The sequence below is a fragment of the Telmatherina bonti genome (assembly GCF_933228915.1).
Source record: "Telmatherina bonti genome assembly, chromosome: 18".
Taxonomy (NCBI): Eukaryota; Metazoa; Chordata; class Actinopteri; order Atheriniformes; family Telmatherinidae; genus Telmatherina; species Telmatherina bonti.
In genome coordinates, this window is record NC_136616.1 from 36,886,483 (window position 1) to 36,942,365 (window position 55,883).

A 55,883-nucleotide genomic window follows, 5' to 3' on the forward strand; every position below is an offset into this window, starting at 1 on the left:
GACGACCCATCTCCTGCACCTCCTCCTTGATGGCGGTGGTGGGTGGGACGACCCATCTCCTGCACCTCCTCCTTGATGGCGGTGGTGGGTGGGACGACCCATCTCCTGCACCTCCTCCTTGATGGCGGTGGTTGGTGGGACGACCCATCTCCTGCACCTCTTCCTTGATGGTGGTGGTTAGTGGGGCGACCCATCTCCTGCACCTCCTCCTTGATGGCGGTGGTGGGTGGGATGACCCATCTCCTGCACCTCCTCCTTGATGGCGGTGGTTGGTGGGACGACCCATCTCCTGCACCTCCTCCTTGATGGCGGTGGTGGGTGGGATGACCCATCTCCTGCACCTCCTCCTTGATGGCGGTGGTGGGTGGGACGACCCATCTCCTGCACCTCCTCCTTGATGGCGGTGGTGGGTGGGACGACCCATCTCCTGCACCTCCTCCTTGATGGCGGTGGTGGGTGGGACGACCCATCTCCTGCACCTCCTCCTTGATGGCGGTGGTTGGTGGGACGACCCATCTCCTGCACCTCCTCCTTGATGGCGGTGGTGGGTGGGACGACCCATCTCCTGCACCTCCTCCTTGATGGCGGTGGTGGGTGGGACGACCCATCTCCTGCACCTCCTCCTTGATGGCGGTGGTGGGTGGGATGACCCATCTCCTGCACCTCCTCCTTGATGGCGGTGGTTAGTGGGACGACCCGTCTCCTGCACCTCCTCCTTGATGGCGGTGGTGGGTGGGACGACCCATCTCCTGCACCTCCTCCTTGATGGCGGTGGTGGGTGGGACGACCCGTCTCCTGCACCTCCTCCTTGATGGTGGTGGTGGGTGGGACGACCCATCTCCTGCACCTCCTCCTTGATGGTGGTGGTGGGTGGGACGACCCATCTCCTGCACCTCCTCCTTGATGGTGGTGGTGGGCGGGACGACCCATCTCCTGCACCTCTTCCTAGATGGTGGTGGTGGGTGGGACGACCCATCTCCTGCACCTCCTCCTTGATAGCGGTAGTGGGTGGGACGACCCATCTCCTGCACCTCCTCCTTGATGGTGGTGGTGGGTGGGACGACCCATCTCCTGCACCTCCTCCTTGATGGTGGTGGTGGGTGGGACGACCCGTCTCCTGCACCTCCTCCTAGATGGTGGAGGTGGGTGGGACGACCCATCTCCTGCACCTCCTCCTAGATGGTGGAGGTGGGTGGGACGACCCATCTCCTGCACCTCCTCCTAGATGGTGGAGGTGGGTGGGGCCATAGACATTAATAAAGAGTAGCCGCCGCATTGGCTGCCTGGGTCAGGAAATGCAGCTGCCATCTTGGACCGGTCGTCCCCCCCGCATACAGACAGAGGTAGCAGTTACGATGCCTGAGCACTGTGTGTCGTATTCTTGTTCTAATATTTTTCACAAGTAAAACTGAACATTTTTATTTGGTTGTACTCTGTAAATATAAAATTATTGTCTTGTTAGCCAGCTAACGCTAGCTACAGTGCCGGTGTTCACACGGCTATGAAGGCTAAATAAGACTTTATGAATCATATATTCCATAACACACACTTAAGGTTTTACAACTGATCCAAGAATGCTACTGTAGAAATAAAACAAATATCACTGGTATAAGACATTTCTCATGTCTCAAACCCTCCCCTCTACAGAACGTCTGACTGTAGAATAGTTAGCACACAAGCTAACTCACAGCTTCAGCTGCTATGTTTTGGTTTTGAAGGTTTCCCAAAACACCTGTGAGGAAGAAGTGGGAAGTGGCCTTACGGAGGCAAGGCTTCACTGCTACTGGTTCATCCGAGCTTTGCCGTGAGCCGGATGTAAAGCCGGATGATTTTAAATAAAGAAAATATGGTAATGACCACATATCCTAACACAACTACAGGCAGAAATAACAAACATAAATTCTGAACATCAAACGACTGTGTGTCCGAAAATGGACCTCTATTGACGCTTCCCATACCGCAGTTTTACCTTGTACACATCTCCATTATATTAATGCTCTAAAAATGAATTATATTGCATATATTAATCATTTATTAAAACAGCTGAATCGTATTATTTTCTTCTATCATGTGTGTGTGTGTGTGTGTGTGTGTGTGTGTGTTTTAGTTTTGCAAAATGCCTAGGTATTACACAGCATTATGGTCGCTACCATCTCACATGTATATCAGAATATTCTATTATTGCTGAGCCCCATTATTATAAGATTGAAATGATATTATTAATATAATATCATTAAAATTCACAGACGACGTGTCCTGTTTCATAGCTACATGTGTGATGTTTGCAACAAAGAAACGTTGTGAAAATCAGTTCAGTGTTCAGCGAGTTATGACGGATGAAACCCACTGACACTTCACTGCGCGTGCCAAACAGGTCACACTGAGTGGAGCGGTCCGAGCTGGGGGGCCCACGGCTCGTCAGCGCCACCAGGCGGCAGCGGGCGGTGCGCCCCCCCAGTCTCCTGCACCTCCTCCTTTATGGCGGCGGTAGGTGGGGCGCTTCGCGGATGTGCGCGCGTGGGAGGAACCAAAGTGAGCGGGGATGGCAGGGAATGGCGGCGTCCTCGCCATTCCCTTGTTGTTTTTGCCTCATCTCTTCCTTGTTTCTGAAGGTAAGTCCATTCTTAACTTATTCGTACATCTCAGGTCCCAGATGCAGGTGAAGGTGTGTCCGTGCTGCGCGCGGAAAAACTGGTTTTGGAGGTCCGAACCTCCAGCTGGTGTCTGTCTGTATGTAGGAAATCCAGTTTGTAACTTTTCATCCAGAAACAGAAAGTTGTGTGGTCGCTGAACTGGGCGCGTCCACGTTACGGCAACACGGAAGCGCGCATCCGTCTATTTCTCAGAAGTCACGTGACTTCACGCCATAACTTCAGGTGGTGGTCCAGGGCAGGTTTCCTTAGTGAAGAGTTACTTTCCTTTCGACCAAATGAAACAAAGAACTGTTGTTCCCGGGACTGGAGCGTCCCTGTCCAGGGTTAACCTGCCTCTCACCCAACGACTGCTGCTAAAGATGGGATAAGATCCTGCTTCCTGTGACTCTGAACTGATCTAAGTGGATAAGAAGATATTGAAGTCCAAAAAAAAAAATGCAACAAAGCATGAAACCTCTGGCTGGCAGCTGTACTGATGGATTTAACTTTACATTTAGACCAGAGGTGTGTGCTTTATGTAAGCAACATAATGATACGTTTGTGGAAAAACATGATTTATGCAGCCCTCTAATGTCCTGTAGTTAATTATATTTTCTTTACTCCATCATTTTTCTTTGCCATAAAGTGAAGACTCATATGAACCAAACTAAAACCAGAGATGCCTTTCTCAGATGTCAGAACATGCCATCTTTTATAGATTTACTTTTTAAATATATAATGGTCACAAATAGTCCAACACCAACGTGACTAAACCCCCGTTCCCCATGTGGTCACATCTCAATGATGGAGTGATGAACAGCTGTTCTGTAGGCTACTCTCACATTTTGAGATATTTCTGCAGTTACTGGCTTTTAATCCGTCAGCTAATGCTATGCTAGGTTAGCATAGCTACAGCGATGTTATTGCTAACAAACAGCCGGTGTAAAAGTCTCTTTGCTGACTGAGAGGACCAGGTATAATGACAGGGAAGGTTTGCTTCACTCGATGGTCTGAACTGATCATTTACTGTGTAAAGTCATTCTTTACGTTACAGGTCAACTCACTGACCGCATCCCACACACACAGACACACACACACGGATCACATTAGGTATCAGTGCGCGACAGGGAGTAACTTCCGCTAAGTTAACGAAACGTAAATGAAGAGCACTAACTTGTCATGGCAAAGACAGTTTGTCATATGTAGCATGTAATCTCGCTCAGCCTGTAATGTTTCCTAATTGTAGCTCCGGTACGTTACTGAGAAAACAGCGGCGAGCGATGAGGATGGAATGGAGTCAGAGCTCCATCTAGTGCACAGAAGCTGCAACCCAATACTGAACAGCATTTACCGTTCAATGAGAAATTTGATCAGCAAAATTACAGCTAATGATGATTATTTTGAAAAAGGCTATAAAGGGCCGATTTTATCGGCCAGCTGATATATTGGTCAGGCTCTAGTTTATAACTTCTTTAAGTTTCTTCTGTTTTGAATGCATAACTGAACACATTAAAGGCTAAAAGCACCTGCCAAAATGACCTGTAACTCATATGTGGGATTTTAGAAAGAGCCCTGAAGCCTGAAGTTTTCCATCCTCTGTCAAAAATAGATGGGAAATTCAAAGCTTAGTTCAAAATGACCAATAGGCTTTCCCGTCTTTAACGGAATAAAGTCAATATTTCGTATATAGAAGAGGAACTTTTCACCCTCACTCGTCATTCCTCCCAACGTGACGGACCCTCTCCAACACATGTCGACGTTAGTTGACTTGCAGTGTCACCGGTGAGACAAAGTGTCGATGCAATGGTGAAATTAATCGATAAAAGTAAAATAAATGACAATAAAACCATTAAAAAACAAGAACGTAGCTCTGTCTCTGGCATGTAGAAGCCAGACGGCACATTCAGCACAACAAAATGGGGAAAGTATAAATGGTTTGTGCTGATATCGCATCGGACTGATGTCGGGATTGATCAGGACAGAAAGCTGTCATACTGGTATCGGATCGGAAATGAAAGAGTTGTGTTGGGAAAAGCAAACCTTTTGGTCCAGTTGAAAAGGTATGTCAGAATAACCTGGAATGTATGATGATGGATCATCTAGTGCCTTTCGCAGACAGTCAGTCCGAGGCCATGAGAATGCCTTTCTCTGTCGCCATCAACATAAATACCTCCAGTTTATCAGATCAGAGGTTAGTAGTAGTTATCTCAGCCTCCCCGGTGTTGTCTTCCTCACCAGCTCATCTTCTTCCACTGTTCTGGCCCTGTACTCTGCCATGCACATGCCTTCTGCCTGCTCCACTGAGTGCAAAGCTTCTCAGCTCAGCCTCGGTTGCCCTGCAGTCAAAACCCTGCAAGGACTTGCTGAAGTATTGAAGGGTAGACTGGGGAAGAGCACCGGTGCAGAGCGGAGGGAAGTTTCTGGAATCCAGAAATGCTAAGTCAGCATATATCTTGTCACGTGTTTGTCATGTGTTCATGATGAGACTTTCTGAAAGTCAGATCTGTGTGACGGTAGCTGAAAAGCTCAAGACAGCCCGCCGCCATGTGCAACAGCCCAACATTTACACAGAAATTAAAGTTACACGTTAAATATACCTTTTGCTTCTGTAAACAACAAATTAATTGAAAGATTACAATAATTCCAGACACAAATATGGTAAATGAATTATTTCCAGTTGGTGTTTTTGTGCTGAAATTTCAAGTATCTCATCTGTATTAATAATGCAGCTTTTTTATTTACAGATCATTCGTCTATGTCAATGTTTACTGTCTTACTTCGTAGAATCGTAGCAAATTCACTACAGCAAAAAGAAAACCCCAAAATAACGCTACGTGGCCACCTTGCATAAGCCTCAGTTCTCGTTAAATCTCGTCCAATTGAGGCTATTTTATGAGAACTGAGGCTTATGCGCTAACCACTGTTTAGTGGAAACACCTGCAAGTCGCGGGCTGCACGGTGGCACAGTGGTTAGCACTGTGGCCTCACAGTAAGAAGGTCACTGGTTTGATCCTTGGCTGGGAGGGGTTTGGTCAGTGGCCTTTCTGTGTGGAGTTTGCATGTTCTCCCCATGTATGCGTGGGTTCTCTCCAGGTTCTCCAGCTTCCTCCCACCATCCAAAGACATGCATGCTAGGTTAACTGGTTACTCTAAATTGCCCCTAGGACTGAGTGTGAGCGTGAATGGTTGTTTTTCTCTGTGTGTGTCCCTGCGACTGACTGGCGAGGTGTCCAGGGTGTACCTGATAGATGCCTGATAGTCCGTGGGTGCACAGACACGACGCACGGCAAGTAAGCTTGGAAATGTTTGGAAAAGTCGTTTCTAAATATCAGTTAATAAAAATTTGGATTGATTCAGATTGATAAGAAATAAGAATTCTTTTTATTTGACACCCGAACTGGCAAGTCTGCTTTTGGATCCGTGGAGATCTTTAAACTGGGCCGAGCTGTGCCTGATACAGGTCCAACTTGAGGCTTTTCTTTTACCTGCATGTTGCCAGGACTCATCCTGAACTGGCAACCCAGTTCCTCCTCCTACACTGCCGTCATGTGAAAGCCGAATGTTTTAGTTTGCAGCTTATTAACACAGTAAATGTTTCCTCCTGCAGGACAGACAAACATCACAGCTGTACCTGGACATGACATCTCTCTGCCATGTAGGGTTTCCAACAACATCCCCATCATAGTTGTAGAGTGGACCAAGGAAGACCTGAAGCCTGCATATGTGTTCTTTTACCGAGACGATCAGTCTGATCCAGAAAACCAGCATCCATCTTTCCAGAACCGGGTGGATCTTCAGGACAGACAGATGAAGGACAGAAACGTGTCTCTGACTCTGAAGAATGTGACGACTGATGATGCAGGAACATATGAATGTATCGTCTCCCAGAGAAAACCAGGAAACAGGTTTGCAGAGAAGACGACCTTCTCCACCGTCCATCTGGAAGTTGTTCGTCCATCAGGTGAGTTTGTGTGTTTGTCTCTGGATCAGAGGTGAAGCAGCTTCCTGGTTGTTGATGTGAGAGTGAAACATGTCAGATCAGATGTTTGTGTTTTCTAAACATGTTGTTGATGAGACTCTGTAGAAAGCAGCTGGTCTGAGTGCAGTAGATAATGTGTGACAGCAGTTTGAAGAGGAAATCATTCATCACCTCCCTGATACTGATGCTCTCCTCATGCTCACCTGCAGGAAGAAAAATGGATAGAGACCAGGGTGGAGGAGACCAGGGTGGAGGAGACCAGGGTGGAGGAGACCAGGGTGGATCTACTGGACTGGCTGTTGGTGTGACAGTTTCTGTCCTACTTGCTGCAGTTTTTGGTCTTGTTGGTTTTCTTTTCTATAAAAAGCAGAAATCAGAGCATCATGGTGAAGCAGTAGTGTGAACATGAGATGAAAGTCCTGCTGCTGTTCAGAAAGCTGCACTCAGGTCAGCAGCTATCAGCACATTTCACAAAGCTCCATCCCAGTATGGATCCACACGCTCCACACTCTAAAAGCCAGTTTATTGATCCATTGACAGGAACGTTGAGGTTTCTGATCTGTAAGCAGGATCAATGTCTGGATCAGGTTCCTTCCAGGTCCGCTCAGGAAGCTGCTTTACTTCCTGCTGACTGCTTTTAGAAACACGTTGAATAAGTCCGACGTCTTCATTTCCACATTCGTCACCTGGAAGACGAAATGTTTCTTGTCTCTTCTTCCTGTTTTTGTTACTTTCAGTCCTTTTAAACGGGACAACAAGAGGTCTTATTTCCCACTAAAGGCTCATTTATGATCCTGTCATGTACGTAGATACACACGTCTGTTACGAGCAGTGTCACACGTCCCTGATGTCATACGTCCACCTGTCCTGTACGTCAGGGAGGACGGTATCCTGCAGGTTCTGGATGTTTCCCTGATCTAGATGAAGGGATCCCCTTTACAACAAGATGATTCATTTTATTTAGATCAGGTGTTGCAGGAGGTAAACATCCAGAACCTGCAGGACGCCGGTCCTGCTTCACATTAGCATGGTAGTTACCCAGCAGATCCAGCAGAGGGCAGTGCAGAGTTCACCTCCGAGTTCTGACGTCGGTTTCAGACGATAAACATGGAGACGTCATGATGATGTTCATTCTCAGAAAGAGACATAAAAAGAGGGACTGCAGAGGACGGAGGTCTGTCGGACATTAAATACATGACGGCTGCCTCTTTGTTTCTTTTATTGGTTACATATTGGCTATACTGCTCCACACTGCCCCCATGTGGTGTCTGGTGGTACTGCAGTCTGTTCAGTCTGAAGACGGATCGGATTTAGCCAATAAATGATGCAAAGATGGATAAAATGCTGCGTCTTTTACATGGAGCTTAAAGGAGCTTTTAACCTCAATCAGGGACAATTTTATCCTTTACAGTGTTTTTTTTACTGAATCGTTGACCTCCATGTTGGTTCCATTTCTTTTTGCAATGATACCTGTGTTTAAAAAAAAGCGTTTCTATTGGAAAACGTTTACATTTCTGTTTCAGTTTTATTTAAAGGTCGAAAAGACACCAGGGACAAATTCACGACTGTTTCAAGTCCTCAGAGGACAAAAACGTTCTACTTCTGGGTTCTGGACTGGGACCAGTTTGAAAGCAACCAGAAATGTGTTGAGTGTGACGAACTTTTCATCATGGTTGCACCGGTGCTGCGAACATTTCTCCGTCCTCGGTGAGAACTTTAACTCACGTTCTGACACTGTGATAAAAGCCAATAAAAAGCCAATCCAAGGCAGAATGAGGATGGATTCTCTCCTCTGATTGGCTCTTATCAGCAGCGGTAAACATGGCACTTCGAGGCACCAGTGCAACCAGTGGTGAAAGTGAGACTGGAACCTGTAATACACGCAGAAGCATCATGTCGGTCTTCTGGTCCTGTTTATGGAGACACCCTGCTGGAGAGCTGTTGACAGTTTTCAAAGAAAACTTGAATTTATTTGTTTTTCGCTCCGTTTCATTTCATATCTGTAATATTTACTATCTGTGACGTTGAAGAACATCATGTTTTTACACATTTGTGATGTTTGTCGCTGGTGGGGGGTTGGGATGGGAAAGTTGTCACCTTGTTGTGCCTTTGTTCTTCATCATTTCTAATTGTTTTATTTATTAATGAAAATGACTGTAAGTTCTGAAACATTTCCTTCTGGAGACGTCTCAGTGTCTCTTTCTGTTGCTCCAAATGTCAACATGACCTGAGAGACAAACAGAAACTTTCATTCAGACATCAGTCACATTTTATTTCACTTTTCCTCAAATCATTTCCGATCAGAGTGAATCTGTTACATGAATATTTCATCCCTGATCAATGAAAACAGCTTTATAGATGATCAATAATCTGTGTAATCCCATCATTGTGTGTCTTATACCTTCTGTTGTGCCTTGTGTTTTACCTTTGAACCTTTTATATTTGCTAATAAAGTTTTGTTTGTGCCTCCAAGTGTTTAATATTTACGTGATATCATGCAGTTGTCTTCTGTCCAGTACATCCTAATACTAACTATATGTTCCTATCTGTACAAGCTAACACTAGTGACATGTTCCTATCTGTACAAGCTAACACTAGTGACATGTTCCTATCTGTACAAGCTAACTGTAGCGACATGTTCCTATCTGTACAAGCTAACTGTAGCGACATGTTCCTATCTGTACAAGCTAACTGTAGCGACATGTTCCTATCTGTACAAGCTAACAGTAGTGACATGTTCCTATCTGTACAAGCTAACACCAGTGACATGTTCCTATCTGTACAAGCTAACACCAGTGACATGTTCCTATCTGTACAAGCTAACACTAGTGACATGTTCCTATCTGTACAAGCTAACTGTAGCGACATGTTCCTATCTGTACAAGCTAACACCAGTGACATGTTCCTATCTGTACAAGCTAACACCAGTGACATGTTCCTATCTGTACAAGCTAACACTAGTGACATGTTCCTATCTGTACAAGCTAACTGTAGCGACATGTTCCTATCTGTACAAGCTAACTGTAGCGACTTGTTCCTATCTGTACAAGCTAACAGTAGTGACATGTTCCTATCTGTACAAGCTAACACCAGTGACATGTTCCTATCTGTACAAGCTAACTGTAGCGACATGTTCCTATCTGTACAAGCTAACTGTAGCGACATGTTCCTATCTGTACAAGCTAACAGTAGTGACATGTTCCTATCTGTACAAGCTAACACCAGTGACATGTTCCTATCTGTACAAGCTAACTGTAGCGACATGTTCCTATCTGTACAAGCTAACTGTAGCGACATGTTCCTATCTGTACAAGCTAACTGTAGTGACATGTTCCTATCTGTACAAGCTAACTGTAGTGACATGTTTCTATTTGTACAAGCTAACTGTAGTGACATGTTCCTATCTGTACAAGCTAACACTAGCGACATGTTCCTATATGTACAAGCTAACTGTAGCGACATGTTCCTATCTGTACAAGCTAACTGTAGTGACATGTTCCTATCTGTACAAGCTAACTGTAGCGACATGTTCCTATCTGTACAAGCTAACAGTAGTGACATGTTCCTATCTGTACAAGCTAACACCAGTGACATGTTCCTATCTGTACAAGCTAACACCAGTGACATGTTCCTATCTGTACAAGCTAACACTAGTGACATGTTCCTATCTGTACAAGCTAACTGTAGCGACATGTTCCTATCTGTACAAGCTAACACCAGTGACATGTTCCTATCTGTACAAGCTAACACCAGTGACATGTTCCTATCTGTACAAGCTAACACTAGTGACATGTTCCTATCTGTACAAGCTAACTGTAGCGACATGTTCCTATCTGTACAAGCTAACTGTAGCGACTTGTTCCTATCTGTACAAGCTAACAGTAGTGACATGTTCCTATCTGTACAAGCTAACACCAGTGACATGTTCCTATCTGTACAAGCTAACTGTAGCGACATGTTCCTATCTGTACAAGCTAACTGTAGCGACATGTTCCTATCTGTACAAGCTAACAGTAGTGACATGTTCCTATCTGTACAAGCTAACACCAGTGACATGTTCCTATCTGTACAAGCTAACTGTAGCGACATGTTCCTATCTGTACAAGCTAACTGTAGCGACATGTTCCTATCTGTACAAGCTAACTGTAGCGACATGTTCCTATCTGTACAAGCTAACTGTAGCGACATGTTCCTATCTGTACAAGCTAACTGTAGTGACATGTTCCTATCTGTACAAGCTAACTGTAGTGACATGTTTCTATTTGTACAAGCTAACTGTAGTGACATGTTCCTATCTGTACAAGCTAACACTAGCGACATGTTCCTATATGTACAAGCTAACTGTAGCGACATGTTCCTATCTGTACAAGCTAACTGTAGTGACATGTTCCTATCTGTACAAGCTAACACTAGCGACATGTTCCTATCTGTACAAGCTAACTGTAGTGACATGTTCCTATCTGTACAAGCTAACTGTAGTGACATGTTCCTATCTGTACATGCTAATAATAGTAAAAAATAAAGGTTTTCTTTCAACGAATGGACTGTACACATTTTTTTTAATTTTAACAAAAAGTAATGACTTTTTTATGTCTGAAATCTTATTTTTATGACTTTAAAGTTCTCCTTTTAAGACTTCATCTGGAGAAAAGTCAATGATCAACAGACTCAGATCTGTGAGAAGACACTGAGTTTTATCTGCTGCAAGGAGTTCACAGCAGACCAGGTGAACTCACATTCAGCTCAGACCAACACCTGAACACCCCCACTCCCCACATGTGGAGCGAAGTTCCCTATCTGGGAATACTGCTATGTCTGCTCATGGAGTCAGACCCCCAGAATGAGGTTAATGATGACAATGTCCTGTAGGAGGTTCTCATGTCCTTTGCAGTTGTACCACAGACGCCTAGTAGGAGATGAATAAACAGGATACTACTGGAACCATTCTGACCACCTGTCCACCTCACAATACATGATTTTACCTTCAATTAACAGAAATTATATTTATATATCTTTCCAGCTCTTCCTCATCATGCAGGACACACTAAAGAGGATGATGATGTCTCTTCCAGAGCTGGAAACGGTCTGACTGACCTGCAGTCGCTGCAGAATTATGTGAAATGACAAGAAGAAACAGGAAGAGCGAAGCAGAAAGCAGAAAGTGGTAAGTAGAGCAGATAAAACACGTAGGTGGAAGCATGGAGGGAGGAGATGCTGAGTCATGTTTTCCATGTGACCAGTAAACATGTTTTTACACACTGTGTTTTAGTTCTGTATCCTGTATAGAGTCATGTAGAGCCCAACTTGACATATTGAATACAGTTTCTGAGGTATTTTAAATTAGCTGTGGTAAAACACTGTTTAACACCATCTAATAGATGCCTTCTGCCCCCAACAGATAAGCAGCGGATTACATGAAAATAATTTTCACATATCACATGGTAATAAATGGTAAACATCCCCGCATATATTTTTGTTTGTTTATTTATTCAAGATCTAAATAAAACCTCATATTCAAAATCTTGGACTCAACATTTTCTCCAGGGTCGGGTTTTAAAGGGTTAAATAAGTGTATTGAATATTTGTCAGTTCTGAATAGGAGGTGGACACACACTGGACAGAGATTGACGCAAACCATTCTTTAATGACAGAAAGGCCAAACTGGGTGGCAGGAATCTGAGGCAAAAACAAAAAACTGGTCAAAACTCATGAAGTAAGAAGAATAGAATTGGGCGTGGCAAAGGGGACATGGAAAATGGGTTGAAAACACTGGTAAACTGGTGGGAAAATCAGAGAATAAAAGCTGGAATGCAAGGTGAGACTCAGAGCAGCTGCATGATCTCACAGATTCTCTTCTATGCAGATGATTCACAGATGTTCAGCTCTGCATGTTCAACATACAACAATGCTTTTAAACTTCCTGGAAAAGTTTTTTGGCTTCGAAGTTGTTTTATGATGTTCTCAGATAGAAGATGGAAGCTTCTGAGTCAGTTTTACTGAGTTGGTTTACTGAGTTACTTTTCCTGACTCTCTTTTACTGAGTCGCTTTTCCTGAGTCAGTTTTACTGAGTCGGTTTACTGAGTCGCTTTTCCTGACTCTCTTTTACTGAGTCGCTTTTCCTGAGTCAGTTTTACTGAGTCGGTTTACTGAGTCGCTTTTTCGGAGTTGGTTTTACTAAGTCAGTTTTACTGAGTTGGTGTACCTGAGTCGCTTTTACTGAGTCAGTTTTACTCAGTTGGTTTTACTGAGTCGCTTTTACTGAGTCGGTTTACTGAGTTACTTTTCCTGAGTTACTTTCCTGATTCGGTTTTACTGTTAGTTTTACTGATGATTAAATGAGAACATTTCGTAGTAAATATTTAAGAATGTGACCCATCTCCTTCAACCTTCACATCCAGACACTTTTACAGAAACTGGAGTTAAAACTGTTTTTTCTTCACCATTAGGACTCATCTGGTTTTTCAAACCAGTAACAAACTGCTGATTCTTCCTGTCTGTGCTGGGTTGTGGTGAGACTTTAGTTTCCCTGAGTCAGCTTGTGCTTTGAGGTTGCAGGCAAAATGAGACATGTGATCATTTTTGCTAAAAGTGTGAGAAAAAAATAGAAATAACCAATCTGGTCCACAGCAGACATGTTGTCATGGTGATGGAGCAGCAGCAGCTGAGACACAAGCTGAAGGTTGGAGCGTCTTTACAGGTGAGTTTTCTTCTTCTGATTCCTTCAGGTTTTATCCTTCGTGTCTTATTCTGATGATTAAATGTGATGTTTTCTGCTACAGTTGCTGATTAAACACTGAACTGTATGAAAAGGTGTTTGTGATTCTATAAAAGCAGATTAAACTACGGTAGAAATGTAGTTTACAGACAGATTATGGCTTCTGATTGGTGGATCAGAAAAGATGCAGATGGGTTTTATTCAGGCTGAATGTGATATTTGTCTGTCAGATGAAGCGGTGATGCCGTGCGGTGTGTTTCCATGTTTGTTCCTGGTTAAAGTTCAACATGAAGACATTTCTTCTCCTGGTTAAATGATGCAGAAGTCACGTTTGAAGCAGTTTGACCAGCGGCGATATTAGTAAGGTGGATTTGAGCTGATGGAGGTGTGAAAAGACTGGATGATGATGGAGAGATGAAGCTCCTTAGTTTTCTGTTCCTGCGATGTGGGAATGTCTCTTTAAAACGTGACGTCACCAACTTTGTGATGCGACTCCTCCTTCCTCCCGAAACTCATTGAAACACGACGAGTTTGAGTTTGGTTGAAAATTGCATAATAATTATTCAACAATTATAAGTCAGACTCAGGTTCTCTGATGTTCTTGGTGAAACAGTAAGTGGATCCGGTAACTTTAGGACAAACTGTGTGTAGAATCCTGTGGCGTAATAGAAAAGGGAAATGGTTTTCACATGTCACTTATTGGCTTTTTTTATCGGCTATCTTGCTTTTGTTTCTGCAGGTACGTTTTAGATGCAGAGTTAAACTGCTTTATGTTTTTATTTCTAAAACACATTTATTTACATACACAGTGGCGTGTCCAGAATACGACCGACCTTCAGGTCACAAGACGAGCAGCTCGACCACCTGAACCGCTGGCGTCATCCTCAGCAATGAGAAGGAAACTTTTTCATTTCTGAACATCTGTCCTGGAGATGAAAACAGCTGGACAGAAGCTGTACGTGGTCTTTGTTTCAGGGGACTGATGAGAGTGGTGCGCACCAGAAACAGGAAATGACGTCATGGTGTTGAATTGTCCAATCACGTTGTCTTCTAGCTGTTTTCTCTTCCTGTTCTTTTATATAAGTAAGTAAAGCAGAAACTTCATCCTTTATTGAACATTTTATTTTACATGATTATTTCCTCTCTGATCAATAAAAACTGGATTTTAGATGATCAATAATCTGTATAATCCCACCATGAAATGTTCAGGTCTGAAGCTCTCTAATTGGTCAATAAAGCAAACAATCACTTGTTTATTTCAGCGTTAAGTGTGATGTTTTCAGCTTCTAGTTTCTGTTGATCCTCATGTAGAATGTTCACTCTGTAACTTTCACTGCTCAATAAAGTTTTCCTGTTTGAACCAGCAGACAGACGGACATGTTGGTGCTTCCTGTTCATCAGAAGCTGCAGGTAGAAACATGTTCTGACTCGTTCCTGCAGCTTCTGGACAAAGTGACTCTGACTCACATGGAGAGTCCCACATTTCCCCTAAAAGACTTCCAGAGTTCCCAGTAGGTGGATCTGGTCACGAGATGCAGCGTCTGGAGAGGAAGCAGGTTTCTGTCAGGACTTCATTTAGATTCCTGCTGAAACTGGACCAGACTGGACTCACAACCGGTTCCCTCATCACCCACCGACACCAGGACCCGTCTGGAGACGCCGCCGTCTGGAGACGCCGCCGTCTGGAGACGCCGCCGTCTGGAGACGCCGCCGTCTGGAGACGCCGCCGTCTGGAGACGCCGCCGTCTGGAGACGCCGCCGTCTGGAGACGCCGCCGTCAGGACGTCTTCCATGCTGTTGTTTGCTGCAGGACACATTCGATCCAGAACCAGGACCAGATCCAGTACCAGATCCAGGTCAAGAACCAAAACCAGAATCAGGTCCAGATCCAGGAACAGATCCAGAACCAGAACCAGCATGTTGTTGATTCTAGACCTGAATCAGAAGGACTAAGGCAGATCTGGATGAACCTGCAGTCTTAGAACCATGACTCAGCAGTTTTATTTACTGTAAACATGTTTACTGAGAACATTGTGTTTACGTGTGTGTGTGTGTGTGTGTGTGTGTGTGTGTGTGTGTTTGTGTGTGTCTGCAGCGTCCTGAACCGCTTCAGTTCTTCAGAAATGAAAGTAAAAGCCAGAGGGGAAGTTTCACAGCACAGAATATGACTCAGAAGAGATATGAAGAGAAAAGAGTCTGATGGTACTGCTCTTCTAACCAGTCTGCAGGATGCTGTGCTTCATCATCTGAGGCTGGAACTGACACTAAAACGATGATGATGATGATGAAGCTTCCAGAGAGCCGATTAAACCTGAATCGTTCCAGCTGCTGAGAAAAGACCGAACACACAGGACGCAGAAAGTTTGACTTGAACCCAGCGAACTGCAGACTCATGTAGAAGTGCTGAACTTCTCTGTAGAACCGTGTGTGATAGAAGAGCGATGAAGCTCAGAATCATCTATCCAACACAAACACCTTCGCTCCATCATCTTCCTCATCACATATTTCCAACTGATTATTAATCAGCTTTTACATGTTAAATAATAAACAAAGCTTCTGAAACCCACCAATTAAGTTCCTTACTTAACTGTCGTTCAAAAGTAAAACAGTGGTTAAGTGATAACAGTCTCTAACTTAACTCTGACAAGACCGATACACTTATTATTGCTCCAGACAGTGAAATCCCCAACATAAAGCAACATCTGGGCAACCTGAGCTCTTCAGCCAAGCCTAAGCTGAGAAACCTAGGGGTAATACTCGATGAATCCATGTCATTAGATCATCATTCAAGACAGTTGGTTAAAATGAGCTTTTTTCAACTACGTCATATTGAAAACTTCAGACCAATGGTGTCTAAGCGAGAGCTCAAAATGATTACACATGCATTTGTGTCCTCACGATTCGGCTACTGCAACAGCTTATTTACAAGCCTAAACACGGAAGCACTGGCTCGTCTTCAGACTGAGCGAAACTCAGCAGCGAGGCTTCTGACTGGTACCAGCAGGAGAACCAACATCACACCTGTGTTAAAGTCTCTTCACTGGCTTCCTGTTGAATATCTTATCTGTTTTAAAATCCTGGTACTTACTTTCCGAGCACTGCTGTCGCTCCCCGTCTCTGGAATGAGCTTCCCCGGGATCTGCGCTCTCTGGATTCAGTAGATGCTTTTAAAAACCTCTTAAAAACATCTTTGTTCAGACATTTTAGCTCCAAAAAGACTCTGCTGTGTATTTATACTGTTATTTATTTATTTAGACCCAGGCCCCCTGAACAGCACCACTCCCCCGCCCAAACCCCCCCGGCACAGCCCCAGAAATAGGGGCGTGGCAGGACCCCATCGACACCCCCTCCCTCCCAGCTTATGAATGATTGTGAAGTGTGTGTTGTTTGCAATTAAAATTGGGAAGAAGTAACCACATCATGTTGGGAGCGGGACCACCAAAGCAGCCCCGCCCACCGCACACTGCATGGCCCGCCCCCCAAAATATGTCCATGTGTTGTCAGTGTGTGTTTTTTGTGTTATGTTGACTAAGTGTAATTAAAACTGGGAGGTGAACCGATGCTGTTTGCAGCGATCGAGACCACCTTGATGGCCTCTCTCACCATCCAGATCAACGTGTCCACCTCCCAACGCCCTGCCTGTGTGTGGTGGAAGAAGGGAAGGAGGGGAGTCCGGGGATTTAGGTCCCGAGGGAAGCGCACCTCCCTCAAGAAGATGAGCCACCTGCGGCACGAGGCACGTCCCCCATTCCCGGGGCCCCCGAAGGCCAGGACAGGCCAAGGGCAGCTGCCCCAACAACCAGGGCCCTCAGCAACCCCAATAAAGGAGCCGCCACCTGCCCCAGAAGGCACCAACGAACCACATGCAAAAGTGGGGGGGGGGGGGGGGGGGGGGGGGGGGCAAGGAAGCCCACCTTGGCTGCTGCTAATTCACAACGAACTGTTGGAGAAGTCAGAGCTGAAGCTACTAGGTGGATAAGTCAACAGGCTGATCTCCCGTCTGGGCAGATCCAACCAGTTTCGATAGAGTCACGAGTCTCCTGTAAGGGTGTGGATTCAAACCGATCAGTATATGCAGAGCTGTTGTCTTTACTGACACAACTTGAGTTGCTTATAACGTCCTTATAGTCTGACCGCTGGTGACACCAGTGCATGGAAAGCGTCATTTCCAGGTGCAGCTGCTGCGTTGGAAATGAATCTGGCAACCTGGAGAATGTTTTGGTTCAAAAGAAGGATGGAAGGTGATGAATGTGAGAGGATGGAGCCGGAGGTCCTCTCTCGGTTAGATCAACAGGGTTAAAAGTGTTTCTTCAGAGGCAGGTGAAGTATCTGGTCCATGTGGTGCTGAAGGGGTGTTTCTTTACAAATAAAGCACATATTACATGATAAAAGAATAATGATTTTATAAATAAGGTGTAAGTGTAGATAATGATAATAAAGGAGTGGATCAGCTGCTGTAATCTCCAGTATGACCAGTAGGTGGCAGCAGACAGGAAGTTTCCACTGAACAGGCTGTTTTCATGTCTGGTCATGTAGAGGTTATAACATCTTATTTTAATTTTAAAAAACAGAATTTTATTTCTTTTCTCAGTGCAAACAGAAGCACTGAACTTCTAAATGTTGTGTTTGATCCATTTTCCATCAAGTTGAGTCCAGTTTGCTTTATTTGCAGGTTTTGTTAAACACATTTTTTAGAGGCAATAAAAGAAATAAAATCAGACTTTTAACAGGGATTTGTATTAAAACATCAATAATAAAACTGTACACTATATAAAACAGATCTAAAGAATCCTTCATTCAGCATCGTCTCCACAGAGAAAACTAAACATCAGATTTACACATTTAACAGTAAATTACATGTAAATCTATAAAACATGAAGATTTCCAGAAGCTTCCTGTTGACTGACACACACCATGATGTCAGGACTGAACCTGTTAATGATCTCATTAGATGTTTGTGTGGGAGGAAGAGGAGGATGAGGTGTGATGAAGGTGTACTGGGAGAAGGACTCTGCAGTGATGAGACTCCAGATGAAGATGATGGCTCTAAATAAAGATGAAGATTATGTTGGGATGTAAATAATGAGAGTTTACTTAAATAAATGGACTTTTCTCTGCTGTAGTTCCTCCAGAGTCCAGCAGAGGGAGCTGTTGGGAAGAGCTGAATTTCATCAGGTGTCAGAGAGGAAGTATCTGTCTAAACGCTGCATGATGATGACGTCATGAGGAAGAGGTAGATGAAGCTGCAGCTTCCTTATAGAAAAGATTAACTTTATCCTGTAAGATGAAGGGACAACTGAGTGGGACGAGACGTTTCCACACAGGTTCAAGCAGAAAATTCTCTGGTAGAGCTCAGAGTTAAAGTCCTGATGGAGCTGATGCAGATCGTAGCTGCCAGGAGGTCACTTAGTAAGTCTGAGATTGTATGCCCTTTTATTATCTTTTGGAAGATTTTTGACAGTCAAAAATAAACTAAGAAACATAATTGTTGGTATAAATGAAAAAATATCATTTTTGCCAAGGTGGCTAGTGGGGTGGCCTCATAGCGTAGCACTGGGTGGGATTGGGCAGCTCTGGCTATTGATCTTGTCTGAAATGTGTGTAAATGAGTTGCATTTATAGAGGGAACAAAGTTTTTGTGCTGTTGAAGTCATGACTTTGGAACCGCATAATATCCTGTCAGACATACGTTTGCAGCAACGTGCCATGATGTCAAACAGCACTTTGGACTGACGTAGACTTACACAGTATCCATTTATCTACATGATAAAGTAGTTCTCCTCTGTCACTCCTGGATACCAGTGTGAGTGTCCATATATGCGCACAACCATACACAGTAGATAAAAGATGGGCGGAGCTTCCTTAGCCCACCTAACGAAGATAGGTGGGCTAAGGTTAAAGCGTGCCATAAGCCGGCTTTGTTGTGCTGCATTCTGTTTTCTTGCCACCAGATATCAGATACTTGTCAAACATAAAGAGCACGCCCCCCCCCCCAATTTCAAGATCAGATTTGATTCAAACATTTATGATTAAAATAAAATTCACCTCCGTCTTTGTATTGTTTGGTTTTCGAGCCCCTGGTGAATGAGGAGGGAGCTGCAGTTTTTGTCATTTTGTCATAGACTTCACTTTTAACCATAGACTGTATATAAAAGATGGGCGGAGCCTCCGTGACGTCACCCGTAGGTTTCTGAAGAGCTGAATTAAAGCTCGGTGGGCGGTTCCTACCATCACCATCTTGGCAGGGGCATGCGTGTCGTCTTTCCTGGAAAATACAAATATGGGCAAAGAGGTGGAGCTTAGAGGGGGGCTGTGAACGTCATGGTGGATGATTGACATCTTGCGATCTCCGATCTGTATGTAGCTAAGAGCTAACCAAGCTAACCCGGAGATAACCAGCTAACGAAGGTAACCCGGCTAAAGCTAAGTCGTGTTTTTAAGCCACTAAAAACTGCGGTTGTTCTACGTTCTTCTGACTTGAAGCGGAAGATCTGGTACCTGTCAATCAAAAGGACACGCCCCTAAATATGTCAAATTTTGAGATTAAATTATTTCTAAATGGGTGAGTTAGAAAAAAAAAATCACTCCCCCAACAGTTGTCATGAAGGTAAACCTGACCCATTAAACGGAAAATGGATTTTTGGACCAGGCTGTAAACATGTTTATTCCTGCTGTAAACATGTTTATTCCTGCTGTAAACATGTTTATTCCTGCTGTAAACATGTTTATTCCTGCTGTAAACATGTTTATTTCTGCTGTGAAGTTGGTCTTTTTAACATGGGAGTCTATGAGGATTCGGTTTGGTTTGGAGCCCCTAGTGGATGAAGGGGGAACTGCAGTTTTTGCTCTTTCGCATTGGCTTCACTTTTAACCGCTGGAGGTTGCCGCTTGCTTTTAACTGACAGTGGTTTCTGATTGTATACAACAGGTGTGTGGATGCCAAAAGAAATCTTGCCCTGTTTCAAGGAGCTCTACCTGATTCGAAGAAACAGTACCACTCCACGTGCATGTGATGATGCATATATCTCATACTTCAAGATTTCAAGACTTATGATTTTATTGTTTTGGTTTCAGTAAATAGCTGCGAAATGGCTTTTTTTTTTTTTTTTTTTTTTAACTTAAATCCCCATCTTTCCCCTCATTGTCATGCTGCTCTGCTAACAAGATCTGTCATACACGCATCAGGAGGTTGCTATAGCGATGCCCCTGGTTATCAAGTGGCAGAGAGAAACTGTCTCAACAAGTTTAGAAGCAAATTAGCATTAGCAGCTTTGACCAACTAAAACAGCCTGGACTTTGGAGACGACGATGAGGACGTTGGGACGATGAAGGCTGCTGTGAAGCAGCTGGAGCCAGCAGAGGACATCAGTGGTTGGACTGGTGGACTACCTCAGTGAAGAGTAGAGAACGTCTGGCTCTGCTGGAAGCTCTGGGAACAAACACAAAGTTCAGGAGAGTTTACGGACATGAAGACACGTCTTTAAAGCTTCAGCTCCGAGTTTTACACAGTTTTCCTTCTTCATCGGCCATCAGGACTAAAAGCTCAGAGGTTTCAGCATGTCGGGGTGGGATCGCTGGGCGAGGTCAACAGGCTGAACCTCCTCCATGCAGCCGGTGCAGGTTAGAGTCACAAATGTTGTTCTGATCCAACTGGACAACATTTAGTTATTCTAAAATCTCATGAAAAAGCCCTTAAGACCAACAAAAGCTGCATTTTCTTCAACTGTGGCCTGATTTAGTGACGCTACTGAGAACGAGTGGTATTCATGTGTAAGTGGTGGCTGTTAGTCAGAAAGAAGACGCAGGCGACCGCAAAGCGACCGGCTTGTAGAGAAGCTAACACGCTGACCACACGCTGGAAAATATACCTGCTGTCACACCATCATCAGCCACCGCCGTGCTGCAGCGTCTAGAGGAAGCTCTCCTTGTGGTTTTATCAGCTCAGATGTCTTTTATATGTACAAGTGTCAGAACTTTGTGCTAGCATTACGATGCAGCTTGAAGAGGTGAAAACAAGACGTGTTCACACCTTCTCCTCATCGTCCCTCGGCTTCCTGTGATCTTATGATACTAAATAAACCAGATCATCAGCAAAGCCTTCAGCTCTGCAACACGGACATGACGATAATAACATCCATGTCTGTTTATCAAAGTCTGATGTTATTATCTGATATCTGCATCACTGCAGACGCTGCACCGATCTTCCTTCAGGCCTCGGGCTTCATCCTTCCTTCACTCAGCAACAAGACCCCCAGATACCTGAACTCCTCCACCTGGACCAGGACCTCATTCTGGACCCAAAGAGGACTCTCCACCCCCTTCTGGATGAGGACCCTGGCCTCAGATCTGGAGGAGCTGATTCTCATCCAGACCGGTTCACCCTGGGCTGAAGGACTCAATCCTGAAACCACCAAACTGGACTCCTCAATACCTCTGCTGATCCTAGAGGTTCTATCGGTGATGAAGTCCAGCTTTGGAGGAGTCCATCCCTCACTGGAACCGAGTCTGACTTACTGCCAGCAATGTGGACCAGACTCTGGCATGCAGGGACCAGTTAGCTCGTACAAGGGGTTCTGGTACTGCAGACTCCTGGGACACAGCTGAACTCCTTCTGCAAGTCCACAAAGCTCATGTAGACCAGTTGTAGAAACTCTCATAGGCCCTCCAGAAGTCCACAACCAGGACAAAAACCACCCTGATCCTCCTCAACTATCTGACAGACCCTCCTCTCCAGGACTCTGAACAGACCTGACCAGGGAGGCCGAGGACTCTGATCCTCCTGTAGCTGGAACATCCCTTCTCAACCAGTGGGACCACCACCCCACTCTGCCAGTCCACAGTCCCCAACGTCCACACGATGCTGCAGAGACGTGTCAACAAGACGACTACAGCCAACAAATCTGCAGCAACTGTGTGAAACTTCACGTCAACATGCAGCAGAATCTCTGAGGAACGTTTCCAGCACCTTGTAGACCCCATCACACCAAGAACTAAAGCGGTTCTGGAGGACAAAGGGGTCCAACCCGGTACTAGAAGGTGGACCTGATGAAGTGGACGGTGGTATGGAAGCACAGAACCCTGAGAAACTTCATGACTGCTGTGTTCAGAATAATCTTTGTTTTCTGATCTCATGGTGTTTTTCCACCACATGATATGATGTGTGGGCTGCAGGGTGGGGGGGGGGGGGGGTGGTTTGCACCCTCGCATGGCAGCAAGAAGGCTCCAACCTCAGCTGGAGAATAAGCAGATAGAACCAGTTTCTCTCTGGTTTAAACCCATCAGCAACATTTCTGAGTTTTAAGTCTCATTTATAAAAATCTGACTGAAATGAACCAATCACAGCTTAGTTAGACAAGCACTGCCTGCCAGGCGGAACTCAGGGTAAAATACCATGTTTACCTCTTTTCTTTGTCTTTTCCTGCTTATTTCTGACGATTATTTGTCCATAAGTGACGTCTGGTGTTGTCACTGCTGAGTAGATGGTAGCTGGTTGACTCTCTGCAGAATGAAAACATGCAGGTTACATGACTGCAGATACTGCAGCCTCGTGCACACATAATACGTCTGCAGGGATCAATACACACAAGCATGCAGGTCATTCATGTTCACATCATAGAAACATGTAGGTGATGTTTATCTGATGTGTTTTCTTTCAGAACCAGGAAGCTGGACGACCACAGAGCTGTTCCAGTCTGATAGCAGAACAACCACAGGCTGCAAACAGACCAGTACATGAACCACTGGTGCCCACCACAATGCACCAGTACTGTGAGAAAGTCGTGTAAAGGTTCTGACAGTGCTGGCTGTACCGCTGATGATCTACCCGTCTCAGTCCATGAAGTATTAAATGAATATATTATCAGAAGAAACCATGGAAATGTGAAGATAATGTATGAATGAGGCTTTTAGAAATAAATGTTCCATCTTTAGATAAAAAGCTTCAGATTTCCACATCTCAGTGTCCTGCAACACACTCATAGAAAAAGCTTTTACCTTTGTTTTGGTGCATTTTCTGTTGTCCACAATGTGATATTGTGATGTCACTGTATGTGACGTCTTGGTCTCCAACTTCATCACCAGCTGAGATGAAACAACATAAATACCAGTTTGTAATTCAGCATCTTGTAAATACAAAGCTGGAATAATCATCATGCATGGTATAAATGTAGAAATCATTCAGTGAAACAGAATCCATCCCTGAAAACGCAGAATTCTGGTGGTGGAGATGTGGACCCAAATGCTGGATGGGAAGTGGAACCAAGCAGAACATATACACTCAGAAAAGGTTGAGACGACAGGGGTAGAAGGTCTGGAGGAAGGTCTGGAGACCACATCGACAGCAGACTTGGTTCAGGAAGATGGTCCAGAAGCCACACCGGGGAAGACTGGCGAGGTGGGACACCTTGGATCGGTCAACGAAGTCAGGCCTCCAAGACAGGACGGCCACAAGCCCAGCGGTGAAGAGGCAGGAGCAGCGATGACAGAGGACCAACATCCCTGGATCCAGGAACCAAATGTGGAGGAGGAGCGACATCCTCTGAGACTGGAACCACTGGAGGTGGACCATCCTGACCAGGGACCTCCTTGGAGACAGGCGGTATGGTCCAGGGCTGTGACTGCAGCGCTGGATGGACGCTGGACCGGGATGTGGAGCTGGTGGCGACACCGGAGACATCCACCGTGGAGCTGGTGCTGGAGCTACTGGGAACACTGGGAACTTGGTCCATGGAGCTGCAGGTGATGATGGGAGGCGAGGTCGTCTACAAATACGCCTCCATCTGGCCATCGCTGCAGTCCATGCAGAACCATAAGATCTGGGTTTCCCAGGAAAAGTCTGGAAAGCCAGCCTGGACCCCCATAAGTACAGCCTCTCAGGAAACTGGGGGGAGATGGAGGTGACACTAAAAAACTGTGGTTGGCCGTCAACACAGCAACAAACCTCCTGGCTGCTGCCAGCTGCACAGTAGGGACCCGCCCTGCTGTCCAAATATACCCTGGTAGCCAAATGCACCTTGGTGAAGGCCTTGTTGGATCTGTAGGAACCCGCTGGGTCCATGTTTGGCCAGTTTGTGCTGTGGTGAAGCGGTGGTGGAGATGTGGAGCCAGATGCTGGATGGAGAGGCAGGAGGCAGAGGAAATACTGAGAAATGTCATTTAATAAGCCGAGGAACAACAGGGAAGAAACTCAGACAAACAAAGTGGCAAATGGGAACTGAAACCATGTAGTACATCTACACACAGAAGCAGAACCTGGTGGGCTGACTGGACTAAAGGTTCCCAGATGTTGAGCTCCGTTCTAGAAACATGTGGCTTCTAAAGTCTGAAGACGTTTCATGTGAAAGAAGAACATCAGGAGAAGAGAGAGATGAGATGTTCAGCTCAGTTTAAATGATGCTCTGTGGTGACGTCATCATAGTCATCAGCCAATCCCTGCTCAGCCTGGGAGGATGGAGTCATCTCCATGGAGACGGGCAGCTGGCTTCCTGCAGACAGAGCAGGTTAGAGAGAACATGATGATTGATTGATTGATTGATTGACAGGTGAGTGAACGGTTCAGAGTGTTACCTTTGTCTCTGTGTGGATATAAAGACACCATGAGGAGAGTGGAGATGAAGTACGGACAGAACACCAGCAGGTGGAGGAGCACCATGAAGCCAACATGGAGGGAGGAGGAGGCAGGGGGCGGGGCTACAGTAGTGGGCGGAGCTCCAGGTTTACCTGCAGAGAGAATCCCACCTGGTCAGGTGACTGAGTGGATGAAAGAAGTGTTGAAATGAGAGTGAAGCTCCTCACCTGTGACAGAGATCCAGCTGGGTGGAGACTCTCCATGACTGCTGATGCTACACCTGTAGAGACCTTCATCAGACCTGCTAACATGGTGGAGGGTCATGTGACCTGTAGACTCAGTCCTGATGAGGGAGCCATCTTTATAGAAAGCAGCTGGGAGGTTGGAGGGAGGCTTTGATTGACAGCTCAGAGTGAGGTCATCTCCCTCCATCACAGGGAGGACAGGACTCTGCAGGATCACTGATCCACCTCAACACAGAGACAAACTCCAGCATTTCATCCATTTCCACACAGCTTCATCACCACTAACTCCACAGTCTCATCTTACCAGTGACAGTCAGGTTGATGCTGTTACTGGTTGCTCCCTCTCTGGACTCACACCAGTACACTCCAGTGTCACGCTGGACGGTGTAGCTGATGTTACAGGAGGAACCCGCAGGTTTTCCCCACCCAGATCCACACTGAGTCCTGGTGTCTCTGGTTGTGTTTCTCCTCACCGTCCATCCAGCAGAGCCGTCGTCGTCCTCACAGATCAGACACACAGAGTCTCTTCTATAAACCTGAGATCTGCTGGGACTGATGGTCAGACGAGCTGAGAGGGATGAAAGGAAAAAGGTAGACATATGAGGTTGAAAGTGAGGAGGATTGAATGTCATTTATTCATTAACAACTTTGCTTTAATAGCAGACATTTTTGCTTAAAATATTGATCCTGATTAATAACAACTCAAAAATAGTTAAAAGTTTTGAACAGTGATGAAAGTTTTCCTACATTGATCAGTTGTGCAGATCAGCAGAGACGTCAGAACTGGAGAGAAGTAACACCCAGGTTGGTTTGTTTTAGAAAGACAAGATACTGAGTCATAAAGCAGACAAACACAGCTCATGAAAGATTTACACAGAAAAATGTTCTTTTTCTTTTAATTAATATCATCATGTGGGTTGGGGTTATATTTTATGGGAAACGTATCAATACTTTAAAATTCAGTATAGGATGCGATCAATATATTACGGCTTAACTGAGAGGTAAAGATGAGCAGGCAGGTCATGTTATATGAATACTTTACTGGGTAAATGTTCATGATCCAACTTGTAACTTTGAATGGAAACACATTTATTCTCTCCTGTTTAAATGTTATTTTTCACAGCATGTTGTGCTCTGCCTGACTGGCTGTGTAAACGTTCTAAAGTTCCTGCTAAAATAACACATTGACACATGTTTTCCATCTAACCTCCATCTTTATATCCAGACCACCACTTCTTAAAGGAACAGACAGTAAAATGACTTCTGGCTAAAGAGGACAAACAAGGTTGTGTACTTACGGAGCAGACGCTGGAGAGATGCTTCCGTCATCGTACCACTCAGTCGTTTGACCAAGTCTTCATTACTGAATGTTGGGGCCCCAAATACAGCCCGCCCTCTTCCTGTACATGTCAGGCTGGGTGGGTTTTTTCATCTCATCATACAGCTGAGGGTGACTGTTACAGTTACTGTATGTACAGTATGTACAGATGACAGAAATACAAGCAATGACAGAAATATGAACAGAATCACACCACTTTCATTACAATGATAAACATGTTACAAATATCTATAAGCTCGCTCTATTTGTTGCTAAGTGATGAATGGCAGCTAAAAAGCACAAGTTAGTGAAGTGGCCTGAGCTGAGTCAGCAGCTGAATGAACCAGTTTTCAAACCAGTAAAGAGACAGAACCACTGATGCCAACACTACAGCCGGACCATGGCAAACATTGAGAGCAGACTTGTTTCTACTGGGAAGAAAATCTGGTGGGAATAGATTCAGCATGAAGACTTGTGGAAACTGTCCTGTCATAGTCCTAACATCAAAGGATGTCATCAACCCTTTGAAATCCATTTTTGCACACCATTCAAGGCCAAAGTCCTGACTTTCACCATCTCAACTCCTGTTTCACCATTGCCACCATCCCATGTTGATGTATTGAATCACTGCCTTGGCAGACCCAGATTGCTTTGCTTCTGTGGGTTGGGTTGAGGAGGTTGTTGAGTCTGGAGCTGGGGCTTGCTGGCCTCCTAAAGCCTGGATTGTCTTCCATGGGTAGATGGCTGGGCGAAGGAAGTAGGGGCCTGCCCTGGTCGCCGGATCTCTTTCTGCCTTTGACTTGAATATTTTTATTGTAATCATCAGTCCTGATATGGAAATGCTGAGCCTGGGAGGGGAAAAGGAAAATTAATAAATAACATTAAAAAAAGTTAATAAAGCAAGGGGTGGAGTGAAAGGTACAGAACTAGGGTAAAAAAAAAAACTGTCTAAGCTTCCAAAATCACAGCATTCACAAAAACCAGATATACTGCTCAAGGACTACTTTACTTCTACTGCAGTGCAGTATATCTAAAATAGTCTGCAAAAAAAGCTGTTCTAAAAAAAAGAAATTAAAACTATAGGAACAAACTAAATAATAAATAGTAAATAAAACCAATACAACCAATAAATAAAATCAAACTATAGCCCATGAAGCAGAAGTGGTCTGGGCTGGGAGCGAAAGAATGAAAATGTGTTTTAAGATTACTTTTTAAAATGTACGGTAGAAGCAAAGTTAGAGCTAGAACAATCAATTGTGTAGATGTACTGTAATAATAGATTTTTTGCTCAATAGCTTCCCATTTATATGACCTTCTGACCCCAAATTGGTCCTGGAGCACAGTCCTACACTGTCTGAGAACCAATTATGTCTTTTATTACTTATTTTATATTAATATTACAAATAGTTTACATGATTAATGTTAATCATACATTTGTAGCTATTCTGTTGTATTGTATTGTATTGTATTCTATTCTATTCTATTCTATTCTATTCCACAGTCATTTAACAGACACTTTTATCCAAAGCGACTTACATACACACTCATACCCCTATAGGCACAAGCTGAATAACATTCAGGTCATGTTGCCTTTTTAAACAAAGCCTCTGAATTATATTGGATGTAAAATTATACGACATATATTTTTAGTCCCTCCCTGAGCCGTCACCTTATCGTGGTGGAGGGGTTTGTGTGTCCTGAAGATCCTAGCAGCTATGTTGTCTGGGGCTTTGTGCCCCTGGTAGGGTCACCCATGGCAAACAGGTGTCTAGGGGAGGGACCAGACCAAGCACGGCTCATCAACCTCTATGATGACTACAAGTATGGGGGCAAATGTCCCCTTGCTCGGATGCGGGTCACCTGGACCCCCCTCTGGAGCCAGGCCTGGTGGCTGGGCCGTTGCCCATGGGGCCCGGTCGGGCTCAGCCCGAAAGGGTTACATGGGCCCCACCTCCCGTGGGCTCACCATCTGCGGGAGGAGCCGTAGGGGTCGGGTGCAATGTGAGCTGGGCGGCAGCAAGAGGCGGGGACCCCGGCGGTCCGATCCCCGGCTGCAGAAGCTGGCTCTAGGGACGTGGAACGTCACCTCTCTGGTGGGGAAGGAGCCTGAGCTTGTGCGCGAGGTTGAGCGGTTCCGACTAGATATAGTTGGACTCACCTCGACGCATGGCTTGGGCTCTGGAACCAGAACCCTCGAGAGGGGCTGGACCTTCTTCCACTCTGGAGTTGCTCATGGTGAGAGGCGCCGAGCAGGTGTGGGCATTCTCATCAGCCCCCAGCTTGGTGCCTGCACGTTGGGGTTTACCCCGGTGGATGAAAGGGTAGTTTCCCTCCGCCTCCGGGTGGGGGGACGGGTCCTGACTGTTGTCTGTGCTTATGCACCAACAGCAGTTCAGAGTACCCACCCTTTCTGGAGTCCTTGGAGGGAGTGCTGGAGGGTGCTCCTTCTGGGGACTCCATTGTTCTGCTGGGGGACTTCAATGCTCACGTGGGCAATGACAGTGAGACCTGGAGGGGAGTGATTGGGAGGCATGGTCCCCCCCCTCTGAACCCAAATGGTGTTTTGTTATTGGACTTCTGTGCTCGTCATGGATTGTCCATAACGAACACCATGTTGAACATAAGAGTGTCCATATATACACCTGGCATCAGGATTCCCTGGGCCGCAGTTCGATGATCGACTTTGTAATCGTATCGTTGGACCTGCGGCCACATGCCTTGGACACTCGGGTGAAGAGGGGGAGGAGCTGTCAACTGATCACCACCTGGTGGTGAGTTGGCTCAGATAGGGGGTGGGGAAGCCGGTCAGATCTGGGGGATAAGGGGGAAATAATCCAGTTAAGTGGGTGGGCAATGGGACACGGATGAGGATGGCTGGGGTATGGGAAGGGGCATGTTAGGGGGTACACAATGAGATTGATGCGTGTATGATGTAGTGTGCTTGTGTAGAAGGAATATGAGGCCGAATGAAAGGGGGGTGAGAGTGGAGTGTGTGTAGAGTGGAGTATGTGATTGTGTGTGTGTGGGTGTATAGAGGTGGAGCGAGGTGAAGGGATGGGGTCGGAGTATGGGCATGTATAGGGGGACAGTGTATAAGGGGAACTGGGGTGGGTTGAATGTAAAGCAGAAGTGTGAGTGGATGGGGACTGAGTACGGGATGCGTGATGAGTGTGAGGGTGTGTCGAGGGGAGTGTGTGAGGCGGGATGTTATGGGGTGTGAGTGTGAATGGGGTGGGGGGCAGAGGAGCGGGGTGTCTGTAAGCGACAGGATAGACAGTGTGTGTGTGTGTGTGCGAGAGAGTGTGTGTGAGTGTGGGAGGGGTAAAAGGGCCTTGGTGTCCGGGGAGCGCGGCCGGTGCACTGAGTTGCGGCCTTGCTGTCGCTCAGTGGTGGTCTGGGTGTCCTGGCTCTCCATTGGCGTGGGCTGCACCTTCTGCCTGCGGGGGTGGGGGGGTTGCCTTTGGGCTCTTGGGGTCCTGGGGCCCGCACTCTGTCTGCCCTGGGTGGCCGGTGCCCGGTGGAGCCAGGCTTTGCCGGTCCGGGCCTGCTGGGGCCTGTTCCCCCTGACCATGAGGGGCTCTGCTGGGGCCCCCCCTCTACCACCTCCTGGGTGGATGCATGGCTGGCTCCGGAGCGGGGTGGTTGGGATCTGTGCTTGGGGACGGCCGCCAGCAGCTCGAGCCTCGGGTTTCTCTGGGCCCTCCTCTTGCTTGCGTGTGGGCGGGGCCACATTGGTATGATCACTCTTCTCTGAACACGTTCCACTCTGTATGTTCTGCATGTGACACAGTCACTGAGTCGCCTGCAGGTTCATTTACTAACAATGGCTGGTTTTCTTCCTGTGTGTCTAATTTAGCTTGTTTGTTCTGGGTTTTCCTGATAGTTGATGGCTTCGTCCTCCCGCAGGGGGAACATGACTCCAGTGTGTATAGGTGTATGGATGTGTGTATATATAAGTGGCTATGTGTGCTTATATACACGCAAATGTATGTAGGTTGTTCTCTTTTTCAGTCTTTTTTTTCTTTCTCTCTCTCTTTTTCTCTCTACAAGGTGTTTTCTGTTTTCCATTCTTTTCGATTCTCTTTCTGTCCCTCTTCTGTCCTCTCCGGTCCGGTCCAGCAGTACAAACTTTGTAATACAATTACAACAATTATGCAAAATAAATCGAAAAAAAAAAAAAAAAAAACAGAATATCAAGGGGAGCATGATATCTATGATGCTCCCCTTGGCAAAGTAAATTTGCCCAGCAGAATACAGCATCCAGAAAATCCATTTTGCCTGCTTAAATGCTGGACAAGACAAAAAAAAAAAAAAAAAAGAATGGGCTGTGTTCCATGCCTCTATTGCTGAGGCGGCCAGCCGGAGCTGTGGCTGTAGGGTCGTTGGTGCCTGTCGTGGTGGTAATCCCAGGACTCGTTGGTGGACACCAGCAGTGAGGGATGCCATCAAGCTGAAGAAGGAGTCCTATCGGGCCTTCTTGGCCTGTGGGACTCTGGAGGCAGCTGATGGGTACCGACAGGCTAAGCAGCATGCGGCTTCGGCTGTCACCAAGGCAAAAACTCAGGCATGGGACGAGTTCGGTGAGGCCATGGAGAAAGACTTCCGGACGGCTTCGAGGCGATCCTGGTCCACCATCCGGTGCTCCATCAACACTGTGTACAGTGGAGATGGGGAGATGCTGACCTCAACTCGGGAAGTTGTGGGTCGGTGAAGGGAATACTTCGAAGACCTCCTCAATCCTACCAACACGTCTTCCGATAAAGAAGCAGAGCTGGGGGACTCAGGGGTGGACTCTCCTATCTCTGGGGCTGAAGTCACTGAGGTGGTCAAAAAGCTCCTTGGCGGCAAGGCCCCGGGGGTGGATGAGATCCACCCGGAGTTCCTTAAGGCTCTGGATGCTGTGGGGCTGTCCTGGCTGACACGCCCCTGCAGCATTGCGTGGACATCGGGGGCAGTACCGCTGGATTGGCAGACTGGGGTGGTGGTCCCCCTTTTTAAGAAGGGGGTGTGTATGTCCCCCTTTTTAAGAAGGGGGACCAGAGGGTGTGTTCCAATTACAGGGGAATCACACTCCTCAGCCTCCCTGGTAAGGTCTATTCAGGGGTCCTGGGGAGGATCCGCCGGATCAGTGGAGGAGCAGTGTGGTTTTCGTCTTGGTCGCAGAACAGTGGACCAGCTCTATATCCTCCTTGGGGTCCTGGAGGGGGCATGGGATCTTGCCCAACCAGTCTACATGTGCTTTGTGGACCTGGAGAAGGCATTCAATCCCCCAGGCCTCCTGTCCCCCGGGGGCTCTTATGGGGGGTACTCCGGGAGTTTGGGGTACAGGACCCCCTTGTACAAGCTGTCCGGTCCCTGTACGACAGGTGTCAGAGCTTGGTTCGCATTGCCGGTTGTAAGTCGGATTTGTTTCCAGTGAGGGTTGGACTCCGCCAAGGCTGTCCTTTATCACCGATTCTGTTCATAACTTATATGGACAGATTTTCTAGGTGCAGCCGAGGTGCTGAAGGGATCCGGCTTGGTGGCCTCAGGATTGGGTCCCTGCTTTTTGCAGATGACGTGGTCCTGTTGGCTACATCTGGTTGTGATCTTCAGCTCTCACATGAGCGATTCGCGGCCGAGGTTGAAGCGCCTGGGATGAGAATCAGCACCTCCAAATCTGAGACCATGGTCCTCAGCTGGAATAGGGTGGATTGTCCTCTCCGGGTCGGGAGTCAGGTCCTGCCTCAAGCGGAAGAGCTTAAATATCTCGGGGTCTTGTTCACGAGTGAGGGAAAGATGGAGCGTGAGATCGACAGACGGATCGGCGTGGTGTCGGCAGTAATGCAGACTCAACGCCGGTCTGTTGTGGTGAAGAAGGAGCTGAGCCAGAAGGCGAAGCTCTCAATTTACCAGTCGATCTACATTCCTACCCTCATCTATGGTCATGAGCTGTGGGTCGTGACTGAAAGAAGGAGATCTCGTATACAGGCGGCTGAAATGAGTTTCCTCCGCAGGGTGGCCGGGCTCTCCCTTAGAGATAGGGTGAGGGGCTCGGTCATCTGGGAGGAGAACAGAGTAGAGCCGCTGCTCCTCCGCATCGAGAGGAACCAGTTGAGGTGGCTCGGGCATCTGGTCAGGATGCCTCCTGGACCTCCCTGGTGACGTGTTCCAGGCACGTCGCTCTGGGAGGAGACCCCGGGGAAGACCCAGGACACGCTGGAGGGATTTTATCTCTCGGCTGGCCTGGGAACGCCTCGGGATCCCCCGCAGAGTTGGCAAATGTGGCTGGGGAGAGGGAAGTCTGGGCTTTCCTGCTTAGGCTGCTGCCCCCGCGACCTGACCCTGGATAAGTGGCATGAAGATGAAGATGAAAATTTTTAGTTGTCCCTCAAAAACACATCTTTTATTCTGAAAACCGGAAATTGTTACACACTTGTCACCTGCCTCTGCTTCTTCCGTAAGATCCAGGTAGATTTGAAATTCACGCTAAACTACGTGAATATTTAATATTAGAGATGGGTCGATGAAGCCTTGCAAAGCTTTTAGGGCTTCTATTTGATTGAACTGGGAAAGAAAAGAGTCAACACTTCAAAGCCACATAAAATAGACCAGACAGTGACACCTGGTGGTCAGCTGTAGTTAATACAGGTACAGATCTAATAATTTCCTCAACTTGATTGAACCTCCAACACAAACAGTTCAGTCAGTCTTCATTCTGAGGGGTCGTCTTCTCAAAAAGTGTTGTAACATTCTCAGTGTGTTAGTTATGGCTTAATGTGTTGTCCTGTTATTCATTAGATTTTCTAACATAATTTAGATACAGCGTGTGTGCTGTGAAACAAGCTGATAATGTTTAAATGAGTTTATTTGGATATATGATGGTTTGGGAGAAGTGATTATCCATCTCGGTGGGAATTTCTTGGAACAAGAATTTCTTGGATTTTGTTCATATGCTTTTTCCTGGTTTCTGAATGATAGAGTTTTACATGGTAGCATATATATATATATATGTATATGTATATATATATATATATATATATATATATATATATATATATATATATATATATATATATATATATAAAATACAATATATGTAGACGCCTCATTGTACATTGGAGACTGAACCAGCGTTTCCGCCATACTGGATGGGTCTCTGCTTTCGAGTCTTGCTGCAGAGTCATCGTAGTTTCCCCACATATCTTACACACAAACAAAACACTTTTCGACATAATTGGTTTATAAATAATGTTAACACCACAAATAATCTACTAAATGCAAATCATAAATTTTACTCCGATGAGGTGTTTAGGGAAAAATATGATATTGATGTTTCACAAAGAGAGTTGCTTCAGAGAGATTTGAGTCTGTTTGGTCGAGTACTCCTCACAAAAGTAGATTGAATTTCCCATTTGTATATCCTTTTCTGTGCTTATTTCTTTGTGAAAAAATAATTAAAGAAATAAACTATTCCTCAATTTTATTTGGAAAAATAAACCTCGCAAACTTAAAAAAATGTTCTCTCAAACAGTAAAAATCTAGGTGGACTTCATTTCCAAAATTTTACAGATTTTGTTCACCCTTTAAAGTTAACTGAGTTGAAAAATGTCAAACAAACCCGAACTCCTTTTGAGTTCTGGTTGAGTTTTGATGAAGATTTTTCATCCCAAATAATATATTTGACACAATTGGTGGCCTTTCCTACCTTTTAAAATGTAACTATTCTCCCACTAAGCTATCAGTTACTCTTTCTAAGTTTCATCAACAGTGTCTTCTTGCCTCTAAATTATGTTTTTCTCACAACTTCTCGCCTCACAAGATGATCATCTGGAACAACGAGGAAATTACTGTGAAAAAGAGATCCTTGTTTTTCAGGTATTGATTGGACCATGGTATTTCCAATATCATATCACTATTTGATGTAACTGGCAATATGTTCACTGATGAACAATTTCTAGCACATTCTGGTTTTCCTGTAACTCCTAAAGATTTTAACCTCTTAATGAAAGCTATTCCTCCTGGAATAATTTTTCTAATTAAAAATGATTTATCTTTTGGATCTCATATAGTTATACAGCCTACGTTACTTGTAAATGGTATTACCATAACAAACAAAAACTGTAATAACAAACAATATTCGTCAGATGTTTCAATTGAAAAGACAAATCACTCCACGTGGTAAATTTTTTTGAAGATCTCACATGCAATATGTTAAATGTGAGAAAGCTTGGCTTCTTCCTGATCAATGCTGTATTTCCAACTAAACTAGAGAAATTCATTTTAAGATCCTTCATAATATTTACCCAGTTAACGTTGTGAGCTCCACATATTTTAACATAACCAATAAATGTTCCTTTTGTGAGGCAAAAGATGAAACTGTCACACATTTATTGTTTGATTGTGAGAAAACAAAATGTTTTTTAATTGTTCTCAAAAGTCGCCTCTCGGATCACGTGAACCTTGTGTACTCCTTAAAACTAATCAATATCATTTTTCATTGTGAAAACCCCAAAACCCCAACAATAAACCTCTTGAACATGTAGTTAACTATTTCATATTACAAGCCAATTTTTTATTCATTAACAAAGATTCCTCAAACAACTGCTATTTCCCTGATTCCAAATAGAAATAAACTCACCTTTTAAATCTCTGAAACTCCTTAAAAACAATATGAAGAATATGAGGCTTCTCAATTTTTATGAAAACATTTTAATTGTGTAGATCCATCCTCTTCATAAGTTATACTGTACATTTCATTGTCACATTAAATTGTACCCTCTCATATTTTTGTTCATTCTTCAAAGTTGAACTCTAATTAATTTGGATGTAACCTTGTTTGTCTTATATGTAGTGACTTATTGTTCTGATTTTGATCAATACTGCATATATGATTTGTTTTTTGTTTGTTGATTTAATAAAGTTTTGTTGAACAAAAAAAAAACAAAACAAAAAACACATGAGTCCTACGTCATCGGTCATGTGTCGGCGGAGTTTTCAGACAGGAGTCAATGCAGCGTTTCGACTAAATCCGTTTCACTGAAACGAAACTGGCTTCGGGGCTTTCGTTTCAATTATTACTTTATAATATTATACTTTAATACTGCATGTTAACTCTGATTAATGTGAAACATATCGCTTGTTTACAAGTCAAGGTGGTTTCCTGATCTTCCTGGTGGAACCGCAGATGTGTCGAAACTTTACAACAAACTGTGTTAACGCGTAAAATGTCTGCGGAGTGGATCTTCATGTGGGCCGTCCTCCTCCTGCCTGTTTCTGCTGGTAAGTTCTGTCTGACAAGTCAATGTGAAAAGGATTTTATTTTCTGAGATGTGAAGGAACTGTTGGTGGTCTAACTGGTTGTGAGGAGAGAATGAAGAGAACATGTGAACACCACCAGGATCCGGTTTAATAAGAATCCCAGTTTCATGATCTGTGATGTTTCCTCCTGCAGGACAGACAAACATCACAGCTGAACCTGGACATGACGTCTCTCTGCCATGTAGAACTGGACATGATGGAGACATCCTCGCTGTGAGATGGACCAGACCTGATCTGAAGCCAGAAGATGTGTTTATCTACAGAGACGGACATTTTGATGTCCTCCACCAGCATCCATCTTTCCAGAACCGGGTGGATCTTCAGGACAGACAGATGAAGGACGGAGACGTGTCTCTGGTTCTGAAGAATGTAACGACTGATGATGCAGGAACATATAGATGTAGAGTCTTCCAGAGTGGAAAGCACCCTATTACCTTCACCGTCCTTCTGGAAGTTGTTCCTCCTCCAGGTGAGTTTGTGTGTTTGTCTCTGGATCAGAGGTGAAGCAGCTTCCTGGTTGTTGATGTGAGAGTGAAACATGTCAGATCAGATGTTTGTGTTTTCTAAACATGTTGTTGATGAGACTCTGTAGAAAGCAGCTGGTCTGAGTGCAGTAGATAATGTGTGACAGCAGTTTGAAGAGGAAATCATTCATCACCTCCCTGATACTGATGCTCTCCTCATGCTCACCTGCAGGAACATCACAGCATGGAGGAGACCAGGATGGAGGAGACCAGGATGGAGGAGACCAGGATGGAGGAGACCAGGGTGGAGGAGACCAGCATGGAGGAGACCAGCATGGAGGAGACCAGGGTGGAGGAGACCAGGGTGGAGGAGACCAGGACGGAGGAGACCAGGATGGAGGAGACCAGGGTGGAGGAGACCAGCATGGAGGAGACCAGGGTGGAGGAGACCAGGACGGAGGAGACCAGGATGGAGGAGACCAGGGTGGAGGAGACCAGCATGGAGGAGACCAGGGTGGAGGAGGCCAGCATGGAGGAGACCAGGGTGGAGGAGACCAGGGTGGAGGAGACCAGGATGGAGGAGACCAGGATGGAGGAGACCAGCATGGAGGAGACCAGGATGGAGGAGACCAGCATGGAGGAGACCAGGATGGAGGAGACCAGCATGGAGGAGACCAGGGTGGAGGAGACCAGGACGGAGGAGACCAGGATGGAGGAGACCAGGGTGGAGGAGACCAGGACGGAGGAGACCAGGATGGAGGAGACCAGCATGGAGGAGACCAGGATGGAGGAGACCAGGACGGAGGAGACCAGCATGGAGGAGACCAGGGTGGAGGAGACCAGGATGGAGGAGACCAGCATGGAGGAGACCAGGGTGGAGGAGACCAGGATGGAGGAGACCAGGGTGGAGGAGACCAGGACGGAGGAGACCAGCATGGAGGAGACCAGGATGGAGGAGGCCAGGGTGGAGGAGACCAGGATGGAGGAGGCCAGGATGGAGGAGACCAGGACGGAGGAGACCAGGGTGGAGGAGACCAGGACGGAGGAGACCAGGATGGAGGAGACCAGCATGGAGGAGACCAGGATGGAGGAGACCAGGGTGGAGGAGACCAGGGTGGAGGAGACCAGGGTGGAGGAGACCAGGATGGAGGAGACCAGGGTGGAGGAGACCAGGACGGAGGAGACCAGGGTGGAGGAGACCAGGACGGAGGAGACAAGCATGGAGGAGACCAGGATGGAGGAGACCAGCATGGAGGAGACCAGGATGGAGGAGACCAGGACGGAGGAGACCAGGACGGAGGAGACCAGGACAGAGGAGACCAGGGTGGAGGAGACCAGGATGGAGGAGACCAGGGTGGAGGAGACCAGGATGGAGGAGACCAGGATGGAGGAGACCAGGACGGAGGAGACCAGGGTGGAGGAGACCAGGGTGGAGGAGACCAGGACGGAGGAGACCAGGATGGAGGAGACCAGGATGGAGGAGACCAGCATGGAGGAGACCAGGGTGGAGGAGACCAGGATGGAGGAGACCAGGGTGGAGGAGACCAGGACGGAGGAGACCAGGATGGAGGAGACCAGGACGGAGGAGACCAGGGTGGAGGAGACCAGGATGGAGGAGACCAGGATGGAGGAGACCAGGACGGAGGAGACCAGGGTGGAGGAGACCAGGGTGGAGGAGACCAGGACGGAGGAGACCAGCATGGAGGAGACCAGCATGGAGGAGACCAGGGTGGAGGAGACCAGGGTGGAGGAGACCAGGGTGGAGGAGACCAGGATGGAGGAGACCAGGGTGGAGGAGACCAGGATGGAGGAGACCAGGGTGGAGGAGACCAGGGTGGAGGAGACCAGGGTGGAGGAGACCAGCATGGAGGAGACCAGGGTGGAGGAGACCAGGGTGGAGGAGACCAGGATGGAGGAGACCAGGGTGGAGGAGACCAGGATGGAGGAGACCAGGGTGGAGGAGACCAGGGTGGAGGAGGCCAGGGTGGAGGAGACCAGGGTGGAGGAGACCAGGGTGGAGGAGACCAGGACGGAGGAGACCAGGATGGAGGAGACCAGCATGGAGGAGACCAGGGTGGAGGAGACCAGGGTGGAGGAGACCAGGGTGGAGGAGACCAGGACGGAGGAGACCAGGACGGAGGAGACCAGGGTGGAGGAGACCAGGGTGGAGGAGACCAGCATGGAGGAGACCAGGGTGGAGGAGACCAGGGTGGAGGAGACCAGCATGGAGGAGACCAGGGTGGAGGAGACCAGGGTGGAGGAGACCAGGGTGGAGGAGACCAGGGTGGAGGAGACCAGCGTGGAGGAGACCAGGATGGAGGAGACCAGGACGGAGGAGACCAGGGTGGAGGAGACCAGGGTGGAGGAGACCAGGATGGAGGAGACCAGGACGGAGGAGACCAGGATGGAGGAGACCAGGACGGAGGAGACCAGGGTGGAGGAGACCAGGATGGAGGAGACCAGGACGGAGGAGACCAGGATGGAGGAGACCAGGATGGAGGAGACCAGGACGGAGGAGACCAGGACGGAGGAGACCAGGATGGAGGAGACCAGGATGGAGGAGACCAGGACGGAGGAGACCAGGACGGAGGAGACCAGGATGGAGGAGACCAGGACGGAGGAGACCAGGGTGGAGGAGACCAGGGTGGAGGAGACCAGGATGGAGGAGACCAGGACGGAGGAGACCAGGATGGAGGAGACCAGGACGGAGGAGACCAGGGTGGAGGAGACCAGGATGGAGGAGGCAGGGCTCTACGTCTTGGACTTCTTGTTGGTCTGCCTGTTTCCATCATATTTGTTGTTGGTGTTGTTGTTGTTGTTATTGTTGGGATCTATAAAAAGAATTGGATCAAGCAGAAACTTTGTGGTTCTCCTGAAAAACAAAGATCTGAACCAGTTTCTGTGTCTGTCGTCTGAAAACCAAAACTTCTGATCATGTCAGTAATTAGCAACGATCAGTTGGTTATTGATCAGAGAGTTTGGAAATGATTTTATTGCATAAACAGAAGAAACAAAGACTGGATCTGGACCTGTATGTGAAGCAGGATCAGAGTCCGGCTCAGGTTACTTCAGGGTCGGCTGGGAACTTTTAGAAACATGAAGCTGATTCATGACTTCCCATCCTGTTCCAGAAACACATGAAATACGTATTAAAACCTTTTTCATCTCCAAACGTCTCACCTGGAAGACAGGATGCTGGCAGACGTGGACAATGATTTACTGACTGCTTTCTCTTTTCTTTCTGGTCTTTATGTCCTGCTGCAAACGGCTGATTCTGATTGGTCAGCTGCTGGTTGACCTGAATGTCAGAACGTGTGGCTGACTGGTGAGCTGATAACCAGCGTCACAGTGACGTCACAGTTACTTTATTCCACCAATAATCTGCACTAAAGGTCACGATTAAGAAATACGTAGAGGCAACGTGGCTTATTACCACATCATACGTCAGTTTCTGTGTTCAGGTACCACTGAGTGCGTTCGGTTGATGCTCGTCATCAGCAGCAGTATTCTGTAGCAGGAAACATATTTACTTCCACCGTTCCAGTATCATCCACGTCTACAACAGCAGAAATTCTCACCAACATTTTAACGTCGAAAGCGACTGAAACGTTTTTTCTCAGGTTGATAAAAACGTTTCAAAGACATTTTAAAATATTGTTTTCAGAAGGAATCCTCCCAGGCAGAGGTCCAGTTTTCCAGAGTTCAGAGGATTTAGTTCTTATTCATGCAGCAGAGGAGATTTAGCTGCAGTCAGACCTACTGGTTACTTCATTTGGCATTAAAATACAGAGATAAAATAGATTCTTGTGATTTTACACAAAATATTCACTGAGAAATGTAACAACTTGACCAAAACCCCCTAAAACCCTGTCATTGTGACGTCCATGTTGCGATGCATTGGACATCAGTTGTATGTTGGAGATGAAAATGGGTTTTTCAAAAAAAAGTTGTTTTAGTTGTTTTTATTGGAGCCTCCTTTCTGCTTCTTTTACATTCATATAGAAGTTTATCCGTTTCAAACGTCACTGACCTCTTACGTAGCCCTGATGCTAGCATGGTAGTACCCAGCAGATCCAGCAGAGGGCAGTGCAGAGTTCACCTCTGAGTTCTGACGTCGGTTTCAGACGGTAAACATGGAGACGTCATGATGACGTTCATTCTCAGAAAGCAACATCAAAAAAGAGGGACTGCAAAGGACGGAGGTCTGTCGGACATTAATTACATGACGGCTGCTTCTTTGTTCCTTTTACTGGTTGCATGTCAGATATCCTGCTCCATACTGCCCCCTGTGGTGACTGGTGGTACTGCAGTCTGTTCAGATTTAGCCAATAAATGATGCAAAGATGGATAAAATGCTCCGTCCTGTTATCTGGAGCATAAATTAGCCTTTAACCTCAATCAGGGACAGTTTTGTCCTTTAAAGTGTTTTTTTACTGAATTGTTGGTCTTCATGTTGGTTCCGTTTCCCCGTTTGGGATGAAATATTTGTTTCAAAAAAAGTTTTTTCACTGAAAAACGTAAACATTTCTGTGTCCATTTTATTTCAAGGTCAAAACATGAAGCAGGGAATAATTTATTAGAGGACAAAAAGTTGTGTTTTGGGTGTGTGTGTGTGGGGTGTGTGTGTGTGTGTGGGGGGGGGGGGGGGGCGGGGCTTCACTAGAAAGAAGCAGCATCATGATGAAGACGTGGACCTTTGTTCGGTCCAGCAGTAAATATTCTGTAGAAATGTCCAAACATTTCCTTCGGGAGACGTCTCAGTGTCTCTTTCTGTTGCTCCAAATGTCAACATGACCTGAGAGACAAACAGAAACTTTCATTCAGACATCAGTCACATTTTATTTCACTTTTCCTCAAATCATTTCTGATCAGAGTGAATCTGTTCCATGAATATTTCATCCCTGATCAATGAAAACAGCTTTATAGATGATCAATAATCTGTGTAATCCCATCAGAGTGTATTTTATAACTTCTGTTGTGCCTTATGTTTTACCTCTGAAGCTTTTGTATTTGCTGATAAAGTTTTGTTGTTTCTACATGCAGCAAGTTTTTAATATTTATATTAAATATCATCAGATTGTTTCCTATCCTGTATGCTAACTGCTACAAAACGTATGTATCCTGTACATGCTAACGGTAGCGACATGTTCCTATATGTACATGCTAACTGCTACAAAACGTATGTATTCTGTACATGCTAACGGTAGCAACATGTTCCTATATGTACATGCTAACTGCTACAAAACGTATGTATCTTCAACATGCTAACGGTAGTGACATGTTCCTATATGTACATGCTAACTGCTACAAAACGTATGTATCCTCAACATGCTAACGGTAGTGACATGTTCCTATATGTACATGCTAACTGCTACAAAACGTATGTATTCTGTACATGCTAACGGTAGCGACATGTTCCTATATGTACATGCTAACTGCTACAAAACGTATGTATCCTCTACATGCTAACGGTAGTGACATGTTCCTATATGTACATGCTAACTGCTACAAAACGTATGTATCCTCAACATGCTAACGGTAGTGACATGTTCCTATATGTACATGCTAACTGCTACAAAACGTATGTATTCTGTACATGCTAACGGTAGCGACATGTTCCTATATGTACATGCTAACTACTACAAAACGTATGTATTCTGTACATGCTAACGGTAGTGACATGTTCCTATATGTACATGCTAACTGCTACAAAACGTATGTATCCTCTACATGCTAACGGTAGTGACATGTTCCTATATGTACATGCTAACTACTACAAAACGTATGTATTCTGTACATGCTAACGGTAGTGACATGTTCCTATATGTACATGCTAACTGCTACAAAACGTATGTATTCTGTACAAGCTAACTTTGGTGAATATTTAAATATCAGCAGGAATGATGATGACATGTCTGGACATGCTAACACCGGAGAAACGGCTAAAAATAAAGTTGTTCTTTAATCACAATGATTGTTTGTATTTTTACACAGTTTTTTTTTTTTTTTTTGTTTTTTTACATTTTTAAAGACTGTTTATGCTTCATATTGTTATTTATTAAACTGCAAGACCTCTTATAAACCAATCTTATAAATGCAAATATTAAATATTTTTATTCTAGAGGATATATATAGCATAATCCGAAGAGGTTGATTTTATATCTAAAGTAATTTCTGTAAATTTAAACATTTACTTATTTAATCCCAGGTAAATAGAGGACTGAACCATATCTTTCAGATTTCTCCATTAAAATATATTCAATTTATTTGCATATCAATTTGTTTACTGGTTAATTTTAATGTTTCTGCTTTTATCTTTTTCCTTCAGCAGGTCGAGTTCTCCATGCAGGTATGTGGAAGTAAAGTATCCAGTATCTCACATGATGATCAGCGTCACGCTTCACCATCTAGAGGATCATTTAAATGTACATACATGTACATTTCCACATGTGTGTCGTCATCCTGAACTGAATCACCTCATCATACAAACTGCAGTCAGACAGAACAGCGTATCCTGCTTTTATTTCCTAATGTACGACTGGAGGACCTGTACTGAGACATACGTGTCTCAGACATCACGTCTGTTTCTCTTCTCTAACAGCTGGAAAACTGTTCATTCATGGAGTCTCCAGCAGCTGTTAGGTGAGAAGCAGCTCCTCCTGCTCAGGTCTGCAATCCACTCACCTCCTCCTCCTCCCCCTCTTCCTCAGCCTAAACCCACCAACCCAGTCTGTTCTACCTGAGAGTGTTTCTGTGTCCTAAAACCATCCTGACAGTTTTCCCAGCATTTAACGTGCGGCAGGAGCTGTTCGCCTCCTTCCTGGTCGTCTCAGCAGCTCCAGTTTAATCCGTAAAGATGATTTTATAGACATGAGATGAAGTTCTGAGGCAGAAATCTGCTGGACGTTGCTTTTCTCAGTGCTGGAAGGGAGAAGGTGAAGCTGCGCTTTAGTTCCTGTGTTCCTGACTGGAGACTGCTGATTGGTGCTCTCAGTTATTCTTTAGTGTTTGTGTAAACATATTCACTCATTTCTTCTGATTATTTTTCTGTGAAGGGAATTTGTGTTCTGATTGCTGATTGGAGGCCTGCTGGCCCAAGTGTGTATAACCAAACTAATCACAGCTGATTGTGGTTCTGTGATGTGAGTTCAGTCAGGAAAGCAGTTGTCTCCTGTGTGTCTTTGGAGGGCGGCCGGGAGGCTGAGACAATGGGGGCAGGCCTGGCTCTGAATCCTCCTCGTCACTAGGCACTAGTGACGGAGGAGAAGGAGCGACCTCCTCGTCGGGCACTGGGGACGGTGGAGAAGGAGCGACCTCCTCGTCGGACACTGGGGACGGTGGAGGAGGAGCGACCTCCTCGTCGGACACTGGGGACGGTGGAGGAGGAGCGACCTCCTCGTCGGACACTGGGGACGGTGGAGAAGGAGCGACCTCCTCGTCGGACACTGGGGACGGTGGAGGAGGAGCGACCTCCTCGTCGGGAAAGAGGGATGGTAGAGTAGCGTCCCAACCTTGGACCTCCTCGGGAACGAGGGACGGAGGAAGAGCGTCCCGACCTGGGACCTCCTTGGAAACAGGGGAAGGAGGAGGAGCGTCCATTTCCTGGACCCCCTTGGGAACTCGGGGCAGAGGAGGTGGACAGGATCTGGGCGCTGACATGGGAGCCTGTGAGGGACCAAGCTGGCGAAGGAAGAGGAACACAGGTGGCTTCAAAAGAAAAGGGTTTTATTTGCCCAAACAATATAAATGAATTAGGCCTTTAAAAGAGGTCAACTAAGCAAAACCTAAATCAAAGTCTGAAAATAACTAAACTAACAGATTAGGGAACATAATCGACATAACACAAAAACATACTGACCTGACAAACAACAAACAAAGGAGAACTTAAATACTGGCTGATCAGACCAGTTACAAAACATATGGGGGTAACACATTAAACATACTAACAAACTAGACAAAGAAACCGAATCTAACTGTTAGCTTAATTATTCTTAACAAAACTACTAACAAAAGGTAAACCCAAACTACTCAAAAATGGGAAAGAAAATGAACAAACATTTGAAGAAACTAAACTAAACGTTTAATCTCCCCCTCTGAAGATGAGGTCTTCCCAAAGGCCTGTGGCACTTCCTGCTCACTGGCTTCCCACCGGTGCACACTCCTGCCGCCCAATGCCCAAGCTAATCCCTTCAGCATCAGTAAAAAGAAACAAGATTAACCAAAACGCAAACAGTTGAAAATACAGTGGCTCCTTAATGTGCATGCTAACAAAAAGAAACCAAAGCATTTAAACTAAGTTTAAATATAAAGAAAACTGACAATGTGGTGCTTTTACCGCCTTTATATGTGTGGCCATTGGTCTGGCCATCACAGAGCCTCGAGCACCGGATGGGACCAGGGTGCTGGCTTGGGAGCCTGCAGCGCCGGATGGGATCTGGGCGCTGGCGTGGGAGCCTGTAGCACCGGACGGGACCAGGGTGCTGGCGTGGGAGCCTGCAGCGCCGGATGGGATCTGGGCGCTGGCGTGGGAGCCTGTAGCACTGGACGGGACCAGGGTGCTGGCGTGGGAGCCTGCAGCGCCGGATGGGATCTGGGCACTGGCGTGGGAGCCTGTAGCACCGGGGTCGTGGAACAGGGCTGGAACGCAGGCGGCATGGACCAGGGCTGGGATGCAGGCGGTGATGACCCTGGAGACGTGGGCCTCGGAGCAGGCGGAGACACTGGAGCTGTGGGCCTCAGAGCAGGCGGGGACACTGGAGACATGGGTAGTAACCTGAACCCAGTGACAAGGATAGACCTAGGGCTAGGCAAAGAAACTGCCATGTACCGTTTGGCCTGTTCCAACAGTTCGTCCATCCCATCCTGCTCCAGACACCAGGGGTTAGCGGTCACAACCTCCATAAACCTCTTGGCAGCTCCCAGCTGCATGTGAATGGGGTAGTGACTGGCTGTAAAATCAATGAAGTCCTTGGTTGCTTTATAGACTACCAGGAACTCCATCTCCTCTGGGTCCATCTCTGCTGGGTCCGTGTCTGGCTGGATCATTATGTCACGGTGGCAATGGGGATGTGGTGTGGACCCAAAAGCAGAGACGAGCAACCAGGGATGCAGGTTTAGGAGGGATTTATTCCAACCAAAAAGAACTCCGGGGACTAACACAGGGAACTACTCAAACACAACAAAATGATCCAGCAACCAAGAAATGACACTAAGGGGTATAAATACTGTCCCGTGGGCTCACCATCTGCGAGAGGAGTCGTAGGGTTCGGGTGCAGTGTGAGCTGGGGGGCAGCAAGGGGCAGGGACCCTGGCGGTCCGATCCCCAGCTGCAGAAGCTGGCTCTAGAGATGTGGAACGTCACCTCTCTGGTGGGGAAGGAGCCTGAGCTTGTGCGCAAGGTTGAGCAGTTCCGGCTAGATATAGTTGGACTCACCTCGACGCATGGCTTGGGCTCTGGAACCAGAACCCTCGAGAGGGACTGGACCTTCTTCCACTCTGGAGTTGCTCATGGTGAGAGGCGCCGAGCAGGTGTGGGCATTCTCATCAGCCCCCAGCTTGGTGCTTGCATTCTGCTGGGGGACTTCAATGCTATGACAGTGAGACCTGGAGGGGAGTGATTGGGAGGCTGTGGGGCTGTCCTGGCTGACACACCTCTGCAGCATCACGTGGACATCGGGGGCAGTACCGCTGGACTGGCAGACTGGGGTGGTGGTCCTCCTTTTTAAGAAGGGGGACCGAAGGGTGTGTTCCAATTACAGGGGAATCACACTCCTCAGCCTCCCTGGTAAGGTCTATTCAGGTGTCCTGGAGAGGAGGGTCCGCCGGATAGTCGAATCTCGGATTGAGGAGGAGCAGTGCGGTTTTCGTCCTGGTCGCGGAACAGTGGACCAGCTCTATACCCTCTTTGGGGTCCTGGAGGGGGCATGGGAATTTGCCCAACCAGTCTACATGTGCTTTGTGGACCTGGAGATGGTGTTCGACCGTGTCCCCCAGGGGCTCCTGTGGGGGGTACTCCGGGAGTATGGGGTACCGGACCCCCTTGTGCGAGCTATCCGGTCCCTGTACGACAGGTGTCAGAGCTTGGTCCGCATTGCCGGTAATAAGTCGGATTAGTTTCCAGTGAGGGTTGGACTCCGCCAAGGCTGCCCTTTATCACCGATTCTGTTCATAACTTATATGGACAGAATTTCTAGGAGCAGCAGAGGTGTTGAGGGGATCCAACTTGGTGGCCTCAGGATTGGGTCTCTGCTTTTTGAAGATGACGTGGTCCTGTTGGCTTCATCTGGTTGTGATCTCCAGTGTGAAGTGGTTGGGATGAGAATCAGCACCTCCAAATCTGAGACCATGGTCCTCAGCCGGAATAGGGTGGATTGTCCTCTCCGGGTCGGGAGTCAGGTCCTGCCTCAAGTGGAGGAGTTTAAATATCTCGGGGTCTTGTTCACGAGTGAGGGAAGGATGGAGCGTGAGATGGACAGACGGATCGGTGCGGCATCTGCAGTAATGCGGACTCTGCGCCGGTCTGTCGTGGTGAAGAAGGAGGAGGATTAGTCACCACAAGCATCACAGACGACTGCACCCAATAGGGCCAACAAAGTGGTGGTCTAAGGATCAGGCACTAAGTAAAGTGTTTGGGTGCTTTGGGAAACCTCAGGGATCCTTGTTTCTTGAAGTGCTTATGACTTTACAGAGCATTGTACATGACAACACACAACAGCCAACTGTGCGAGCCAAAGCAAAAGGATTCATAGAAGGGCTTTTGCTGCTCAAACTTTCCTTCGCATTTTTGAGCAGACATCCCCTCGATCAAAATACTTGCAAACCAAGGGAATGGACATCATCACAGCACAAAGTCTGGTTAAGGGGACAGAGGAGGGTCTCAGGGAGTGTGCTAGGGACTTTGAAGGAGTTAAGAGTGCAATTGATGAGTTTGTGAGGTGGGCTACTGTAAAGTTGGAAGAGGAAGAAGAATGTGAGCTAATAGTGCAGACTGCCCTTCCTGAGAAAAGGTTCAGAAAAAAGAAAAGAGTGCCAGGAGAACTTGAAGATGAGCAGCTAGCATCAGCCGATACTGATTTCAAGATGAAAGTTTATAACGTCATTGTGGACAGAGTAACAGACAGTATCCGTAGGAGGTTTTCTGCCAATGCTTTGCTCTGATTTTGCAGCCTAGACCCCCGAAACTTTGCTTGTGTGAGAGAAAACAGACTCCCCAGCTCAGCTCTGGAAGAAATAAGCAAAAGTCTGCTTAAGTTTGACAGTGGAGCTACAGTTGGCACATTATGTAGTGAACTCTACAGCCTTGCATGTCAGTGGGACAGACTGAAGATGTCCCCTCTGGATAGTTCCACTGTCAGGACAGCAAGCGAAATGCAACATGGAGGAGAGGAGGATCCTTCCATGGAACAGCAAGATGTTGAACTAGAAAGCTAAATTTGTTCCTCCTGTAAAAACTGTGTCATTTGTGTTCATGTCCTCCTCTCTCAGTACAACCTGCTAACTGATGCCTACCATGTGATTGGACTAGCCTACAAGCTGCTATTAACCCTTTCCATCACACAGGTAGCCTGTAAGAGAAGTTTCTCCACTGTAAAATATATCAGAAACAGACTCAGAAGAAACTCGAGGTATTCCTGCTCATTTGCACTGAGAAAGAAATTCTCATGTCTTTGGACAATGATACTGTAATAAACAAAGTGGCAGAGACCAGCGCACTTCTCAGGCAGTTATTAATGTTTTAGGGTTGGCCATCATTATTTGAAACAACTGTCATCCAGAGGAAAAAGGGATGATGCATCATTAGAAAGTTATGTTACACTGTTAATAACAAATGTGCAGAGAGCAGGGCAGTTTTTTATTCTTTATTCATAATGATTAGATATCTATGGGCACTAATTGGACATTTGATGTTTGACATTGCAGAAAGAATATTCTGATGTAAAGTTGGAGAGTTGGAGATTTCCCCTTAAAGTCATGTTTTTATTTTTGTGAAATTTAAGTTATGATAACACTGTTTACTTATTGTGAAAAATAGTTTGTGTTATTAGAAAAACTATAAAACCATTTTTATTATGTTTTATTTAATGTTTATTATTTTATGTATTACTATATCTTTAAGGTTTAGACATTACTAAATATTTATTTTTATATCCATATTACATATATTTTCATTTCCTCAAAAAATGTAGATTCTGATTTTGTTCTAAAAAAATGTGTTGGAGATGCTGAGTTGAAATAAATCTGAATTATGAAACAATCCTTACTTGCACTAAAATGGAGATATTTTTGAAAAATAGACAGGATTAAAATGAGTCATGGCAGTGCGCAAGTATAGACTTAACACTTCAGGTTATATTTCCTTGATTTTAAAAATACTAGGTCATGATGTAAAGTGGGCTGGTCTGAGGCATAAAACTCCAGGGCTGAAAATGAGTCCCACTCCGGCCCTGTACACAACCATAAGCATATCAAACCTTAAGGTGGCGGTAGCGCCCCTAATCCTATCCAATCAGAATAACCTTCCGTCTCATGATGTCACTTTCACAAAACAGGAAACATGCCTCCAATGTGATCTGGTTAGGTGGTGGAAAATAAACGTCCTTTGTTGTTGGTTGTTTATGTGGAGCGACATTAGAGCTTGTAAGAACAAATAAACACAAGCACCTGGACAACAGATAACGCCATCACAGATTCGAAGACGTCCATACTGCTGTAAATGTAAAAGAGTTCATGTTCAGTAAGTGATGGGCCAATGGTTTTATTTTGAAAAGGCCAGACAGGAAGTCTGTTTGTTAAAGTTTGACGGTGCTGACTGATAATAAAATATGGCTGCTGTGAAAGTTCTGAAGAACTTCTTTGTGTTCTTGGTTTATAAATTATTAAAGTATAGGCGCATAAACAAGACCTTCGGTTACATAAACAAAGGTGGCACATGTGACGTCACGGCAATTTCTGTCTCAGGCGGTCCTGTTTAAAAACCCAAAACTCAAGGTTATAAATGTCCATAAACAGACGTGTAAACGGAGTATTCGCACATCTTGACTTTGGTCGGAGGTTTTTAAAACCATCGTTTTTGATGCAGAAATCTCTTTTGGTGTGGATGACGGGCCAAATCGGAGAAAATATCTCAGTTTTGTCAGATACCTGCTGCGTTTGGACACGGCTGAAGCTCAGAACTGAGTTGTACGCCCACAACACACAGAGTATTTCTCACTTAATAACCCTCAGGTTACTGTCTTTCAGCGTATCAGTTTTACTTAACAGGCAGATGATGATGTTGTTTCCAAGGTGTCAGTAAACCCACTTCTAACCCCCCTGATGCTAATTTTACAGTTACAAACATCGCTACACATGTAGCTATGTCATCCAGCGGTTCAGCTAAGGTAACCTAAGCTCCACTGGTGTCAGGGTTTTGTTTTTTATGGTTTGTGTGTTTGTTCCTGTGGTGATTTGTTTTTCCTTTTTTTCACCTCCTCCTTTTGTTTGAGGCTGTGCAGCAGTCCTGGGCGTGTCAGCACACCTACATTCCATCATCGCTTCCTCCCTTACTAAAGGACTGTTGCCTCTCTCAGTCTTTACCAGATGGTCGTCAGTGGTTCACAGCTCTTGGGTGTGTGTGGCTGCCCAGGACTGCTGCCTGCATTGCTCCTGAGTTTGACCTTTATTTTTCCATAGTGTTTTTTGTGAAGTAGCTCATTTACATTTTTTGAGCAATTAAAGGATTATTTCCGTCTGTGAACCTTCTGTGATTGTGTCTCTGTCTGGCATTTTTGGGTCTGGTTTCGTGACAAACATGACAACTGGTGCAATTAGCCACCAGCTGCGTTAGCTTTAGCCTGAACATAAACATAAAAAAGATATATGTATATATGTCTATGTGCTTGTCTTTCACCAGTCTGTGTGCCAGGACTGGTTTAGTCATTTCATAACTCTTCCTCCCTGAAACCGAAGAGCAGAAATTATGTGACAATGAGCAAATATACAGATGGATCTTGTGGATAAACTAAACAGAATCGTCTGACATGTCACTTTTTCCTAAAACAGTGTTTTCTGGGAAACTTCTTTCTGTTTTTAACAAAAGGGCAAAAAAATCGAGAGTATACTCACTTCTCGGGGGACCACTACTCCACTGCTAAATGGCAATTACATGTCCGTCATCATTTTGATGCTAACAGTCCAAACTGAAAAGGTCATTTGCACCTTTCCTAATGAGATAAAGACAGACCGACTAGACTTTACACTCTGTATAGAAAACCTGTTAAAATAAAATACATAGTCAGTACAACTTGTAGGTGGGGTGGTGGGTCTCTGAAAGACGGCTGGGTGCCCTGCCTGTAAGATGGTCGATGGTGGGGTAAAAACCATAGCTGTGTACAGGTATGTCTACGGGGAAAACATGGAGACTGGGTGGACACGTCAATCCAATAAGAGTGCAACAGCATCACCACGTATGGACGGCCACCGAAGGAATTCATGAAAAACTGTCTCGTAATTTATTGTAATAAATTCATAAACACACATCTTGTGACACTTTTAGCTCCTCGTGAGAGGATTTAGTGATGACAAAGTGTATTATAGAGATGTTTCTTAACTTTGTTCAGTTTTTATGCTCCTCATTTGGAACAAACTCTCAGAAATTCTGCATGTCTGATGAAACTCAGCAGCTTTACATCAAGGCTGAAACTCTCTAATTTGACACGTTTTATAAAAATAGTTTATTTCCTCCCACTTTAATCTTTATTGTACACACACACACACACCATGTAAATTAACAGGGAACTAAACATCTGGTTTGACCTGCAGTGAGGAGAGGACATCTTGGGGATTTGTTCAGGATCCACTCCTGACCACAGAGGCCACTGGAAACCACTCAGATCCACACCGCAGCCAGAGGGCTGCACTGCAGGACCCCCACAGTCACCCAGATGACGGCAGTCACCATGGCAACAACCATGCAGAGATGGAGTTAAAAATGTAAAAGAAGGGTGTTTTTTTTTTGGTATTTAATACAAAGAAAAAATCTTGAGATAGCCCTGGTAGTGGCGAGAAAATGAATGGCAGTAACATGGAAGGCTGATTTTCCATGCCTTTGACCATATGGTTTACAGAAATGAACAATTGAGTACCCTTTGAAAAAAATAACATGCTGGATAAGAAAGTCATATAAAATCTTTGTTAAAAGCTGGAAACTTTATTTAATTCTTGCATATATAACTTTGTAAAACAATAGGCCTCAGTATGTGTTTGTGTATTGAGCTTTAATGCCAAAGAGATATGGTAACAGAAGGGTTTTTTTTTGTTTTTGTTTTTTTGCGGGGGAAGGGGGATTCTTTGTAAAATGTAAATTTAAAAAACTTAAAAATAAAATATGATAAAAAATTAAAGTTATAGATTAAGATTAATTAAAGCAAGAGATATTAATCATATGAGAAAAGGAGTTTATAAAAACAGTGTGTGGGTAAATCTGTCCACCAGAATCCACAAGTAATTGGTTATTAAAACAGAAAAGAACACAGATTAAATCTAAATGAAAGTTTAGCGATAAGCTAAGCTAAAAGGTAGCTCCACTATGAACCAGCTGTTTTCATTAAAACCTTTTAATGATAAAAACGAGTTCCTCGGTCTCTACGTTGCACAAGCTGGCATCTCATGTACATCAACATTTAGGAAGACACTTTGTGACATAGTTCAGTGTGATACAGGGTGCAGAGGGGGGTGTTCAAAACCAGCCAGGACCATTTACATCATCATTGCTGGAAAGACTGTGGATGAGGTGTGAGTGCCCCCTTCTGGTAAAGGTGTGCAACTGCATTTTGGAGCACGTGGACAATCAAAGCAGCAGTCAGCACGTGGAGAGCAGACTGGACTTGACTGGAACCAGGAGCAGACTGGACTTGACTGGAACCAGCAACAGACTGGACTTGACTGGAACCAGCAGCAGACTGGACTTGACTGGAACCAGCAGCAGACGGGACTTGACTGGAACCAGCAGCAGACTGGACTTGACTGGAACCAGGAGCAGACTGGACTTGACTGGAACCAGCAGCAGACGGTACTTGACTGGAACCAGCAGCAGACTGGACTTGACTGGAACCAGCAGCAGACTGGACTTGACTGGAACCAGCAGCAGACTGGACTTGACTGGAACCAGCAGCAGACGGTACTTGACTGGAACCAGCAGCAGACGGTACTTGACTGGAACCAGCAGCAGACTGGACTTGACTGGAACCAGCAGCAGACTGGACTTGACTGGAACCAGCAGCAGACTGGACTTGACTGGAACCAGCAGCAGACTGGGAAACCAACTGGTTTGAGTTGTGCGTCTTTGAAGACTGTAAGTAAACTGTTGTGTTTCTGCCTCATCAGGAGCTTTTCATGGCTTTCTGTGTCATTTGGTTCGTTTCTGTAGAACTCTTCATCACCATGTGGTTGTTCAGCTGTGAAGCTTCCTGGCCTCTGATATCCCAGTTAACTGGGAGCTTTGGTGTTAATTCATAGTGGAAAGTTGTGTATAACTGTATTTACTTTGGTACAGTTCTGCACAATGTGAATAGAAATGAGTGGATGATGTGTAGTTTAATGTGGTTATTTGCTGGAGAGAATGTTCTGTATATTTGGCTTTATGTTTGTTTGTCATCCACCTAAACCAGTCCAGAACTCTCCACCAGTAAACCTGTTGTTGCAGTACTCTGCTGTTGTGTTTATGAGTGGAAGTAAAGAGTTATCCTGTCAGGGTAAACATGACAACCGAAGTCCCGTGTGAATATCACACACTAATAATCACCATATGATCACTGGGATTGCTGTCCGTCTTAAAGCCAGACGTTTGGCTACCCAAAAGGTTGGTTAGCCCTCGGCAGGAGATTTATTTGATGGTGTGTGTGTTTATAATCATAAGAATAAATTTTGTGCATTTATTCATGAGAAAATATATTCATGTTTAAGAAAACATTTAAATACACAGCTGAACAAGCAAATCAAGGTAAAGCTGGCTTCCAGCTCCCTCCGTGTACCTGGAGTCTCATGTACGCATGAAAAGTTTCTTTTAGGAATCGGTTTCTCTGTTTCAGACGGAACCATCCGCCGCCATGTTGACAACCTGCGCTGGTATCTGGTGCTGATTCAGGTTGTTGCAGATGCCGTCCAATTGCGGTGCAGTTGGGTGTGACAATAAGAGACGAGAACCAAATATATATATTTTTTTATTGATTACCAAAGGATAAAACAATCAGAGAGACTTTCAGTGATCAGGAGAGCTAACTGGATGCAGACTACAGTCAACAATGCTGTGGTGCAGTTTACGTTTGTATTGGATGAGGTAGGAGAGCTAGCTTTAGCTAATGCTAACTTGGTTTGATGTGTACATTTTTCAGAAAATTAAGGGTATCTCATTTGACACCGTGTGTAATCGATGCATTTGATTAGCAATCAAATATTAAAAATGTCGCGGCTGTTAGCCTCGCTTAAATATCTGTATACAGCAATAAACCTTTCTTATCCTTGAGTTAACGTTTTATCAGGCTGCTAACTCACAAAATAGTGACAAACATTTCTGCTTTTAACCACTTTCTCGTGAGTATGAAGATGGGTATGTATGTAAGTGCTGGACTGTACGACTCACATCCAGTAATGGCTATTATGTTGTCACCAGCTGTGAGGGACCAAGTTGGTAAAGGAAGAGGAACACTGTTGTTTTCAAAAGAAAAGCGTTTTATTTGCCTGTTTCAGAAAAAGGAATAAGCCCGGTAAAAGATGACAACCAAGCAAAAACCCAAATCAAAGTCCTAAAATAACTAAACTAAAATAACTTAAATAATGTTTGATCGGACCAGTTACAAAACATACGGGGTAACACATATTAAGAAACAGAACCAAACAGTTTCATTATTCAGAACAAAACTACGAACAAAAGAAAACCCAAACTACTCAAAAGTGAAAAAAACTAAAATGACAAACATTTGAACAAACTAAATAAAACTAAAGATCTCCCCCTCTGAAGGTGAGGTCTTCAAAAGGACCCGTGAGACTTCCTGTCCACTGGTTTCCCTCCTGTGTACATTCCTGCCACCCCAGTGTATGAGCGACTGCCTTTAGCACCAGTAAGAACAGACAAATACGGTTAACAATAAACAAACAGTTGAAAATACAGTGGCTGTATGGAGTGACTACCAGCTGTCGCACCAGCATATGGTCCCACAAGGGGTCTGAGGATCTCATCTCGGTACCTAATGGCAGTCAGGCCAATTTACCAATCTTGGTGTTCTCTGGCAAATGCCAAACGTCCTGCACGGTGTTGGGCTGGAAGCACAACCTCCACCTGTGGACGTCGGGCCCTCATACCACCCTCATGGAGTCTGTTTCTGACTGTTGGAGCAGACACGTGCACATTTGTGGCCTGCTGGAGCTCATTCTGCAGGGCTCTGGCAGTGCTCCTCCTGGTCCTCCTTGCACAAAGAAGGAGGTAGCGGTCCTGCTGCTGGGTTGTTGTCCTCCCACGGCCTCCTCCACGTCTCCTGATGTACTGGCCTGTCTCCTGGTAGCGCCTCTATGCTCTGGACACTACGCTGACAGACACAGCAAACCTTCTTGCCACAGCTGGCATTGATGTGCCATCCTGGATGAGCTGCACTACCTGAGCCACTTGTGTGGGTTGTAGACTCCGTCTCATGCTACCACTAGAGTGAAAGCACCGCCAGCATTCAGACCAAAACATCAGCCAGAAAGCATCGGAACTGAGAAGTGGTCTGTGGTCTCCACCTGCAGAACCACTCCTTTATTGGGTGTGTCTTGCCAGTTGCCTATAATTTCTACCTGTTGTCTATTCCATTTGCACAACAGCAGGTGGAAATGATTGTCAATCCGTGTTTCTTCCTAAGTGGACAGTTCCATTTCACAGAAGAGTGGTTGATTTGGAGTTATATTGTGTTGTTTAGGTATTGGCTTTATTTTATTTTATTTTATTTTTTGAACAGTATATAAAACCAATCTTCAAAGAATAAAATGAAAAAAAAAAAATTAAAAAATGTTTGTACAGTTGAATAAATAATGTATGGCATAAACAGTTTTTAGAAGTAAAAATAAAATCATAAACTTGTTAAACGTGTAAGTAAAATTGTAGACAATCTTTTTGATTAAAGAACAACTTTATTTTTTAGCCATTTCTCCAGCATTAGAATGTGCAGACACATCACCATCATTCCTGCTAATATTTAACATAAATATTAACCAAGGTTACATGTACAGATAGTAACATGTTGCTACCGTTAGCATGTACAGATAGGAACATGTCGCTGCCGTTAGCATGTTAGCATGTGCAGATAGGAACATGTCGCTACCGTTAGCATGTACAGATAGGAACATGTTGCTACCGTTAGCATGTACAGATAGGAACATGTCGCTACCGTTAGCATGTACAGATAGGAACATGTCGCTACCGTTAGCATGTACAGATAGGAACATGTCGCTACCGTTAGCATGTACAGATAGGAACATGTCGCTACCGTTAGCATGTACAGATAGGAACATGTCGCTACCATTAGCATGTACAGATCATAGACATCATATATACGTACGCATTGTATCATGCCGCCTATTCGAGCTGACGTCTCATCGCGCCGCCATCTTGGATGGGTCTCCCAAGTGCCTCCAATGCATTTATTTGTAAGG

At 45.5% G+C, this 55,883-nt stretch overlaps 1 protein-coding gene and 1 long non-coding RNA gene across 2 annotated transcripts; one reads left to right on the forward strand and one right to left on the reverse strand.

Annotated features, from left to right (window-relative positions):
* The first annotated feature begins 2,537 nt into the window (after positions 1-2,537).
* On the forward strand, positions 2,538-7,536 carry LOC306769063. Its single transcript, XR_013771672.1, has 3 exons — positions 2,538-2,612; positions 6,241-6,594; positions 6,822-7,536. It is a non-coding gene; the product is annotated as an uncharacterized lncRNA (long non-coding RNA).
* Positions 7,537-24,707: 17,171 nt separating this feature from the next.
* Positions 24,708-30,189, reverse strand: LOC306769326 (basement membrane-specific heparan sulfate proteoglycan core protein-like; the record flags this gene model as incomplete). The annotated part of the gene is made up of 5 exons (XM_079257892.1): positions 24,708-24,811; positions 24,894-25,046; positions 25,122-25,364; positions 25,444-25,707; positions 29,895-30,189. 5 exons carry the CDS (start codon positions 30,187-30,189, stop codon positions 24,708-24,710), a joined length of 1,059 nt encoding a protein of 352 aa, XP_079114018.1.
* Positions 30,190-55,883: the final 25,694 nt, after the last annotated feature.